The sequence below is a fragment of the Triticum urartu genome, chromosome 4A, assembly GCF_056163025.1.
Source record: "Triticum urartu cultivar PI428250 chromosome 4A, HENAU_Tu73, whole genome shotgun sequence".
NCBI classification, from domain to species: domain Eukaryota; kingdom Viridiplantae; phylum Streptophyta; class Magnoliopsida; order Poales; family Poaceae; genus Triticum; species Triticum urartu.
Genome location: NC_141876.1, coordinates 412,331,937 through 412,404,025, shown reverse-complemented (window position 1 = coordinate 412,404,025; position 72,089 = coordinate 412,331,937). Strand labels below are relative to the sequence as shown.

Genomic DNA, 72,089 nt, shown 5'->3' with positions numbered 1-72,089 from the left:
CCAAATAGGATGCACGGCCTCAAGCACCCTTTCGTGGAACTGGTGCCCGCAAAGAACGCACGTGGGCCGTGGCTCATTCGCATGTCGCACGCAGCTCGCTCAACCTTTGAATTTTGGAAAAAACAATAAAAGAGGGGAAAATGTCAATATTTTAATAAGTTCATGGAATTCTAAATAGGTCTTATAATTTTTGCAAAACATTTATCAATTTTGAAAAAAGTTCACCAAAATTTGATAAAATTGCATGAAATTAAAAAAAGTTCATTAATTTTGAGAATTTTCACGAATTTTAAAAATATCATGGATTTTAAAAAACATCAATTTTGGAAAAAGCTTCGTCTACTTTGATAAAATTCATTGTGTTTGAAAAACGTTCATCGATATTAAAAAAAGTTTTTGCATTCCAAAAAAAATATTAAAGAAAATAAAAAGAAAAAAATTAAATAAAAATAAAACAAAACCGGTCCAAAAAAAACCAGTATCGAAAAAAACCCTGGCTTGGAAGCTTCTCAAAGCATCCCAAAACCAGCGATCGAACTGCCCTGGTATACCTTTTAAATGGGCCAGCTCATGTAGCATCGATGGAGGTAGGGGTGGGGGTGCGCCTCTATGCACCGAATAGGAAATGCGCTGCTTTTATGTTGTTTGGTCTAGGATAAGAGCTTTCCATGTTCTCCTGATACGGAGAAATTGTTTCTTGTAGTCGGGTGTTTTGCTTGTTCCCTTTCACTGTAGTGGGATAAGATGTAGAAAATCCTACTCCCTTTGATGTTTTTAAAATTGAACTCGGTAGTGTATGTTGGTAGTTTCTTTAATGGAAATCAACATGGCGTCCCATTGTATAAAAAAGAAAATGCAGCCATTGATAATGATGGGCTTAAGATCGATGGAGACATAAATGTTGGAGTGGCAAAGGAGCAAACATCCTTAGGATGGTTCCAAAATAGCATCCTTGTCTGGTTTAACGCACATTTATTATGGTGTTTTCGTTGCCTCCAAAACTCTCCAAGTTCATGGGAGTTTGCAAGGTTGTCATCGCGAAATGTATCCTCGGGCTACAAGTGTCGTGAGACGCATTCCTGCCACATAAAACTACAGGTTTTCATTTGACCGGCAAGGTACAACACTTTTTCAAGTGTGCAGCTGAGACCGAAGACGCCAGTAGGCAGTATTGGATCATACGTACTACATGTATGTGTATGTCCTCTCGCTTGTGGAGACTCTCACGCACACTCGCATACATCAGTTGCCTTGCTTTCATGTTTTGTTATTGTTGGAATCGAACAGGAATGGTGCCTCCAACTTTGTTTATGGTAATGGAGCCATGGACAAAAATGCCACTTTAAGAGCATCTACAGCCGGGTGCTTCAAACCTGTCTCATATGTTCGGACGGGCCGCTCGGTCATTGACCGGTCACAATTTCGACACAGACGGACGTCCTAAACAAGCCTCAAATGCCAGAGGTGCCTCCAACTTTATTTATGGTAATCGAGCCATGGGCAAAAATACCACTTTAAGAGCATCTACAGCCGGGTGCTTCAAACCGGCCTCATACGTCTGGACGGGCTGCCCGGTCACTGACCAGTCATGAAATTTCGACGCAGACAGTGTTGGAAAATGTAGCATGCAATTTCAAAAAAAAACATACACTCACGCAAGATCTATCTAGGAGATGCATAGCAACGAGAGGGGGAGAGTGTGTCTACGTACCCTCGTAGACCGAAAGCGGAGGTGTTTGACAACGCGGTTGATATAGTCAAACTTCTTCTAGCTCCGACCGATCAAACACCGAACGTACGGCACCTCTGAATTCTGCACACGTTCAACGCGATGGCGTCCCTCGCCTTCTTGATCCAGTAAGGTGTCGAGGAAGTAGATGAGTTCCGTCAACACGACGGCATGATGACGGTGATGGTGAACTAATCCGAGTAGGGCTTCGCCTAAGCACCACGAGAATATGACCGGGGTGTAAACTGTGAAGGGGGCACCGCACACAGCTAACAGTTGATGTTCTGTGTTCTAGGCGCCCCCTCTCCATATATATATAGGTGGGAGGGGGACGAGAGGCAGCCAGGGGCGCCCCAAGTAGGAGGAAGCCTACTTAGGGGGCCTTGTCCAATTTGCCCCCCTACCATATTCACTGGAGGGGGAAGGAAAGAGGAGGGAGGAGGGAAGGAAGGGGGAGGCCGAATCCCTCCCCTTCCTTCTCTCTTCCCCCTTTTCCTTCCTCCTAAGGTGCGGCCCATATGAGGGGCGTAGCAGCCCCTGTTGGCTGCTGCGTTTCCCCTCTTGGCTCTTTAGGCCCATATCTTTGTCGGGGGTGTCCGGAATCCCTTCCGGTGACCCAATATGTACCCGGTACTCTCCAGAACAGTTCTGCTGTCCGAATACTATCGTTCTATATATCAATCTTTACCTTTCGACTATTTCAAGACTCCTCGTCATGTCTGTGATCTCATTCGGGACTCCGAACAATATTCGGTCACCAAATCACATAACTCATATAATACAAAATCGTCATCGAACGTTAAGCGTGCGGACCCTACGGGTTCGAGAACTATGTAGACATGACTAAGACACCTCCTTGGTCAATAACCAATAGTGGAACCTGGATGCTCATATTGGCTCCTACATATTCTACGAAGATCTTTATCGGTCGAACCGTTATGACAACATACATTATTCCCATTGTCCATCGTATGTTATTTGCCCGAGACTCGATCGTCGGTATCTACATACCTAGTTCAATCTCGTTACCGGCAAGTCTCTTTACTCGTTTCGTAGTACATCATCCCGCAACTAACTCATTAGTCACTTTGCTTGCAAGGCTTCTTATGATGTGTATTACCGAGAGGGCCCAGAGATGCCTCTCCGATACTCGGAGTGACAAATCCTAATCTCGATCTATGCCAACCCAATAAATACCTTCGGAGATATCTGTAAAGCATCTTTATAATCACCCAGTTATGTTGTGACGTTTGATGGCACACAAGGTATTCCTCCGGTATCCGGGAGTTGCATAATTTCATAGTCGAAGGAATATGTATTTGACATGAAGAAAGCAATAACAATAAAACTGAACAATCAATATGCTAAGCTAACGGATGAGTCTTGTCCATCACATCATTCTCCTAATGATGTGATCTCGTTTATCAAACGACAACACATGTATTTGGTTAGGAAACTTAACCATCTTTGATTAACAAGTAAGTCTAGTAGAGGCTTACTAGGAACACGGTGTTTTGTCCATGTATCCACACATGTATCAAGTTTTCGGTTAATACAATTCTAGCATGAATAATAAATATTTATATTGATATAAGGAAATATAAAATAACAACTTTATTATTGCCTCTAGGTCATATTTCCTTCAGTCTCACACTTGCACTAGAGTCAATAATCTAGTTCACATCGCCATGTGATTTAACACAAATAGTTCACATCTTTATGTAATTAACCCCATAGTTCACATCTTTATGTAATTAATACCCATAGTTCACATCGCCATGTAACCAACACCCAAAGGATTACTATAGTCAATAATCTAGTTCACATCGCTATGTGATTAACACACAAAGAGTACTGAGGTGTGATCATGTTTTGCTTGTGAGAGAAGTTTAGTCAACGGGTCTGCCACATTCAGATCCGCATGTATTTTGCAAATTTCTATGTCTACAATGCTCTGCATGAAGCTACTCTAGCTAATTGCTCCCAATTTCAATACGTATCCAGATCAATGTTTGGGATATCACTTATCGTTATCGTCTCGGTCGGCTGGAGATTAGTGATTAATCGAAGAATCTAATGATTAATCGATTTTATCGGTGGACTATTAATTGATCAGTTTTTTTTATAAGTCATAGGTTTCAAGGACTAATAAAATAAAATTAGAAAAAATCTTCACTTAAACATTCTGCCTTTAAATAGCACAATACTATAGAATACTACATCAATATGTAACAGTACACACATGCCCTTTTTTGCATGTTTCAAAACTCAAACAGTGCATATATAATATATATTACATAAGAGATAAGAGATAACACTTAATAGTAGAAAGTAGTACAGTACAACAGTGCATATAATACATAGTAGTGTAGCTGCTTTGCAAGCAAATAAGGTGATAACAAGGTCCAGGAATGTTCAAACAAGGTTAAACAAGGTCATAAGAAGGTCCAGAAAACACAAATAACATAGTTCTTGCTACTTTGCTAGCACACAGCCAAACGCCAATCAACACATAGTCCTTTGCTCTCTGATTCTCTCACAACTCATAACCAAAAGTCCAAAATAAAGTTCTAGGTTGCTAGCAAACATCAGACATTGTCATTGGCATAGGATTCAAGGTTGCATACGGTCTTCCTCACCATTGTCATTGGCCTCTTCTATCCCAACCACATCATCATCAGACTCGAACTCTATCTCATTGAGGGAGTCCTGGATTAGGGGGTCTCCGGACGGCCGGACTATATCCTTTGGCCGGACTGTTGGACTATGAAGATACAAGATTGAAGACTTCGTCCCGTGTCCGGATGGGACTCTCCTTGGCGTGGAAGGCAAGCTAGGCAATACGGATATGTAGATCTCCACCCTTGTAACCGACTCTATGTAACCCTAGCCTCCTCCCGTGTCTACATAAACCGGAGGGTTTAGTCCGTAGGATAACATACAATCATACCATAGGCTAGCTTCTAGGGTTTAGCATCTACGATCTCGTGGTAGATCAACTCTTGTAATACTCATATCATCAAGAACAATCAAGCAGGACGTAGGGTATTACCTCCATCAAGAGGGCCCGAACCTGGGTAAACCTCATGTCCCCTGCCTCCTGTTACCATCCGCCTTAGACGCACAGTTCGGGACCCCCTACCCGAGATCCGCCGGTTTTGACACCGACATTGGTTCTTTCATTGAGAGTTCCGCTGTGCCGTCACCGTAAGGATTGATGGCTCCTTCGATCATCGGTAATGATGCGGTCCAAGATGAGGTTTTCCTCCCCGGACAGACCTTCGTATTCGGCGGCTTCGCACTATGGGCCAATTCGCTTGGCCATCTGGAGCAGATCGAGAGCTACGCCCCTGGCTATCAGGTTAGGTTCGGAAACTTAAACTACAATGCCGACATCCACGGAGACTTGATCTTCGACGGATTTGAGCCTATGTCAGGTGCGCCGCACAATCGCGACGAGCATGACGTAACTCTGCCATCGGACAATATTTGGGAGATCGCATCTGCAACTACTCTGGCGGTCAATCCGGAGCAAATCGCGCCATCCGAGAGCGGAGGGATAGACCCCGCCAGGGAGGCCGCACTCTTAGTGGCGATAGAGCCAGATACTGACTTCACCCCTTACGAGAGACGTGTCGCCGAACCACTGGATTCATTTCCGGCCACGGACTCCGAGCCGCTTGCATCCATGCCCGTCGAATCCGACGGGGCGCCGATCATGGAGTTCACCTCCGCGGATATCTTTCAGCACTTGCCTTTCGGCGATGTGCTAAATTCATTAAGGTCTCTCTCCTTGTCAGGAGAACCTTGGCCGAACTATGTCCGGCTAGAATGGGATGCGGACGACGAAGAAATTCGCTGCCACCCACCACCCACTTAGTAGCCACTGTCGACAATTTAACCGACATGCTCGACTTCGACTCCGAAGACATCGACGGTATGGACGACGATGTAGGAGACGAACAGGAACCACCGCCCACAGGGCGCTGGACCGCCACCTCATCACATGATGTATACGTGGTGGATACCCCCAAAGAAGGCAATGGCGACGAGACAGTGGAGGATGACCCCTCCAAGAAGCAACCAAAGCGCCGATGTCAGCGGCGCCGCTCTAAGTCCCGCCACAGCAAAAGTAGTGATACCGGCACAGGAGACAATAACACTCCGGATAGTGCCGAAGACAACCACAATCCTCTCCAGCATGATGTAGAGCCGGAGGATGAACAAGCTAGCCCTCCAGAGCAGGCAGCGGATGAAGAACCAGAGGAGGACAATTACATGTCTCTCTCCGAAGACGAGGCAAGCCTCAGCGACGAAGAATTTATCGTGCCTGAGGATCCCGTCGAGCAGGAGCGCTTCAAGCGCCGGCTTATGGACACAACAAATATCTTGAAGAAAAAGCAACAACAACTTCAAGCTGATCAAGACTTGCTAGCAAACAGTTGGACTGAAGTCCTTGCAGCCGAGGAATACAAACTCGAGCGCCCCTCCAAGAGTTACCCAAAACGCAGGTTGCTACCTCACCTCGAGGAGGAAGCATTGAAACCTCCATCACCAGTGTATGATGCGGCTGATCGGCCACCGCGTGGCCGAGCCAGAGAGGCGTTTCAGCCTGAAGTTCAGCCTGCACCCTGCCGCCACTCAATCAAAAATACCAAGGCCCGGGGCAACACACGGGACCTGCGAGACGTATTGGACAGCAGGGCAAAACATGCAAGGTCAATATACGGGTCACGGGGGCGTGCGCCAACACGGGACGATGACCGCCGCGCCGGATACACTAAAGGTAAATCCGGCCGGGCCGAATTCGGCATACAAGACTCATACGAACTGCGTCGTGATATAGCCTGGCACAGAGGCGCCGCACACCCCCTATGCTTCACTGATGAAGTTATGGATCACGAATTCCCGGAGGGTTTTTAACCCATAAATATCGAATCATATGATGGTACAACAGATCTCGCTGTATGGATTGAGGATTTCCTCCTTCACATCCACACGGCTCGCGGTGATGATCTACATGTCATCAAGTACCTCCCACTAAAACTCAAAGGACCAGCTCGGCATTGGCTGAATAGCTTGCCAGCAGACTCCGTCGACAGTTGGGAGGATTTGGAAAACGCATTCCTTGAGAACTTCTAGGGCACTTATGTGCGACCACCGGACGCTGATGACTTGAGCCATATAACTCAGCAGCCAGGGGAATCGGCGAGACAATTCTGGACATGGTTCCTGACTAAGAAAAACCAAATTGTCGACTGTCCGGACGCAGAGGCCCTAGCAGCATTCAAGCACAACATCCGTGACGAGTGGCTTGCCCGCCACCTCGGCCAGGAGAAGCCGAAGTCTATGGCAGCCCTCACGACACTCATGACCCGCTTTTGCGTGGGCGAGGATAGCTGGCTGGCTCGCAGCAACAACACATCAAGGAATCCGGGCACTTCGGATACCAAAGATGCCAACGGCAGAACACGTCATAACAGACCAAAGCGCCGCAATAACGGCGATAACACTGAGGATACGACAGTCAATGCCAGATTCAGAGGCTCTAGATCCGGTCAGCGGAAAAAGCCATTTAAAAGAAGTACTCCGGCTCCGTCCAGTTTGGATCACATACTAGATCGCTCGTGTCAAATCCACGGCACTCCCGACAAGCCAGCCAATCACACCAACAGAGAATGCTGGGTGTTCAAACAGGCCGGCAAGTTAAATGCCAAAAACAAGGACAAGGGGCTGCATAATGATGATGATGAGGAGCCCCGGCCGCTGAACACGGGAGGACAGAAGGGGTTCCCCCCACAAGTGAAGACGGTGAACATGATATACGCAACCCACATTCCCAAGAGGGAGCGGAAGCGTGCACTAAGGGACGTCTATGCGATGGCGCCCGTCGCCCCAAAGTTCAACCCATGGTCTGCTTGTCCGATCACCTTTGATCGCAGGGACCACCCCACTAGTATCCGTCATGGCGGATCCGCCGCACTGGTCCTAGACCCCATCATCGACGGATTTCACCTCACTCAAGTCCTTATGGACGGCGGCAGCAGCCTGAACCTGCTCTATCAGGATACAGTGCGAAAAATGGGTATCGATCCCTCGAGGATCAAACCCACCAAAACCACCTTTAAGGGCGTCATCCCAGGTGTAGAGGCCCATTGCACGGGCTCAATCACACTGGAAGTGGTCTTCGAATCACCGGACAACTTCCGAAGCGAGGAGTTAATCTTCGATATCGTCCCATTTCGCAGTGGCTATCACGCACTGCTCGGGCGAACCGCATTTGCAAAATTCAATGCAGTCGCATTACGCATACCTCAAGCTCAAGATGCCAGGACCTAGGGGGTCATAACAGTGAACGGAAACACAGAATGCTCGCTCCTCACAGAGGAGCACACTGCGGCCCTCGCAGCAGAAGCACAAAGCAGCCTTTTAAGGCAAATCACTAATTCGGCGATACAGCCCCCGGACACCTTCAAGCGAGTCTGGAGTAAACTGCAACAGGATCGCCTGGCACGTTCAGAGCTCGCCTAGCAATTCGGCTCCCGTCCCAGTCCCAGTCAAGCGACGAAATCCGTGCCCCGCGTACATAATTACGCACTGAAAATACCATGGACATAGGCGGGGGCACGATCAGGGCACGTCCCGCAATGCGGCTTAACCGCCCTAGGGGCTGTATACCTTTATCATTTTTTCTCTTTCAGGATCTAACTCTCTGGAAGCCCTGTCCGGCAGTACGATGGCCAGACACACTACAGGAAGGAAAAACCAAGGAGGCAAGAAGCTAAGATGTACACGGGAACCCTCAGGTGGTCTCTAATAATAATCATACACCCGCTTTCTACTATCTATACGCAGCTTGCCCTTGGATTGGCCATGTCAAATATTCCTACTGTTTGCTTATTGCACCACTTGTACCAATACGCTTCGATGTATTATTTAAATAACAATGCATAACATTAGTCTATTATTGCATTATTCATCCGTTTTTATATATGTTCATTTACGACAATCTGTACCCGTACATTTGGGTATGGTCAGTACGCCAGGGGCTTTTGTTTACCCCACAATACGGCGCGAGAAGTCCGAACACTTTCGACAGTGCGGCACCCCAAACTTATAGCATTATATGCATCAGCTCCGAATCATGTCTTGGGTCAATAGTTGGGTTTGCCCAGCTCCCATGCTTTGGTACCTTACGTTCCGCTATATCGGCTAAGGTAGCGCTGGGAGAACTACTGCGATTGTGTCCCGGTTCTTCCGGACGAGCACCTCAGTAAAGAAAGCCAGAAACTGACTGTCATGATAAGGCGAGAGACTGGTCGCTGTTCGAGAGGTCTCAAGTCCTTAAAGACTTTTTCCGCTTCGGGAGAGGAGTCGGCATTGTCCGGCTTAGGCGTGTATAGCGCCCCAAATTCGGCCTTCCGAATACTAGGGGCTTCGCCAAAATTTAAAATTGTAGACTTCTATGGCTAAGTGAGAGTGATAAAGCCTTATAGTCCGATTGCCTGATTCGTTGCACTGAACACCTCCCTTGAAGGACCCAAAATTGGGGTAAAGAGTGCTCAGGTTTACCCCGAACACCCCAGTACTAGTTACATGGGGGCAGAAGCCGACGACTGGCCAACTCTCAGATTTTATAAATGGCCGCACAGAAGGTAATATTTTAAATTTAAAAAGCATCGCATGGCGCAAATGAACTCGTTTCATATTACAGGATCACATGAGCATGTTCATTCAAAAATTACATCCCTGGTACATTCATCCGCCACAAGGCGGGAACCCTTCAGGACACTCCCATAATACATCTCGGGGCAGCGATGCTCCTTGCCCTTCGGCGGCCCCTCCTTCACCAGCTTCACGGCGTCCAGCTTCGCCTAGTGCACCTTCGCCCGGGCAAAAGCCCTGCGTGCACCCTCGATGCAGATGGACCGCTTTATGACTTGAAGCCGTGGGCAGGCCTCCACAAGCCGCCTCACCAGACCGAAGTAGCTGCCGAACAGGGGCTCGCCAGGCCACATCCGGACTATAAGGCCCCTCATAGCCTATTCAGCCGCCTTGTGAAGCTCGGCTAATTGCTTCAGCTGGTCGCTCAAGGGCATTGGGTGTTCGGTCCCAGTATACTGAGACCAGAACAACTTTTTCGTCGAGCTCCCCTCCTGAGCTCGGTAAAACTCCGAGGCATCCAGTACACTGCGGGGAAGATCTGCGAATGCTTCTGGAGAGCTTCGAACTTGGGTAAGTAAAAGGAAAGTTTCCTCCACATGCTTGCTTTGCATAATGAATGCCTTACCTGCTGCTATCTTCTTCACCGCATCAATCTCCTGGAGGGCCTTGTGGGCTTCAGCCTTGGCGCTCCGGGCGCTTTCAAGCGCCTGCGCAAGCTCGGACTCTCGCGTCTTAGAGTCAAGATCCAAGGACTCGTGTTTTTTGGCGAGAGCCTCGAGCTCTTGCTGCACCTCACCCACTCAGGCTTCTTGCTTCTCCCTCTCAATGTGCTCCTTGGCCGCTTTGTCTTCGACCTCGGACAGCGCCTTCTTCAGGGTCGCCACTTCGGTCGTGGCCCCTGGCAAATTCATGATGATCCTATTACTTTACACCCGAACTTTTTTTATATATAGACAAGGTATTGCTTACCTTTGCTCTCCTCGAACTGCCTCTTGGTAAGGCCGAGCTCGTTCTCGGACCGCTCCAGGTCCTCCTTTAGTGCAGAGACCTCCGTAGTACGTGCGGCAGTGGCCACCAGTGAAGCCTGCACATACACATAGATATATTCTGATTAAACTCATGAGTCATCATTTGATCCTCTATTCGACCTTTCTACTCGAACGTCGAACAGAGCATTTGGGGGCTACTATCTATGCGGTAATATTTTCTTATATTTTGATTGCTTACCTCAAAGCCTGTTAGGAGGCTGGCGCAAGCTTCGGTCAGTCCATTTTTGGCGGACTGAACTTTCTCGATCACCGCACTCATGATAGTGCGGTGCTCTTCGTCGATGGAAGCGCCGCGAAGCGCTTCCAGCAAGTTGTCCGGTGCCTTTGGATGGACAGAGGACACCGGCACGGGCGGCTTGCCCCCTTAACGGGGGGTCGCCCGCCGGAGTCCGGAACCACCGAAGATTCTGATGCAGTGTTCGGCTGGGGGCCGAACTTGGAGCCCATGGGAGTCCTGCTCCCTTTACGCCCAGGGTCCAGAAGGTCGCCTCAAGGCGCCCCCAGGACTACCTCCCCTTGGCTCGGTGCCTTTTGAGACAACACCTCGGCATTGTCCGTAGGGCGAGGGGTGGAGGCGGTCGGAAGAGAACCGATGTTCATATCCGACGAGTCCAATGAACCGCTCGACGAAGATACGTCGATATGAGCTCGGGACGGACTGCATAATCATGTTCGGCATGAGGAAAAGCAGTGCAATAAAACATACCATGAATTACTATGGTGTACGGATACTTACGACTTCGCCAGGGGCTTGACCCTGGGTAGCCACTTATCGCCGATGTAGGTGGCCGTCGTGGAGCGGTCCGTAGGGAGGGTCATTCCTTTCTTGGACCCTTCGGCCTCCCCGGTGGGGTCGGCCTTCCTTTTCTTGTCTCCCGCAGCTGGGGGGGAGAACTTTCCTCCTCCCCCTCCTCATTTTCATGGGAGGAGTGCGCATCAGAGTCATCGGACGATGAGTCCGATACAACCTTGCGCCGGAGACCCTTTCGGGTCCCCGTGGCCTTCTTTGACGGCACCTCGTAAGGTGCCGGAGCCAACATCTCCGTTAGGAGAGCATCTGCAGGATCTTCAGGCAGGGGGCTGGGCAATTGAGCTCCTCCGCTGTCTTTATCCAGTCCTGTTAATGACATGGAAGCTTAGATCCCGCACATGATTCAACTGGGGCAAATAAATACCCTGTGAGATATCGAAACTTACCGGATTGGCATGGCGCTTTGCGCTGAGTCCGCGGTCCTCGGTGAGGGAAGGAGGTACCTCAGCGCCCTTGAACAGCACCCTGCAGACATCCTTGTGCGTCATGTCGTAGAGCCCTCGCAGCGTCTGGTGCTTGGCCGGGTCGAACTCCCACGAATTGAATGCCCGTCGTTGACACGGGAGAATCCGGCGGAAGAGCATGACCTAGACCACGTTGATGAGCTTGATTTTCTTGCTCATCATGTTCCTGATGCAGGTCTGGAGTCCGGTCAGCTCTACCGAAGAACCCCAGGACAGGCCCTTCTCAGGAAGTGAGCCGCGTGGGGATTCCGGATCTAAATTTGGGGGCCACCGCCCAGTTGGTGCCACGCGGCTCGGTGATGTAGAACCACCCCGAATGCCACCCCTTTATGGTCTCCACATAGGAGCCTTCAAGCCAAGTGACGTTAGGCATCTTGCCCACCATGGCGCCTCCGCACTCTGCTTGCTGGCCGACCACCACCTTCGGTTTGACATTGAAGGTCTTCAGCCACAGGCCGAAATGGGGCTTGATGCGGAGGAAGGCCTCGCACACGACGATAAACGCCGAGATGTTGAGTATGAAATTGGGGGCTAGATCATGAAAATCCAGCACGTAGTAGACATGAGCCCGCGGAAAAACGGGTGGAGGGGAAATCCTGGTCCACGGACGAAGTGGGTAAGAAAAACTACCCTCTCATGGGGTTCGGGCGTAGGGATGATCTGCCCTGCATCTGGCAGCCGGTGCGTGATATCCGCGGCCAGATATCCGGCTTCCCATAACTTTGTGATGTTCTCCTCCGTCACCATCCACTTGCCTCCTGCTCCGGACATGCTTGGAGTGGTTTGAGAAGAAAGACGCGAACTTGGGCGTTGGAGCTCGAGTGTGCGAGAGTGGGTAAGCAAGGAGGAAGAAGGCATGGGTGAAAAGAGTGAATCCTAATCCCTTTATAAGGGCGGAAGAGGCGATGCGCCTCCCCACTTGCCTGGTAAAATCGCTTATTCCCCAAGCACCGTAATTGATGGCGCGGTTGGGTTACCCACGTCCGTATTGATGAGAATCCCGTAGTAAGGGGGACACGATCTCTGCTTTGACAAGACGTGTCAAGAAAACCGCCTCGCGATATGTGCGGTGCTGGTTGAGAAAAACGGTTCGAATAATGACCGGGCCATGGCGTGATGTCGTGCTGTCAAAACGTGTCAGCAGATTAGATTTGTGGAAATATTATTCTCTCTACGGTGGTATGTGGAACTTGTTTTGCAGAGCCGGACAATATCCTTGTGTTCAAAATCTTCCATGGAGTATTCGGAGAAGGAACCCGCCTTGCAATTCCGAAGACAATACTGCGCGCCGGACTCACCGTCATTGAAGCCTGGTTCAGGGGCTACTGAGGGAGTCCTGGATTAGGGGGTCTCCGGACAACCGGACTATATCCTTTGGCCGGACTGTTGGACTATGAAGATACAAGATTGAAGACTTCGTCCCGTGTCCGGATGGGACTCTCCTTGGCGTGGAAGGCAAGCTAGGCAATAGGGATATGTAGATCTCCTCCCTTGTAACCGACCCTGTGTAACCCTAGCCCCCTCTGGTGTCTATATAAACCGGAGGGTTTAGTCCGTAGGATAACATACAATCATACCATAGGCTAGCTTCTAGGGTTTAGCCTCTACGATCTCGTGGTAGATCAACTCTTGTAATACTCATATCATCAAGAACAATCAAGCAGGGCGTAGGGTATTACCTCCATCAAGAGGGCCCGAACCTGGGTAAACTTCGTGTCCCCTGCCTTCTGTTACCATCCGCCTTAGACGCACAGTTTGGACCCCCTACCCAAGATCCGCCAGTTTTGACACCGACACTCATCCTCATTGATAGGCATAGTATCAGATTCATCATCAGAAACGAACTCTTCCACTTCATGTAGTTCTCTCACCCTTAGACTTCTACGAGGCTCCATTGCACTATCATCTTCGGTTGCCCCCATCTCATCATCAATGTAAGCTTCTTCACATATCCAATCTTGGCCTGCGGAAGCATCTTGACCAAGGAGGACATCATAAGATGATGATTACTGCTTTCTCGTGTCTAGCATTCTTCCATTGAATTGAATATAAACTAGATCATCCCTACAACGCACATCTATTTTATTTATCCTCTTTGCATCTACCTACAAATTGCAAAGTGAAGCTTAGAGATTCACATCTTGTCAAAAACAAAGTAAGGATCGAGTTTGAGTTTTTGCAAGTTGAGAATTACTTATTCAAAAACGCTCCAATTTCTTTCACATCCTGATGAACATGTGGTCAAGTTGAGTATCCTCAAAGCCATGTGCATCAATGTAGGAGTTTGTAGTCCATAAGTTGCCCACCACTCCCCTACATTTATAGAAAATTGAAACTATAATGCACCAGTCCAAAACTTTCAGAAATGCAATATGGCAAAATTATCATTGAGAACAAGCTTATCGACATTGTATTTTTCATTGGTAATGGATTTTGTGGTAGCCACCTTTCCAAACATGCCTTCCTTCTTCTTAAACTTGGGCAAGTCTGTATTAAGTGCTTTATTCTACTTGTCGTCATCATCATGATAAAATTTTTCAATAACTTCCATCAACCTGGACATGACTTCAACATCAGTAAAGATGCTTGTAGTAGCATAGCTATAATAAGGATTCAAGACATATGCTGCCATGTGCAATGTGGTATTTAGCCTCCCATTCATCTTGCTCTCCATGGCTGTTGTGATCAACTTGTAATCCTTCTCTGAACTTTCAACCGCAAGCATTATTGCCTTCTTTGTTTCTATTATTTGTCCATACATAGAGGCCATGGACTGTCCATCACTATCATCCAACCGAAGTAAGTTCACCAAAGGCTAGAAAACCTTGCATTCCAACATAAAACATAGGCAAGCACAACATTAGTATTTAACTATTGTGGCATCATGAAACAAGACAGAATTTGTAGTTCATCTACCCATACATTGATGAAAAGAGAGACATTTTTCCAAAATGCCCAACTCATTATTGTGGCATGAGCCACCTTCCCTTTCTTTGTTCTTGTGTGCTTGCAATTTTCCCAAGTCTCACTACAACACATATCCGTTAGTTGCTTCCTCTTAGCAGCAAGACTTTGCAAGGTAAGAAATGCCGAAGCAAATCTAGTTACTCCCGGCCTAACAATGTCTCTCTTTTTTGTATGATGTCCCATCAATGCCAATGTCGTATGATGTGCATAAAGGAAACATGTCATCTCCTTGGCTTTGGTTATTGCAAGAGCAAACTGCTTCAACTTTGCAATTGCTTCTACGACCAAGTTGATCGTGTGAGTTGCACATGAGGTCCAAAATATCTTGGGCCTTTTACTTTTCAACATTGTCTTTGATCCCATGTTGTTTGATGCGTTATCGGTGACTATTTGCACCACATTATCAGCCCCTACAAAACATCATTGCAAAACACAATAATTAGCATACAACTATTGAACCACATGATGAAAACTTGAAAAGCAATGAATGAGAGAAATTAAAAGGTTGAGATTAGTACCAATTTTCTCAATGCACTCATCCACATAATTGAAGATGTATAGACTTGTCTATGCATCTGCCGATGCCTCCTTTGATCCCAAAAAGACTGTCCCCAACTTGCAATGCACACACAAGTTCATGATGCTCCTCTTTTTCTTGTCTGTCCAAGCATCGGTCATGATAGAGCACCCGATATCCACCCTCTCAACTTCATGTGGCTTCAACAAACCCTTATTCCTTTCCACCTCTTGCAACAACATCTTCTCTCTAATCATATATTGTGAAGGTTGCTTCCAGTTAGGACCATAATGACCAAGAGCCTCACAAAACTGTTTGAACTCATCATCATTTATAGCATTAAAGATACTATCATTAATATTCCGCTAAAATTTATCGTGTTCAACAGGATTGAAGGGTCAATTGGAGCAATATATTGATCCATAGGCCACTTCTTCGGATCACCGTTGCCAACTTGATTGAGCTCTTGTTGATCATCTCATTGTCATTGGCCTCTATCATCACCAAAGCTCTTACTTCTTCTTGTTTTTGCTTTTCCCTCTTCCTCTTCTTTGGTGCCTCATGTGCAGCCCTACATCGAGCTTTTTGTTCTGGTGTGGCTTGCATACAACTTTTTATTGCCCCTTTGATACCAGCTATGTGTTGCTTCATCCTAGTCACCCCACCTGACATCTCCTTTCCACAAAGAATGCACTTGACTCTTTGCAGATCATCTGGATCAATCAGCACAACAAATTCCCAAGCCATGTCATCTGATTTTCTCTTAAGTTTGGAACTTGCAACCTCTGAAGTACCAGAATCAGACATCTACAAAAATCACAAGGGCAATAGCATGTATTATAGTAAGTGAATGTAGACAGTACAACCTAGAGTTCTAGACAATGGCAACAACATTTATTTTAGCAAATTATCAAAGAATTACAGCATGTATTACGGTATTAGATTTAAATCAAAGGGCAGCAGCATGTATATCTTGCAGGATGTAGCATCTATTCATCTACAATCTAAATTAGCATCCACTCATCTACAAAACTAAAAAACAGTAAGAAGAAAAAAATGCCCTGCTGGTTGAGAGGGAGTCTAGTCTTGCATTGCACTAGAAGTGGAAGTGGCGGCAGGGAGTGGTGGCGGGATGGCAGCAGGTCCAATCTCTAGCTTGCTTGCTGTCGGAGGAGGAAGTGGCGAGGATTGTGTGCTGCTACAGGAAGTGGTGGCGGTGGCGAGATGCTCCAGTCGTTGTCCGTCTGTAGGAAGTGGTGGCATCGATGTAGCACTCCTGGAGGGACGGTGGTGCCGATCTCTGCCGCTGCTTGTGAGTTGAGGAAGGGGTCGCGGTCTGCTGCTGGAGGACAGGCGGGAGTGGTGGCGGCTGCGAGATGCTCCGGCCGTCGGGCGTCTGGCGTCTTGCTCCTGGAGAAGCTCTCGTGGTGAATATGGGAAGATGGCAAAGGTGTAGGTAACTGGGTTGTTGAGGAAGAGGAGGAGAAGATCCAGAGGACGGGCAGCTCCGGTGGTGCGAGCTCCGGCCGTCGGAGGCAAGCAGGGTGGCAGCGGCAGTGTGGATCGGAAATATGGAGGTGGTAGTGTGGATGGGGAACATTGCGGCAGCAGTGTGGACTGGTCAACTGGATCCCAAACCCTACCGAGCGGTAATATTTGGTGCTTTGCGGGGGAAGGGAGGCCCATTTTGAGGTTTCTGTACATGGGGGCCCATACCGATTAATCGGAATATTCATGACAAATCGGTTGTCAGACCGATAAATCGGCCTAGAAGATTAATGCTGAAGATATGGCCTTATCTTAGCAGCTACACACCGAGTAGCGATTAATTGGTCGATAAATCGCTGAATCGGCCGATTTCTTGAATAGTAATCTAGATTGAGACTGAGAGTCATCTGGATCGATGTAAAAGCTTGCATCGACGTAACTCTTTACGATGAACTCTTTATCACCTCCATAACCGAGAAATATTTCCTTAGTCTTCTAAGGATAATTTTGACCGTTGTCTAATGATCCACTCTTGGATCACTATTGTACCCCCTTGCCAAACTCATGGCAAGATACACAATATGTCTGGTACACATCATGGCATACTTTATAGAACCTATGGCTGAGGCATAGGGAATGACTTTCATTCTCTCTTTATCTTCTGTCGTGGTCGGGTTTGAGTCTTTACTCAACTTCACACCTTGTAACATAGGCAAGAACGCTTTCTTTGACTGGTCCATTTTGAACTTCTTCAAAACTTTATCAAGGTATGTGCTTTGTGAAAGTCCAATTAAGCGTCTTGATCTATCTCTATAGATCTTGATGCCCAATATATAAGCAGCTTCACCAAGGTCTTTCATTGAAAAACTCTTATTCAAGTATCCTTTTATGCTATCCAGAAATTCTATATCATTTCCAATCAACAATATGTCATCTACATATACTATTAGAAATGCTACAGAGCTCCCACTCACTTTCTTGTAAATACAGGCTCTCTGAAAGTCTGTATAAAACCATATGCTTTGATCACCTCATCAAAGCGTATATTCCAACTCCTAGATGTTTGCACCAGTCCATAAATGGATCGCTGGAGCTTGCACACTTTGTTAGCACCTTTAGGATCGACAAAACCTTCTAGTTGCATCATATACAACTCTTCTTTAAGAAATCCATTAAGGAATGCAGTCTTGACGTCCATTTGCCAGATTTCATAATCATAGAATGTGACAATTGCTAACATGATTCGAACAGACTTAAGCATCGCTACGGGTGAGAAGGTCTCATCGTAGTCAACTCCTTGAACTTGTCAAAAACCTTTTGCGACAAGTCGAGCTTTGTAGACAGTAACATTACCATCAGCGTGAGTCTTCTTCTTGAAAATCCATTTATTCTTTATGGCTTTCCGATCATCGGGCAAGTCAACCAAAGTCCATACTTTGTTCTCATACATGGATCATATCTCAGATTTCATGGCCTCAAGCCATTTATTGGAATATGGGCTCATCATCGCTTCTTCATAGTTTGTAGGTTCGTCATGGTCTAACAACATGACTTCCAGAACTGGATTACCATACCACTCTGGTGCGGAACGTGCTCTGGTTGACCCACGAGGTTTGGTAGTAACTTGATCTGAAGTTTCATGATCATTATCATTAGCTTCTTCTCTAGTTGGTGTAGGCATCACGGGAAGGGTTTCCTGTGATGAGCTACTTTCCCATTCGAGAGAAGGTACAATTACCTCATCAAGTTCTACTTTTCTCCCACTCACTTCTTTTGAGAGAAACTCCTTCTCTAGAAAGGATCCATTCTTAGCAACAAATATGTTGCATTCAGATCTTGTGGAAGAAGGTGTACCCAACAGTGTCTTTTGGGTATCATATGAAGACACATTTCTTCGATTTGCGTTCGAGCTTATAAGCATCGCAACCCCAAACTTTAAGAAACGACAACTTAGTTTTCTTGCCAAACCACAGTTCATACGGTGTTGTCTCAACGGATTTAGATGGTGCCCTATTTAATGTGAATGCAGTTGTCTCTAATGCATAACCCCAAAACGATAGTGGTAAATCGATATGAGACATCATAGATCGCACCATATCTAATAAAGTACGGTTACGACGTTTAGACATATTATTATGTAGTGGTGTTCCGGGTGGCATGAGTTATGAAACTATTCCACATTGTTTTAAACGAAGGCCAAACTCGTAACTCAAATATTCGCCTTTGCGATCAGATCGAGAAACTTTATTTTCTTGTTACGATGATTCTCCACTTCATTATGAAATTCTCTAAACTTTTCAAACGTTTCAGACTTGTGTTTCATCAAGTAGATATACCCATATCTACTCAAATCATCCGTGAAGGTCAGAAAATAATGATACCCGTCGCGTGCTTCAACACTCATAGGACCGCATACATCGATATGTATTATATCCAATAAGTCATCAGCTCGCTCCATTGTTCTGGAGAACGGAGTTTTAGTCATCTTTCCCATGAGGCATGGTTCGCAAGTATCAAATGATTCATAATCAAGTGATTCCAAAAGCCCATATGCATGGAGTTTCTTCATGCGCTTTACACCAATATGACCTAAATGGCAGTGCCACAAATATGTTACACTATCATCATCAACTTTGCATCTTTTGGCATCAATATTATGAATATGTGTATCACTATGATCGAGATTCAATAAACCATTGACATTGGGTATATGACCATAGAAGGTTTTATTCATGTAAACATAACAACAATTATTCCCTAACTTAAATGAATATATGTATTGCAATAAACATGATCTAATCATATTCATGCTTAGCGCAAACACCAAATAACATTTATTTAGGTTCAATACTAATCACGAATGTAGAGTGAGTGTGCGATGTTGATCATATCAACCTTGGAATCAATTCCAACATTCATCGTCACCTCTCCCTTAACTAGTCTCTGTTTATTCTGCAACTCCTATTTCGAGTTACTAATCTTAGCAACTGAACCGGTATCAAATACCCAGGGGTTACTACGAACACTAGTAAAGTGCACATCAATAACATGTATATCAAATATACTTTTGTTCACTTTGCCATCCTTCTTATCTGCCAAGTATTTGGGGTAGTTCCGGTTCTAGTGACCATTTCCTTTGCAGTTGAAGTACTCAGTTTCAGGCTTGGGTCTAGCTTTGGGCTTCTTCATGGGAGTGGCAACTTGCTTGCCATTCTTCTTAAAGTTCCCTTTTCTTTCCCTTTGCCCTTTTCTTGAAACTAGTGGTCTTTTTAACCATCAACACTTGATGTTCTTTCTTGATTTCTACGTTCGCCGATTTCAGCATTGTGAAGAGCTCGGAGATTATTTTCGTCATCCCTTGCATAATATAGTTCATCACGAAGTTCTAGTAGCTTGGTGATAGTTACTAGAGAACTCTGTCAATCACTATCTTATCTGGAAGATTAACTCCCACTTGATTCAAGCGATTGTAGTACCGAGACATTCTGAGTACATGCTCACTGGTGAGCTATTCTCCTCCATCTTGCAGGCAAAGTACTTGTCAGAGGTCTCATACCTCTCGACATGGGCATGAGTCTGAAATACCAATTTCAGCTCTTGGAACATCTCATATGTTCCATGGCGTTCGAAACTTTTTTGAAGTCCCGGTTCTAAGCCGTAAAGCATGGCGCACTAAACTATCAAGTAGTGGTCATACCGAGCTTGTCAAACATTCATAACGTCTGCATCAGCTCCTGCAACAGGTCTGTCACCTGGCAGTGCATCAAGGACATATTATTATGTGTAGCAATGAGGATAATCCTCAGACCACGGACCCAGTCCACATCATTGCTACTATCATCTTTCAACTTAGTTTTCTGTAGGAACATATGAAAAAATAGGGGAGCTACAACGCGAGCTATTGATCTACACCATAGATATGCAAAAACTATCAGGACTAAGTTCATCATAAATTAAGTTCAATTAATCAAATTACTTAAGAACTACCACTTAGGTAGACATCCCTCAAGTCATCTAAATGATACGTGATCCAAATCAACTAAACCATGCCCGATCATCACGTGAGTGAAGGAAATATGCCCTAGAGGCAATAATAAAGTTATTATTTATTTCCTTATATCATGATAAATGTTTATTATTCATGCTAGAATTGTATTAACCGGAAACATGATACATGTGTGAATACATAGACAAACAGAGTGTCACTAGTATGCCTCTACTTGACTAGCTCATTGATCAAAGATGGTTATGTTTCCTAGCCATAGACATGAGTTGTCATTTGATTAACGGGATCACATCATTAGGAGAATGATGTGATTGACTTGACCCATTTTGTTAGCTTAGCACTTGATCGTTTAGTATGTTGCTATTGCTTTCTTCATGACTTATACATGTTCCTATGACTATGAGATTATGCAACTCCCGTTTACCGGAGGAACACTTTGTGTGCTACCAAACGTCACAACGTAACTGGGTGATTATAAAGGTGCTCTACAGGTGTCTCCGAAGGTACTTGTTGAGTTGGCGTATTTCTAGATTAGGATTTGTCACTCCGATTGTCGGAGAGGTATCTCTGGGCCCACTCGGTAATGCACATCACTATAAGCCTTGCAAGCATTGTACTAATGAATTAGTTGCGGGATGATGTATTACAGAACGAGTAAAGAGACATGCCGATAATGAGATTGAACTAGGTATTGAGATACCGACGATCGAATCTCGGGCAAGTAACATATCGATGACAAAGGGAACAACGTATGTTGTTATGCGGTTTGACCGATAAAGATCTTCTTAGAATATGTGGGAACCAATATGAGCATCCAGGTTCCACTATTGGTTATTGACCGGAGACGTGTCTCGGTCATGTATACATAGTTCTCGAACCCGTAGGGTCCACACGCTTAAAGTTCGGTGATGATCGGTATTAGGATTTTTTGTGTTTTGATGGACCGAAGGTAGTTCGGAGTCCCAGATATGATCACAGACATGACGAGGAGTCTCAAAATGGTCGAGACGTAAAGATCGATATATTGGACGACTATGTTCGGACAGCGGAAAGGTCCCAGAAGGTTTCGGACATATACTGGAGTACCGGGGGGTTACCGGAACCCCCTGGGGGGGGGGGCTTAATGGGCCTACATGGGCCTTAGTGGAAATAGAGGGCAGCAAGGGGAGTGTGGGGCGCCCCCCAAGGCCCAAACCAAATTGGTTTAGGGCACGGGGGCCGGCCCCCTCTTTCCTTCTCCTCCTCTCCCTTTCCTTCCCCCTCTCCTACTCCTACTAGGAAAAGGAGGAATCCTACTCCTAGTGGGAGTAGGACTCCCCCTGTTGGAGCGCCTCTCCCTGGCAGGCCGCCTCCTCCCCTTGCTCCTTTATATACGGGGGCAGGGGGCACCCCATAGACACAACAATTGATCATTGATCTCTTAGCCGTGTGCGGTGCCCCCCTCCACCATAATCCACCTCGATCATATCGCAGCGGTGCTTAGGCGAAGCCCTGCGTCGGTAGCATCATCATCACCGTCACCACGCCGTCGTGCTGACGAAACTCTCATGTGAAGCTTTGCTGCATCGGAGCTCGCAGGACGTCATCGAGTTGAACGTGTGCAGCACTCAGAGGTGCCGTGTGTTCGGTACTTGGATCGGTCGGATCGTGAAGACGCGCGACTACATCAACCGCGTTGTGCTAACACTTCCGCATTCGGTCTACGAGGGTACGTAGACACACTCTCCCCTCTCGTTGCTATGCATCACCATGATCCTGTGTGTGCGTAGGATTTTTTTTTGAAATTACTACGTTCCCCAACAGTGGCATCCGAGCCAGGTTATTGCGTAGATGTTATATGCACGAGTGGAACAAAAGTGAGTTGTGGGCGATACAAGTCATACTGCTTACCATCATGTCATACTTTGGTTCGGCGGTATTGTTGGATGAAGCGGCCCGGACCGACATTACTTACGCGAGACTAGTTCTACCGATGTGCTTTGCACACAGGTGGCTGGCGGGTGTAAGTTTCTCCAACTTTAGTTGAACCAAGTGTGGCTACGCCCGGTCCTTGCGGAGGTTAAAACAGCACTAACTTGACGAACTATCATTGTGGTTTTTATGTGTAGGTAAGAACGGTTCTTGCTCAGCCTGTAGCAGCCACGTAAAACTTGCAACAACAAAGTAGAGGACGTCTAACTTGTTTTTGCAGGGCATGTTGTGCTGTGATATGGTCAAGACATGATGCTATATTTATTGTATGAGATGATCATGTTTTGTAACAGAGTTATTGGCAACTGGAAGGAGCCATATGGTTGTCGCTTTATTGTATGCAATGCAACCACCCTGTAATTGCTTTACTTTATCACTAAGCGGTAGCGATAGTCGTAGAAGCAATAGTTGGCGAGACGACAACGATGCTACGATAGAGATCAAGGTGTCGCGCCGGTGACGATGGTGATCATGACAGTGCTTTGGAGATGGAGATCAAAGGCACAAGATGATGATGGTCATATCATATCACTTATATTGATTGCATGTGATGTCTATCCTTTATGCATCTTATTCTGCTTTGTTTGACGGTAGCATTATAAGATGATCTCTCACTAAATTTCAAGGTAAAAGTGTTCTCCCCGAGTATGCACCGTTGCCAAAGTTCGTCGTGCCGAGACACCACGTGATGATCGGGTGTGATAAGCTCAACGTGCATCTACAATGGGTGTAAGACAGTTTTACACACGCAGAATACTCGGGTTAAACTTGATGATCCTAGCATATGCAGATATGGCCTCGAAACACTGAGACCGAAAGGTCGAGCGTGAATCATATAGTAGATATGATCAACATAGTGATGTTCACCATTGAAAACTACTCCATTTCACGTGATGATCGGTTATGGTTTAGTTGATATGGATCACGTGATTACTTAGATGATTAGAGGGATGTCTATCTAAGTGGGAGTTCTTAAGTAATATGATTAATTGAACTTAAATTTATCATGAATTTAGTACCTGATAGTATTTTGCTTGTCTATGTTATTGTAGATAGATGGCCCGTGCAGTTGTTCCGTTGAATTTTAATGCATTCCTTGAGAAAGCAAAGTTGAAAGATGATGGTAGCAATTACACGGACTGGGTCCGTAACTTGAGGATTATCCTCATTGCTGCACAGAAGAATTACGTCCTGGAAGCACCGCTGGGTGCCAGCCCTGCTGCAGATGCTGCTGATGACGTTAAGAACGTCTGGCAGAGTAAAGCTGATGACTACTCGATAGTTCAGTGGGCCATGCTTTACGGCTTAGAACCGGGACTTCAACGATGTTTTGAACGTCATGGAGCATATGAGATGTTCCAGGAGTTGAAGTTAATATTTGAAGCAAATGCCCGGATTGAGAGATATGAAGTCTCCAATAAGTTCTAGAGCTGCAAGATGGAGGAGAATAGTTCTGTCAGTGAATATATACTCAAAATGTCTGGGCATCATAATCACTTGACTGGGAGTTAATCTTCCTGTTGATAGTGTCATTGACAGAGTTCTTCAATCACTGCCACCAAGCTACAAAAGCTTCGTGATGAACTATAATATGCAAGGGATGGATAAGACAATTCCCGAGCTCTTCGCAATGCTAAAGGCAGTGGAGGTAGAAATCAAGAAGGAGCATCAAGTGTTGATGGTCAACAAGACCACTAGTTTCAAGAAAAAGGGTAAAGGGAAGAAGAAAGGGGACTTCAAGAAGAACGGCAAACAAGTTGCTGATCAAGAGAAGAAACCCAAGTCTGGACCTAAGCCTGAGAGTGAGTGCTTCTACTGCAAACAGACTGGTCACTGGAAGCATAACTGCCCCAAGTATTTGGTGGATAAGAAGGATGGCAAGGTGAACAAAGGTATATGTGATATACATGTTATTGATGTGTACCTTACCAGAGATCGCAGTAGCACCTGGGTATTTGATACTGGTTCTGTTGCTAATATTTGCAACTCGAAACAGGGACTACGGATTAAGGAAGACTGGCTAAGGATGAGGTGACGATGCGCGTAGGAAATGGTTCCAAAGTCGATGTGATCGCCGTCGGCACGCTACCTCTACATCTACCTTCGGGATTAATTTTAGACCTGAATAATTGTTATTTGGTGCTAGCGTTGAGCATGAACATTATATCTGGATCTTGTTTGATGCGAGACGGTTATTCATTTAAATCTGAGAATAATGGTTGTTCTATTTATATGAGTAATATCTTTTATGGTCATGCACCCTTGAAGAGTGGTCTATTTGTGTTAAATCTCGATAGTAGTGACATACATATTCATAATGTTGAAGCCAAAAGATGCAGAGTTGATAATGATAGTGCAACTTATTTGTGGCACTGCCGTTTGGGTCATATTGCTGTAAAGCACATGAAGAAACTACATACTGATGGACTTTTGGAATCACTTGATTATGAATCACTTGGTACTTGCGAACCATGCCTCATGGGCAAGATGACTAAAACGCCGTTCTCCGAAACAATGGAGCGAGCAAAAGATTTGTTGGAAATCATACATACTGATGTATGTGGTCCAATGAATATTGAGGCTCACGGTAGGTATCGTTATTTTCTCACCTTCACAGATGATTTGAGCAGATATGGGTATATCTACTTAATGAAACATAAGTCTGAAACATTTGAAAAGTTCAAAGAATTTCAGAGTGAAGTGGAAAATCATCGTAACAAGAAAATAAAGTTTCTACAATCTGATCGTGGAGGAGAATATTTGAGTTACGAGTTTGGTCTACATTTGAAACAATCCAGAATAGTTTCGCAACTCACGCCACCCGGAACACTACAGCGTAATGGTGTGTCCGAACGTCGTAATCATACCTTACTAGATATGGTGCGATCCAAGATGTCTCTTACTGATTTACCGCTATCATTTGGGGGTTATGCTTTAGAGACGGCCGCATTCATGTTAAATAGGGCACCATCAAAATCCGTTGAGACGACACCTTATGAACTATGGTTTGGCAAGAAACCAAAGTTGTCGTTTCTTAAAGTTTGGGCTGCGATGCTTATGTGAAAAAGCTTCAACCTGATAAGCTCGAACCCAAATCGGAGAAATGTGTCTTCATAGGATACCCAAAGGAAACTGTTGGGTACACCTTCTATCACAGATCCGAGGGCAGGACATTCGTTGCTAAGAATGGATCCTTTCTAGAGAAGGAGTTTCTCTCGAAAGAAGTGAGTGGGAGGAAAGTAGAACTTGATGAGGTAACAGTACCTACTCCCTTATTGGAAAGTAGTTCATCACAGAAACCGGTTCCTGTGACGTCTACACCAAGTAGTGAGGAAGTTAATGAAGTTGATCATGAAACTTCAGATCAAGTTGTTACCGAACCTCGCAGGTCAACCAGAGTAAGATCCGCACCAGAGTGGTACGGTAATCCTGTTCTGGAGGTTATGTTGCTAGACCATGACAAACCTACGAACTATGAAGAAGCGATGGTGAGCCCAAATTTCGCAAAATGGCTTGAAGTCATGAAATCTGAGATGGGATCCATGTATGAGAACAAAGTGTGGACTTTGGTTGACTTGCCCGTTGATCGACAAGCCATCGAGAATAAATGGATCTTCAAGAAGAAGACTGTCACTGATGGTAATATTACTGTTTATAAAGCTCGACTTGTTGCAAAAGGTTTTCGACAAGTTCAAGGGATTGACTACGATGAGACCTTCCCACCCGTAGCGATGCTTAAGTCTGTCCGAATCATGTTAGCAATTGCCACATTTTATGGTTATGAAATTTGCCAAATGGATTTCAAAACTGCATTCCTGAATGGATTTCTGGAAGAAGAGTTGTATATGATGCAACCGGAAGGTTTTGTCGATCCAAAGGGAGCTAACAAAGTATGCAAGCTCCAGCGATCCATTTATGGACTGGTGCAAGCCTCTCTGAGTTGGAATAAACGTTTTGATAGTGTGATCAAAGCATATGGTATTATACAGACTTTTGGAGAAGCCTGTATTTACAAGAAAGTGAGTGGGAGCTCTGTAGCATTTCTGATATTATATGTGGATGACATATTGTTGATTGGAAATGATATAGAATTTCTGGATAGCATAAAAGGATATTTGAATAAGAGTTTTTCAATGAAAGACCTCGGTGAAGCTGCTTATATATTGGGCATCAAGATCTATAGAGATAGATTGAGATGCTTAATTGGACTTTCACAAAGCACATACCTTGACAAAGTTTTGAAGAAGTTCAAAATGGATGAAGCAAAGAAAGGGTTCTTGTCTGTGTTACAAGGTGTGAAGTTGAGTAAGACTCAATGCCCGACCACTGCAGAAGATAGAGAGAAAATGAAAGATGTTCCCTATGCTTCAGCCATAGGCTCTATCATGTATGCAATGCTGTGTACCAGACCTGATGTGTGACTTGCTATTAGTTTAGCAGGGAGGTACCAAAGTAATCCAGGAGTGGATCACTGGACAACGGCCAAGAACATCCTGAAATACCTGAAAAGGACGAAGGATATGTTTCTCGTTTATGGAGGTGACAAAGAGCTCGTCGTAAATGGTTACGTCGATGCAAGCTTTGACACTGATCCGGACGATTCTAAATCGCAAACCGGATACGTGTTTTTATTAAACGGTGGAGCTGTCAGTTGGTGCATTTCTAAACAAAGCGTCGTAGCGGGATCTACATGTGAAGCGGCGTACATAGCTGCTTTGGAAGCAACAAATGAAGGAGTCTGGATGAAGGAGTTCATATCCGATCTAGATGTCATACCTAGTGCATCGGGTCCAATGAAAATCTTTTGTGACAATACTGGTGCATTTGCTTTGGCAAAGGAATCCAGATTTCACAAGAGAACCAAGCACATCAAGAGACGCTTCGATCAAGTCCAGGTGGGAGACATAGAGATTTGCAAGATACATACGGATCTGAATGTTGCAGACCCATTGACTAAGCCTCTTCCACGAGCAAAACATGATCAACACCAATGCTCCATGGGTGTTAGAATCATTACTGTGTAATCTAGATTATTGACTCTAGTGCAAGTGGGAGACTGAAGGAAATATGCCCTAGAGGCAATAATAAAGTTATTATTTATTTCCTTATATCATGATAAATGTTTATTATTCATGCTATAATTGTATCAACCAGAAACATGATACATGTGTGAATACATAGACAAACAGAGTGTCACTAGTATGCCTCTACTTGACTAGCTCGTTGATCAAAGATGGTTATGTTTCCTAGCCATAGACAAAGAGTTGTCATTTGATTAACGGGATCACATCATTAGGAGAATAATGTGATTGACTTGACCCATTTCGTTAGCTTAGCACTTGATCTTTAGTTTGTTGCTATTGCTTTCTTCATGACTTATACATGTTCCTATGACTATGAGATTATGCAACTCCCATTTACCGGAGGAACACTTTGTGTGCTACCAAATGTCACAACGTAACTGGGTGATTATAAAGGTGCTCTACAGGTGTCTCCGAAGGTACTTGTTGAGTTGGCGTATTTCTAGATTAGGATTTGTCACTCCGATTGTCGGAGAGGTATCTCTGGGCCCACTCGGTAATGCACATCACTATAAGCCTTGCAAGCATTGTACTAATGAATTAGTTGCGGGATGATGTATTACAGAACGAGTAAAGAGACATGCCGATAATGAGATTGAACTAGGTATTGAGATACCGACGATCGAATCTCGGGCAAGTAACATATCGATGACAAAGGGAACAACGTATGTTGTTATGCGGTTTGACCGATAAAGATCTTCTTAGAATATGTGGGAACCAATATGAGCATCCAGGTTCCACTATTGGTTATTGACCGGAGACGTGTCTCGGTCATGTCTACATAGTTCTCGAATCCGTAGGGTCCGCACGCTTGAAGTTCGATGACGGTTATATTATGAGTTTATGGTTTTTGATGTACCAAAGGTAGTTCGGAGTCCCGGATGTGATCATGGACATGATGAGGAGTCTCGAAATGTTCGAGACGTAAAGATCGATATATTGGACGACTATATTTGGATACCGGAATGGTTCCGGGTGAGATCAGGATAATACCGGAGCACCGGGAGGTTATGGGAACCCCCCGGGAGGTATATGGGCCTTAATGGGCTTTAGTGGAAAGGAGGGGAAAGGCGCAAGGGAGGGGGCGCCCCCCCCCAAGCCCAATCCGAATTGGGAGGGGGGCCGCCCCCTTTCCTTCCTCCCTCCTTCCTCTTCCTTCCCTCTCCCTCTCCAAATAGGAAAAGGAGGAGTCCTACTCCCGGTGGGAGTAGGACTCCCCCCCTTGGGCGCACCTCCTCCCCTTGGTCGGCCCTCTCCTCCCCTCTTTTATATACGAAGGAGAGGGGCACCCCATAGACACAACAATTGATCCCTTGGATCTTTTAGCCGTGTGCGGTGCCCCTCTCCACCATAGTCCACCTCGATAATATCATAGTGGTGCTTCGGCGAAGCCCTGCGACGGTAGAACATCAACATCGTCACCACACCATCGTGCTGACGGAACTCTCCCTCAATGCTCGGCTGGATCGGAGTTCGAGGGACATCATCGAGTTGAACGTGTGCAGAACTCGGAGGTGCCGTGCGTTCGGTACTTGATCGGTCGGATCGTGAAGACGTACGACTACATCAACCGCGTTGTGCTAACGCTTCCGCTTTCGGTCTACGAGGGTACGTGGACACACTCTCCCCTCTTGTTTCTATGCATCACCATGATCTTGCGTGTGCGTAGGATTTTTTTTGAAAGTACTATGTTACCCAACATATAGTTATTAGCACAAAACAACTAATGCTAGACAACCAAAAGTAATTAGCAAGCAAGTAAACAATAGTACTGAGTAGCAGAAATAACAACTTGCACCTAAGTAGGAGGTTGTGTTAAGAGAATGCAAATGTGATGCGAGGATTATTTTTTCCATGGTTCGGATAGTCGGGACACAGTCACAGGCCAATGGTTCTAGGATCACAAGGATTTGGATTGTATCGCCCACTCACCACACCCAACCTATTATGTCATGACTTGCAGGGTAGATCTTCACCAGGTAGGTGATCTCCGATCCCGTAAAAACTCTCTAGTCCTTCGCACGTAGAACTTGACATGATCTCAAGTGTATCCTAACCGTCTAGGATGCCCACGTCATCCAAGAGTAACAAGAAAAGCAAAATCACTTGATAAAAACTCCTTGAATGATCTTCAATCAAAGATTCTCTCAAAAACCCAAAGGATCACTCTGCCACAAGAATATGATATTGTGGTGGAAGAGATGAACTTGTGGTGTAGGGATTCAAGAAAGGGGAGTTCTTGGCCTACAAAGAATCAAATAAGTGAACATGGAATCACCCAACACTTATTTCCTTCTTATATTGCCTTGGATCTATTTTCCTTTATGGTGGAGATGGATGGAGTGGTGTGGAGTGGGATTGAGTGGAGTGGAGTGGCTTGCAAGGGGTGGAATGCATGAGCGAAATGACTAAGGTTGGAATGGTTTCGAAGGAGCTATGAAAGGGTATCAGAGGATATTTGAAGAGAGGATTGAAACTGCTAGTTATTGACTAGAGGGGGGGTGAATAGGCAATTTTTACGAAAGTCTTCAAAACAAGGGGGCTTTGAAGACAAACAGTAGAAATGAACCTATTGATATACAACGGAAGGTAGACTACACTAGACAAGCCATAGTCAAGTAATCAATGAAGTGAAAGCACGAAGACTATCAGTAGCTAGGTAGTATGGATCAGGATGGAAGATAGTATGAAGCCAAACAACAACAGTCTTCACACAGTGAAGTCAATCAGATCATGCAAGCAGGCAATGACTTCACGAAGACAAACTGTAAGTAAAGAGAGGTAGTGGATAGAACCAGTTGCTTGGTGAGGACAGGGATTTGTTGGACCAGTTCCAGTTGCTGTGACAAATGTACGTCTCGTTAGGGAGGCTGAGATTCAACTCAGAAGACCGCGTCTTCACCTTATTCCCCTTGAGCTAAGGACACACAGTCCTCGCCCAATCACTCTGGTAAGTCTTCAAGGGAGACTTCCAAACCTTCACAGACTTCGTTCAACGGCGATCCATAATGACTCTTGGATTCTCAGAACGTGACGCCTAACCGGCTGGAGGATTCACAGTCCTCAAGTGTAACAAGTCTTTAGATCACACAGACAGAAAGACTTCTGTGATGCCTAACACTCTTTGGCTCTGGGTGTTTAGGGCTTTGTCCTCGCAAGGATTTCTCTCTCAAAGGCTTCGGAGGTGGGTTGCTCTCAAACGACAAAAGCCATGCACGAACTCTGAGCAGCCACCAATTTATGGTGTAGTGGGTGGGCTATTTATAGCCAGGAGGCAACCCGACCTGATTTGTCCGAAATGACCCTGGTCACTAAGGAACTGACACGTGTCCAATGGTCAGATTTCAAACACACGCGACAGCTTTACTTGGGCTACAAGTAAAGCTGACTTATCCAGCTCTAGATAAGATTTGCTCTCATTGTCTTCACTCAAAGACATAGGATTTGGTTGAGCATCACTTTAGTCACTCTGACTTTGTTCACTTGGAGCCCACTTAACAGTACGGTGGTTCCTATGACTCAACAAAGAAGAAAAGGAAACTACAAAACAACTATGTCTTCGCAATCCATAGTCTTCATGCGATGTCTTCTCATGTCATAGTCTTCAATGTGAATCTCTTCATAGACCACCATTGTCTTCAATGTCTTCACACATTTTTAGGGGTCATCTCTAGTAGGTAAACCGAATCAATGAGGGACTACTACCTGTGTTATCCTGCAATTCTCACAAACACATTAGTCCCTCAACCAAGTTTGTTGTCAATACTCCAAAACCAACCAGGGGTGACACTAGATGCACTTACAAGGATCCAAAATATGAGGTTACTCAAAAGTAAAAAAGGTTGTAAAGTGTCAGAAGAAAACTAGAAGAACTACCAAGACAGTTCAAATAAATTTGAGCAACTATAGCAACATTGAAAAACTAAACTTGGAAGTGATGATGGAAAAAAATTATGCTCGGAAGTGATGGAGCAACCAAAGAATGTTCCAAAGTGGATTAGATCAGTAGTTCCGAAACAAAATGAACGAATGTTTCAAACTATTGAAGCATAGTTTTTTCCTCTAAACTTGAATAACTCTAAGTGGCTCAGTAGTACCAAAGATAAAATGTTGGAAGTATTGGGCTTAGAGATTCATACAAAGGAATGACTAGAGAGTGGATTTGAGGACTTTTGTTTAGGATATGATCTTGGAGTTCAAACTAAAGTACTTTGTTTGTGACCCTTTTTCATAGTAAATTTCACCTACACTCAATCTGAAGCTTGAGGTAGACAACAACTTGAAAAGTTATATGTGGGGTCGCCTATGATTTTCCACTTATAGGGAAGAGACCTGTATAAGAAAATTAGTCCTAGTCCCTAAACAAAACTCAATGAAATCATTAATCCTCTCGAATAGTTTTGCCCAACCAAGTAGGTATTATAGATATTCAATCTCCCCCTCGCTCCCCACCCCTCCAAAGTCTATTGCTCAGGCCCAACCCAATACCTTCGTATCCCTCACCTAAGATCTAAATGTCTCCTTCCTCTCCTCCCCCCTTCAACAAAGTCTTGATTTAAAGCCCCCCTCAAGTTTGACCTACTACTCCCAGAAATGCTTTTGATTCTCCTTATCAAAGGCATGTTAGGCTGTTAGCTCTCACTGATTGGTAATTCATTTTGAAAAGTTTGGGTGGAGAAGGTGATACAAAGCGGCCTACAAACATGGAAAGATGATACAAGGCAAGGTGACTATATGTTGGGAAACGTAGTAGAAAACAAAAAATCACCCTACAATCACCCAGGAACAATATGAATATGCATATAGGGTTTGGATCAAGGATCGTTACCAACTCAGGAGTGTAGCGGAAGTAGACGATTCGGTGTAGATTGTACTTGGAGTCCCTTGAACCATTGATGACGATCCAGCCACTACTACAGGATGCTGCTAACGTGACAATACGATCATAGACCCTTTGACGAAACTGTGTGCGATGCATTAATCATAAACGATGATGCAAAAAACCGTCAAAAAAGATGCAAAACTTTTGCGATGAAGGATACATCAAACACGGTTCAGATTTTAGTTGCGTGTGCGATGCGGGGCATATGGTTCAGTTCAATTAATTGTTTGGATGAGGTAGAACAAAAGAAATGGGAAGCCAGATAAAGGCGTGTGGGATATACGGCATACAGTTCACTCGGATAAACTGTTTGTGATGAGGCGAAATAACAGAAACGGGTAGCCAGATGAAGGTGTGTGTGATATACAACATACAGTTCACTCAGATGAACTGTTTGTGATTAGGCAACACAAAAGAAACGGTCAGCCATATCAAGGTGTGTGTGATATATGACATACGGTTCACTCGGATGAACTGTTATCGATTAGGCAACGCAACAGAAACGGTTCAGCAAGATCAAGGTGTGTGCAATGGAGGGCATATAGTTCATTCCGATAAACTGTTTGTGTTGAGCCAAGAGAACAGAAACGTTTCACATAAACAAGATGTGTGTAATATGCGGCAAACATCCAATTGCATAGGTGACTAGTACACACATGACATTTCCACACACCAAAAAAAATATTACATGCATAATTAACTAGGGTAAACGATTATCTGATCATCATCTACTTCTTGTGCTAGCTCGATGTTCCTCCTATACTAAGTTTCCATTAATTGATTGCGTTTTATGAACACGCCACCGTTTCCCACCATTTCCTCACCGGTTTCTAGCTACCCAGGGATATTGCGCATAAACCTAGACGATGTGCGACGCACGGAGGCAACAAGCGCAACCTGTAGCACATCGATCTTTTCTAAGCATGCCAACCCACCAAAGCGCCGCCTGTGCCATCAACCTCGTCGATGAGTAAAACGAGAAGGCGCCATGGCCCGTCGAGGCCGAGGCGCTCCCCGGCAATGCGATGGATGACGCCGTGATGCGCGTCATCGCCAAGGTTCAGCAGACCCTTGGCGCATGGCGCTTCAGCGCCGCGGATCAAGATAGGCATGTCAGAGCCGAGAGGTTGTAGCTGGCCACACAACATGATCAATGGCGCCCCGCAGAGCAAGCTAGGCGCGTCTGCGTTGATAGGCTGTGGCTCGCCGCACGGCGAGACTGTTGGAGCGCCGCAGAGCGAGAGGCGCGACACGCCGCACAGCAAGAGCGGATCCATTGGCGCTTGCCTGCCGTCGACAGGGCATCGCAGCTGGGTACATGTCATGTCAGTACCCATATTCCTTGCCAGGAGTGGGCAGAGGCCCTCTACCCCGTACTTGCACCAGAGGCCGGCTGCGCCATACTTGCACTGGACACCCGCTGCGCCGTTCGCATGGGTCGCGCCATTCGCCTACGAACTATGAGGAAGCGATGATGAGCCCAGATTCCGCAAAATGGCTTGAGGCCATGAAATCCGAGATGGGATCCATGTATGAGAACAAAGTGTGGACTTTGGTTGACTTTTCAGATGATCGGCAAGACATTGAGAATAAATGGATCTTCAAGAAGAAGACAGACGATGATGGTAATGTTACTGTCTACAAAGCTTGACTTGTTGCGAAAGGTTTTCGACAAGTTCAAGGAGTTGACTATGATGAGACCTTCTCAGCCGTAGCGATGCTTAAGTCTGTCCGAATCATGTTAGCTATTGCCGCATTTTATGATTATGAAATTTGGCAAATGGATGTAAAGACTGCATTCCTGAATGGATTTCAGGAAGAAGAGTTGTATATGATGCAACCTGAAGGTTTTATCGATCCAAAAGGTACTAACAAAGTGTGCAAGCTCCAGCGATCCATTAATGGACTGGTGCAAGCTTCTCGGAGTTGGAATAAACGCTTTGATAGTATGATCAAAGCATATGGTTTTATACAGACTTTTGGAGAAGCATGTATTTACAAGAAAGTGAGTGGGAGCTCTGTAGCATTTCTAATATTATATGTGGATGACACATTGTTGATTGGAAATGATATAGAATTTCTGGATAGCATAAAAGGATACTTGAATAAGAGTTTTTCAATGAAGGACCTTGGTGAAGCTGCTTACATATTGGGCATCAAGATCTATAGAGATAGATCAAGACGCTTAATTGGACTTTCACAAAGCACAAACCTTGACAAAGTTTTGAAGAAGTTCAAAATGGATCAGGCAAAGAAAGGGTTCTTGCCTGTATTACAAGGTGTGAAGTTGAGTAAGACTCAATGCCCGACCACTGCAGAAGATAGAGAGAAAATGAAAGATGTTCCCTATGCTTCAGTCATAGGCTCTATCATGTATGCAATGTTGTGTACCAGACCTGATGTGTGCCTTGCTATTAGTTTAGTAGGGAGGTACCAAAGTAATCCAGGAGTGGATAACTGGACAGCGGTCAAGAACATCCTGAAGTACCTGAAAAGGACTAAGGATATGTTTCTCGTTTATGGAGGTGACAAAGAGCTCATCGTAAATGGTTACGTTGATGCAAGCTTTGACACTGATCCGGACGATTCTAAATCGCAAACCGGATACGTGTTTATATTGAACGGTGGAGCTGTCAGTTGGAGTAGTTCTAAACAAAGCGTCGTGGCGGGATCTACATGTGAAGCGGAGTACATTGCTGCTTCGGAAGTAGCAAATGAAGGAGTCTGGATGAAGGAGTTCATATCCGATCTAGGTGTCATACCTAGTGCATCGGGTACAATGAAAATCTTTTGTGATAATACTGGTGAAATTGCCTTAGCAAAGGAATCCAGATTTCACAAGAGAACCAAGCACATCAAGAGACGCTTGAACTCCATCCGGGATCAAGTCCAGGTGGGAGACATAGAGATTTTCAAGATACATATGGATCTGAATGTTGCAGACCCGTTGACTAAGCCTCTTCCACGAGCAAAACATGATCAACACCAAGGCTCCATGGGTGTTAGAATCATTACTGTGTAATCGAGATTACTGACTCTAGTGCAAGTGGGAGACTGAAGGAAATATGCCCTAGAGGCAATAATAAAGTTATTATTTATTTCCTTATAGCATGATAAATTTTTATTATTCATGCTAGAATTGTATTAATCAGAAACATGATACATGTATGAATTCATAGACAAACAGAGTGTCACTAGTATGCCTCTACTTGACTAGCTCGTTGATCAAAGATGGTTATGTTTCCTAGCCATAGACATGAGTTGTCATTTGTTAACGGGATCACATCATTAGGAGAATGATGCGATTGACTTGACCCATTCCGTTAGCTTAACACTTGATCGTTTAGTATGTTGCTATTGCTTTCTTCATGACTTATACATGTTCCTATGACTATGAGATTATGCAACTCCCGTTTACCAGAGGAACATTTTGTGTGCTACCAAACATCACAACATAACTAAGTGATTATAAAGGTTCTCTACAGGTGTCTCCGAAGGTACTTGTTGAGTTGGCGTATTTCGAGATTAGGATTTGTCACTCCGATTCTCAGAGAGGTATCTCTGGGCCCACTCGGTAATGCACATCACTATAAGCCTTGCAAGCATTGTAACTAATGAGTTAGTTGCGGGATGATGTATTACGGAACGAGTAAAGAGACTTGCCGGTAACGAGATTGAACTAGGTATTGAGATACCGACGATCGAATCTCGGGAAAGTAACATACCGATGACAAAGGGAACAACGTATGTTGTTATGCGATTTGACCGATAAAGATCTTCGTAGAATATGTGGGAGCCAATATGAGCATCCAGGTTCCACTATTGGTTATTGACCGGAGATGTGTCTCGGTCATGTCTACATAGTTCTCGAACCCATAGGGTCCGCACGCTTAAAGTTCGGTGACGATTGGTATTATGAGTTTTTGTGTTTTGATGTACCAAAGGTAGTTAGGATCCCCGGATATGATCACGAACATGACGAGGAGTCTCGAAATGGTTGAGACATAAAGATCAATATATTGGACGACTATGTTCGAACACCGGAAAGGTTCCGGAAGGTTTCAGACATATACTGGAGTACCGGGGGGTTACCGGAACCCCCCGGGGGGCTTAATGGGCCTACATGGGCCTTAGTGGAAATAGAGGGCAGCAAGGGGAGTGTGGGGCGCGCCCCCAAGGCCCAAACCAAATTGGTTTAGGGCAAGGGGGCCGGCCCCCTCTTTCCTTCTCCTCCTCTCCATTTCCTCCCCCCTCTCCTACTCCTACTAGGAAAAGGAGGAATCCTAGACACAACAATTGATCATTGATCTCTTAGCCGTGTGCGGTGCCCCCCTCCATCATAATCCACCTCGATCATATCGTAGCGGTGCTTAGGCGAAGCCCTCCGTCGGTAGCATCATCATCACCGTCACCACGCCGTCGTGCTGACGAAACTCTCCTGTGAAGCTTTGCTGGATCGGAGCTCGCGGGACATCATCGAGTTGAACGTGTGCAGAACTCGGAGGTGCCATGCGTTCAGTACTTGGATCGGTCGGATCGTGAAGACATACGACTACATCAACCGCGTTGTGCTAATGCTTCCGCATTAGGTCTACAAGGGTACGTAGACACACTCTCCCCTCTCGTTTCTATGCATCACCATGATCCTGTGTGTGCGTAGGAATTTTTTTTGAAATTACTATGTTCCCCAACAGTGAGATGGAGTAGTCATCAATGGTGAACATCTCTATGTTGATCATATCTACTATATGATTCACGTTCGAGCTTTTGGTCTCCAGTGTTCTGAGGCCATGTCTGTACATGCCAGGCTCGTGAAGTTTAACCTGAATATTCCGCATGTGCAAAACTGTCTTGCACCCGTTGTATGTGAACGTAAAGTCTATCACACCCGATCATCACATGGTGTCTCAACACGACGAACTGTCACAACGGTGCATACTCAAGGAGAATACTTATACCTTGAAATTTTAGTTAAGGGATCATCTTATAATGTTATCGCCGTACTAAGAAAAATAAGATGCATAAAAGATAAACATCACATGCAATCAAAATATGTGACATGATATGACCATCATCATCTTGTGCTTTTGATCTCCACCTCCAAAGCATCGTCATGATCTCCATTTTCACCGGCTCAACACGTTGATCTTCATCATAGCGTCGTGGTCGTCCCGCCAACTATTGCTTCTACAACTATCGCTAACGCATAGTGATAAAGTAAAGCAATTACATGGCGTTTGTATTTCATACAATAAAGAGACAACCATAAGGCTCATGTCGGTTACCGATAGCTTTTACAAAACATGATCATCTCATACAATAACGTATATCACATCATGTCTTGACCATATCACATCACAGCATGCCCTGCAAAAACAAGTTAGACATCCTCTACTTCGTTGTTGCAAGTTTTACGTGGCTGCTACGGGCTTCTAGTAAGAACCGTTCTTACCTACGCATCAAAAACACAACGGTGATTTATCAAGTTTGTTGTTTTAACCTTCAACAAGGACCGGCCGCAGTCAAATTCAATTCATCTAAAGTAGGAGAAACAGACACCCGCCAGCCACCTTTTATGCAAAACAAGTTGCATGTCTGTCAGTGGAACCAGTCTCATGAACGTGGTCATGTAATGTTGGTCCGGGCCATTTCATCCAACAATACCGCCGAATTAAAATAAGACATTGGTGGTAAGTAGTATGACAATCACCGCCCACAACTCTTTGTGTTCTACTCGTGCACATCATCTACGCATAGACTTGGCTCGGATGCCACTCTTGGGAGACGTAGCATGCAATTTCAAAAGAAATTCCTACGCTCACGCAAGATCTATCTAGGAGATGCATAGCAACGAGAGGGGGAGAATGTGTCTACGTACCCTCGTAGACCGAAAGCGAAAGCATTTGACAAAGCGGTTGATGTAGTCGAACTTCTTCTAGCTCCGACCGATCAAGCACCGAACGTACGGCACCTCCGAGTTCTGCACACGTTCAGCGCGATGACGTCCCTTGCCTTCTTGATCCAGCAAGGTGTCGAGGAAGTAGATGAGTTCCGTCAACACGACGACGTGGTGACGGTGATGGCGAAGTGATCCGCGCAGGGCTTCGCCTAAGCATCGCGAGAATATGACCGGGGGTGTAAACTATGGAGGGGGGCGCCGCACACAGCTAACAGTTGATGTTCTGTGTTCTAGGCGCCCCCTCTCCACATATATATAGGTGGGAGGGGGAGGAGAGACCAAGGGGCGCCCCAAGTAGGAGGAATCCTACTTGGGGCCGTGTCCAATTCGCCCCCCTACCATATTCACCGGAGGAGGAAGGAAATAGGAGAATAGGAGGAGGAGGGAAGGAAAGGGGAGGTTGAATCCCTCCCCTTCCTTCTCTCTTCCCCCTTTTCCTTCCTCCTAACGTGCGGCCCATATGGGGGGCGCGGCAGCCCCTGCTGGCTGTTGTGTTTCCCCTATTGGCCCATTAGGCCCATATCTTTGCCGGGGGTGCCTGGAACCCCTTCCGGTGACTCGATATGTACCTGGTACTCTCCAGAACACTTCTGGTGTCCGAATACTATCGTCCTATATATCAATCTTTACCTCTCCACCATTTCGAGACTCCTCCTCATGTCCGTGATCTCATCCGGGACTCCGAACAACATTCGGTCACCAAATCACATAATTCATATAATACAAAATCGTCATCAAACGTTAAGCGTGCGGACCCTACGAGTTCGAGAACTATGTAGACATGACCGAGACACCTCTTCGGTCAATAATCAATAGCAGAACCTGGATGCTCATATTGGCCCCTACATATTCTACGAAGATCTTTATTGGTCGAACCATTATGACAACAAACATTATTCCCTTTGTCCATCGGTATGTTACTTGCCTGAGATTCGATCATCGGTATCTACATACCTAGTTCAATCTCGTTACCGGCAAGCCTCTTTACTCGTTCCGTAATACATCATCCTGCAACTAACTCATTAGTCACTTTGCTTGCAAGGCTTCTTATGATGTGTATTACCGAGAGGGCCCAGAGATACCTCTCCGATACTCGAAGTGACAAATCCTAATCTCGATCTATGCCAACCCAACAAATATCTTTGGAGATACCTGTAGAGCATGTTTATAATCACCGAGTTATGTTGTGACGTTTGATAGCACACAAGGTATTCCTCCGGTATCCAGGAGTTGCATAATCTTATAGTCGGAGGAATATGTATTTGACATGAAGAAACCAATAGCAATAAAACTGAACCATCAATATGCTAAGCTAATGGATGACTCTTGTCCATCACATCATTCTCCTAATGATGTGATCTCGTTCATCAAATGACAACATATGTCTATGGTTAGGAAACTTAACCATCTTTGATTAACAAGTAAGTCTAGTAGAGGCTTACTAGGAACACGGTGTTTTGTCCATGTATCCACACATGTATCAAGTTTTCGGTTAATACAATTCTAGCATGAATAATAAACATTTATAATGATATAAGGAAATATAAAATAACAACTTTATTATTGCCTCTAGGTCATATTTCCTTCAGTCTCACACTTGCACTAGAGTCAATAATCTAGTTCACATTGCCATGTGATTTAACACCAATAGTTCACATCTTTATGTAATTAACACCCATAGTTCACATTGCCATGTGACCAACACCAAAAGGATTACTATAGTCAATAATCTAGTTCACATCGCTATGTGATTAACACCCAAAGAGTACTAAGGTGTATCATGTTTTGCCTGTGAGAGAAGTTTAGTCAACGGGCCTGCCACATTCAGATCCGCGTGTATTTTACAAATTTCTGTGTCTACAATACTCTGCATGGAGCTACTCTAGCTAATTGCTCTCACTTTCAATACGTATCCAGATCAATGTTTGGGATATCGCTTATCGTTATCGTCTCGGTCGGCTGGAGATTAGTGATTAATCAAAGAATCGAATGATTAATCGATTTTATCAGTGGACTATTAATCGATCAGTTTTTTTATAACTCATAGGTTTCAAGGACTAATAAAATAAAATTAGAAAAAATCTTCACTTAAACATTATGCCTTTAAATAGCACAATACTACAGAATACTACATCAATATGTAACAGTACACACATGCCCTTTTTTGCATGTTTCAAAACTCAAACAGTGCATATATAATATATATTACATAAGAGATAAGAGATAACACTTAATAGTAGAAAGTAGTACAGTACAACAGTGCATATAATATATAGTAGTCTAGCTGCTTTGCAAGCAAATAAGGTGGTAACAAGGTCCAGGAATGTTCAAACAAGGTTAAACAAGGTCATAAGAAGGTCCAGAAAACACAAATAACATAGTTCTTGCTACTTTACTAGCAAACAACCAAACACCAATCAACACATAGTCCTTTGCTCTCTGATTCTCTCACAAATCACAACCAAAAGTCCAAAATAAAGTTCTAGGCTGCTAGCAAACATCAGACATTGTCATTAGCATAGGATTCAAGGTTACATGCGGTCTTCCTCACCATTGGCACCGGCCTCTTCTATCCCAACCACATCATCATCAGATTTTTTATTTTCTTCATCGATTTTTTTCCGGCAAATTGTAATTCATAAAAAGCAGTACGGACATGAATATTTCCCTTGTGAAGGAGATAACCCTGACTATGAATCTTCTATGTGATAAACATAGAATATTCATATTAACATGCTATCTTCTTTACAAAGGATCCAATGATGTGAGAAACATATCGCTTCTGCATGACCTGGCTATTTAAGTAGGCCGACTAGCTCATCATGCAGCGAGGTGTGACTAATACGGGTGTGAAAATATTAAGTATGAGCAATTTTCAATGTGTTTTGACAGCCCAGCTAACCCAAGACGGACGGGATGATCGTCGTGCATGGCGCTACATGTAATAGGTGTTGTGGAAATAGGGTATGTGGTTGCAAATGATAAATTTTAAGGCCCGTCTAGTCACTGTCCGCGGACGCATTTATAGACGTTTGAGTCTAAATTTGCAACCTGCGGTTGTAGATGCTCTAACTTTTCATTCGCTTGTGTGTAAGGCGTTGGACATAGGTATAGAGCGTACTCCCTCCGTCTGGAAATACTTATCATCAAAATGGATAAAAAGGGATGTATCTAGAACTAAAATATGTCTAGATACATCTCCTTTCATTCATTTTGATGACAAGTATTTTCGGACGGAGGGAGTACCTAGCAACCACACCAAAACAGATGAGATCCAGAGAGAAAGTGTAGGTTCACGCATACACCAATAAGGCGGTGACTCGTCAAGGTCAGAAAGGCGTCCTGCTTAATTAGGCGAGGCAAATATGCCATGTGAAACATACCTCGTGCATGCTAGAAAAGAAGCGTGCCACGGCAGCGAAGCTAGCTGCGGAGGTATGGACTGTCTGGTCATTCAAAGTCAGCTCTAAGATTTGTACATCTCTTCTACTTCAATTAATACGGTATGGATCTTTTGCCCATCAAGGTTAGGCAAAGTTTGACAGATGTGCAGATCTTCGTGCGATGTCTCTTCTCGTTAAAATTAAGTCAAAGGCATGTAGTTCAATTAAAGCATTAATCATGATCCGCTCAATCACGGGGAGAGAAAGTAAGAAATGCTTTGAGTAGCAGAAACTGTGTGATTCCCTTTTTTAACTTGGAGACATTGTGTGATTTGTGGTAAAAAAAAAATTCTTTTTGAAGCTCAACAGGAGAGCGGTACAGTTAATTTTTCTACATTATATGTATTTTGAAATAAACGCACGACAGCTGCGAATTTCGTTAAGAGGAACCGGCTGATACCCGAAACATTTCTACAGTATCAGCAAAGAAAACTTTCATCTAGAGTAGAAAACAAAAGGAGATAGAGAGAGAGAGAGAGAAAGATGAGTGAGAGTTTCTTGGATAGAAAGACTAAAAACGCGCGTGGGCGAGAGGGCGACGTGGATGAAACGAACCCGTCCTGACGTGGACGGATGCACCCTCCAGAAACCACCCAAAACCCAAAACGTCGTTTGACATCAAATATGAGTGTAGAGAAACTGTGCCTGAAAGTAACAATGTTTAGAGCATTTTTCTACAGAGAAGGATGCTATGAAAGCCTATCTAGAGCTAGAAATGCAAGCGACTCCTCTGCAAAACTGTTACCTCCCACTAGACATACATACTGGATGCTGTGCAGAATGTGTTTTCCAGCTATAAACTCGCATTATGTTCCCCACCAAGAAAAACTGCGCTGCATTATAGCGATTTCTTATGTCTAAAAGTAGAGTTTCTTTCTGGGGACAAAAGTAGCACAGCACATATCTATCTCTGATCTCTCACAGGCCAAACAAGTCAAGCGTAGAATTATAGAGACCGTGTGGGCAACACAACATTGCTGTCAAGGAGGATTGCAAACTTTATGAAAAAGGTACCTCATCTCAGTCGAAAAGTATGTGGGGAGTCCATATCAGCCATTACTCCCGGATCCCATTTTGCTATGCCAAATCTTTCTCTTGCCAAAAGCGCAAGCTGTAGATGTTAAGCTGTGGCCCTGTCCAGTAATCTAGAGGCAGATGCGATGTAGCGGTCTCAGATTAGTGTGTGTCCTGTCCACTTCTTGAAGTGCTGCTGTGTCGCGCGCGCCCTGGTTCTGGTTCACTCGACAGTGAAAAAAAGAGGAGAACCGGCCACCAGTTTCTACTCTATGATAGTACCATCTGTGCAGCATATTATCTCACCGGCCGATACCGTCTGTGCCAGCGCTCTGCGGTTGCTGGATCACCAAATGAAGCTTTGGTCTGCCGGATGCAAGACCTTGGACCGGGGAATAGTGTTGGTGGCCTGTTTGTCTTGGTAGTTAGTGGTCACGTCCGGAACGATCTCTGATATCTAACCTGATGCAGAAACAAATGCTTATTATGGATGCTTCTGTGAAAAGAAAATATGGAACGAAGAGGCCCCACGTCAACCGCCACTGGCTGTGTCTTGTCAAATCACCGGATAAAATGGGTGCAAAATCCGCGCCCTAATCAACAGACTGAAAGCAACCTGCATCTGGACATCCACATCGGATTAATTAACCAAATCCTTGGGGAAATAAATAAACAAATTGAGGATCCTTAGGGGCAACATGGGTGATGCACCCTCCTACCCTTCCTGACCATCTTTGTTTGTTTAGACCACCCTCTTCCTCCCTGCGATGCGATCATTGACGAGGAGTTAAACTATAGCTAGGGGAGGGGAGGGACCTCGAAGGAGAAAAGGTACCGCTGCTGGTGGAGCCTAAAGTTGTGACGTCACTGCGGCTGTGCGACTTGGACAGCTAATGATCCAATCCGAGTTCCGGGAGCCCAGGGACCCACCCACGATATTAGTTTTCATGAGTCTAGCTTAGCCTTTCCTTGTTTTTTAAGGGGCAGCCCAGAATATTCGCCAAGCGGACGTCCGTAATAAACTACTACTACTACTCTAAATTTGAATAAATATTTCCATGTGTCGCAGCAGGACTACTCTGAATGAATGAATAGATGGATGAATGATTGTTTCACAAAAAAGAGAAAAGGAATGGATGGAAGATTCCTGCTGATCCTCGCATCCTTTTCCTTGCTGCACCGCCTTGGTCTTGGCCGGGTTTTGATGCACCAAGGAAGCGAGCGCGTGCCAACAGCGAACAGATCGCCGCGAAACTCGCCACGGCTTGCGTCCAGCGGAAAGCAAGCGATTCCCGTCCCGGCGCGCCTCACCTCTGTATGTGTCTGTCTGTGTGCTGTGCTGTGCGCGCACGCAAAATCGAGGGCGAGAGAGCGGCTGGCCCGTCCCGCTCGTCGCCGTCGGCCGCCGTGTGTGTGAGCGACAAGTTTTCACCCCCCCAAACCCCGCGTCGAGCTGGGGTTGGTTGTTTGGTTGGTTAGGATCAACGGATGTGCTCGTTTCCTTCCTCTCTTCCGTTGCTGGATCGCTTGGAGACACGAGAGAGAGAGAGGCGGGGCGGGCCGAGGGTTTTCCGAAACGAGATAAGGCTGCAGCTCGTACGTAGCCTACTCACCTCGGCGCCTAGTAGGAGGAGTTCGCCAACTGGACGCCATGACCACGACGTGCTCCGGGAATAATTGGGCGATCCAAACAAGCCCGCGGAGGCCCCATCCGTCGGCCCAAAACCATGATCCATCCATCCATCCATCTCATATCTCCCCTTGCTAGATTTCGGAAGGTTGTCTCAAAAAAAAAAGATTTCGGAAGGTCCCCATGAGCAGCACCACAACTGGTACCAGTGCCTCTCGTCTCGTCGAGTCTCGTCTTGATTGATTACCAAGTGTAAAGCGGCACAGAGAGAACACAAGCATCGATTCACATAGTGACATGTCAAACTCAAGCAATTAATGATCAATGGTGGTACATGTACATACAAAGCGGATTCCATACAAAGCTAGTAGTAGCGCTAGCTGCCTGGCTCATCAACAGCGCCCAAATTAATCGATTCACAAATGGATCTCAAGTCGTCCCCCCTAATCTACACACATTAATTGTATGACCATCATGCTGCTACTGCTAATCACAATCAGAATAGCTGTTGTGGTAGTGGTATGTACACACAGATCAAGATATGAACCTAGGACTAATTTAATTAATTAACATAAGGAGGCCTAGCTAATCCCTGGAGGTCTGTCTGGATGGATGGATAGTAACCTGATCCGATCCGACCCGAGAATCCTCCGGAAAGAAGATGATGCTGCATCAGCAAACCACTAACACCAGCATCACATACCAAGTTAAGTAATCCAATTCAGTAATTAATCAACGAGCCAGAACCAATCGACGAGCGAATCATGCGGTAGGTGCAGCTCCGGCTGGCTTCAGTACTTCCAAATGTCGGCGAGGTTCAGGGCGGGGTACTCGTCGAATTGGTCAAGGAACTCTTGATTCTGAGACGACGGTGTCGCCGCCGACGAGATCTCCGCGCAACCGGCGGCGTTGGGGTCGGTGCTCAGCCCGGTCTCGCGGGACGGGCTGAGCGCAGACGTCTGCCCCGAGACCTGCTCCGCCTTGCAGTACCTCCGGATCGCCGGCGACATGTCGCCGGAGTTAGCGGCCGGCAGGGAGAAGTAGGGGCTCGAGTACATCATGTGCGGCGGCTGCTGCGGCATGTGCTGTTCCATCTTAACCTGGTGTCCGGAATGGGCACCGGTGGCGTAGGCAGAGGTGGACTTGAAATCGGTGACTTGGTCGACGTCGCCGCCCAAGGGAGGGTCCATGAGGGGCGGCAGCTCCCCAGAGTCAAGGAAGTCAGTGATGAAGCCGAAGGAGCTGACCCGCTCGATCCCGGCGTCCGCCGCTGCCATTGCCCCGTTGGTGGCCGTGAGCTCTTTGTTGAACACCTTGGACACGGCCCACTCGTCCTGCACGCGAATCATATATCATATTTAGCAGCAAATCATGAATGAAGCCAGAAAGAAATTAAGGAGAAAAATACTTGATAATGAATCAGGAAGGAGCGAAAGCAAACCTTGGCGGAGCGCGGGAGCGGGTGGGGGAGCTTGCCCTCGAGGCGGAACTCGTGCATGACCCAGCCGGTCTTCTCGCCGCGGGGGGCGCGGCCTAGGTAGAAGACGAGCGTCTTCTTCATTCCGACGAGGAGGCCCCTCCCGCGGAAGATCTCCTTGTCCTTGCCGGTGGCCTTCCAGTAGCCGCTCTCGGTGGCGCGGTTCGTCCTCGTCCCCGTCGGGTACTTGCGGTCCTTGTGGCAAAAGAAGTACCACTCCTTCTCGCCCATCTTGGCCTTGCCTGTCCGGTAGAAACACGGGAGTAAGTAAGGCAAGATTCCCGCGGCCGGTCGGGCTCGGATCAAGCAAGATGAGAGAAAGTGCGCGCAAAGGAGCAGCTTAATTTGGGTGCGTTGTGTACCTGGGAGATGCCATGGCTCGCACTTGTTGAGGTCGACCTCGCCGATGACGCCGGAGCAGAAGCGGTGGTCGAGCGCCTTGGGGGTGAGGTAGTGCGAGATGATCTCCTCGTCCGTGGGGTGAAACCGGAAGCCCGGCGGCAGGTCCAGACCGGCCGCCGCCGCCGCGTCCTCCACCTCCGCCTGGTTTATCACCGACGCCTCAGACATCTCCGCAAGCCGGGCACCGAAGCAAGCTAGCTAGAAGGAGGAAATGGACGCCGAGAGAGAGGAGAGAGAGGCGTGTGTGAAAGAGGGAGAGAGAGGCGGGTTTAGGAACAAGGGAAGGGGGAGAGACTGGGCCGGGGGGAGGAACCGAGGGCCGGCTTATATAAGGCTCCACGCGGTCACTCGCGCAGAGAGAGAGAGAGAGAGAGAGAGAGAGGCGTGCCGCGTGCGGAGGCGGCTTGCGGGCCAAGACCCCTCCCATCTTTCACTTCTTACCGCGCGCAGTTGTGGCCCGTAAGCAACTCTAATTACTTGTCCTAATCTTAATGGCTCCTCATTCATCCTCTTCCTTAGGCCCCAACTCTCTCACATTCAGAAAAAAAAAACGCTCTCACATTCAGAGTATCTTCTCCTCCACCACCGGCCGGTGTCCTGTCCTCTGGAATGAATATTCACGTCCGATCACGGCTAATGCGGCAATCATGCGTTGGACAGAACCTGACTTCTTATTATTTATAACAAAAAAAATCTCCCTTAAATAAACCCACACCAGTACTGGTAGTTCATACATATACACATTTGTTTTAATGTTGGTTTGATTACTCTGACTTTGTTCATACTCCGGCAGCCACATGCAGCCAGAAGAATTCAACCCATCCGCGCTGGGCCACAACGCAAGAACCATAGAGTAGTAACACTAACCACATCCAGTTTTTTTTAATCAAATCAAGGGATGATTAGAGGTTGATATGGCAGCTATATTTGTAACTCTCGCGGAATCCACACATCCAGTTCACGTCAGATATTGATCCGTGGTTGTCCCGTTCCCTTCTGCTTTCTCCTCCGCATCTTTTTAGTTCGAGACTTTCTTGGGTCGTTTGTTTACAGGAGCGACGTGCCATCGAGAGAGCCCGCGATCACGACAATTTTCTGCAAAGATACGCGCGCGCTTTGCCTCGCGGCCGAACCAAAAGCGATGAGCATCCGACTCGCCGAGCAGGGGTTTCCCTTTCCCAAGTGGACAGGACACGCGCGGTGCCATCATCGGGGAGCGCTCCCAAAGTTTTCAACCTTTCACTCATTAAGCGGTATACATCTCCCGCTTTAAAAGGAAGGCGAAATGGTGACGCGCTCCTGTTGTGGCCTTGTTTCTTCCACATCGTGATAGAGACATGGCTGATTTTTATTTCCCTGCACAGCAATGATGCCCCTTGAAGCCCCGGGGTTCGAAGTTGTGGCCAAGTTTTTGCTTAATCTCCCATTGTCTTTTGCACATTTAGTATTGGGTATATCAACGGAGCTATGTTTGTGTTTCAGGTGAGGTTTTTTTTTCCAGAAATGGAGGAGGACCCCCGGTCTCTGTATCTGGATGATGCATGCAGCCACTTTATTAATTAATCACATAAGACCTTACAAAGTCGTACAACAATAAGACTAAAGCTACCATCTAGGCAACATCTGTCGCTACTTCTATCCAGTTGATGTAGTGATGCTGATAGTCTGGGCCTAATACCAAACAGACCTCGCAGCGAAACCTAACATCTAAGACCTAAGGTCCCAACCAGGACGCCTGCCAGGTATGGGGCACCCACTAGTCCGGCACACTTCTCAACCAGGACGTTTGCCGGGTATGAGGCCACCGCAGCCACCTGCCATCAATCCATCTTCAGTGATGTACTGCTGCATCTACCTTGCTCGGTCTAGCTGTCATCGACGCCACCACGACGCCAGACAACGTCATCATCCTGCGCTCGTCCATCATCACACGCCTACCGGCGAGACCCCGCTGCTCCATGCCGCCGAGACCCGCCGTCGTGACGCAAGAGAAGGCACGTCACACCACCTCACGCCTCTTCCATCCAGCGCCGCTCCACAAACGATGCCCCCAATAGGGAACACGACACCGCAACGCCGCCATCATACGATCCGGAGATCTAAGGATTTCTCCCCGAGTGGCACGAGCAGGTTGATGATAGTTGCTTGATGATGCCTTCATCACGGTAACGATGTAGACGCCGCCATCGCCCGCCATGACCGGAGTCGGCTCGGTTTTCACCGGCGACTATGTCTCCCCAACTTGCCGCCAGTGCTAATAGTGGGGTCCAAGATCCGTCACTACCAGCCTGGCCAACCGCCTTCGGTGGAGAAGGCAGCCACCACCACCATGCCCGGGCCAAGAGACCCGGACGTCCTCGTGCCACGAAGATTACCCAGGGGGATCTTCTCTTGACGTTGTCGAGACAAGGCGCAGCCACAGTGGATCTCGATCTAAACCCCTCGAGCTCAGATCAGATCTCATCGCAATCCGTCAAACGATCGCAGGAGATCTCCAGGCCACCGGCAACCCATTGCGCACTGCCGTTGGAGGAGGAGGGAGATGGACGCCGCTACCCCGACGCGTTACCACCGGCCGAGGACTGCGCCGCCGTCGCCTCACCACAGGGCTTCGCCTCGTGGCGTCATCAGCGACATCGGCGGTAGAGGGAGGCTATGGAGGGGGAGGGCTGAGGGCGGTGTGGACGGGGACTCTCTGGGGGCGGCGCGGTGCCGCCGCCTCAGGGGAGAGATGTCGGGGCGGCTCTAAGGTCTTTTTTCTTTTAACACATAACAATGAAAAATTGCGATGATTCTTAAAGGACCTCAACAGCCAGCGAACCTTCGCCGGGGTATGGCATTTGCAAACAATTTGGGTGACAGTTTCACTTGTCGAAGGGTGGCAACTTTAGTTATAGTGGTTGTTAGGTTTCCCTTTTGAAGACATTTTCTTACAAAAAATTTGCCATCGTTCGATCACGATCAAGCGGCTATATAGGCGTTCGTTATCTCCTCCTTTAGAGTGAACGTTCGTCAGTTATCATTACCGTTATAAAATACTAATATGTACTTCTTGTGGGCCACTACATGGAAAAGAAAATCGGTGCTTAAAGAAAGGATATGCTTAATGTATAGATGTTGCATCATTAAACATCACCTAGTCCATGTGTAGATAATCATCTGGGTATACCGACAAGCTCTTTCATTGATAATTTGTCTTATTTAGTAATCTAAATGGATGTGAGAGAACCAGAGAGGAGAGAGTTGGCGTAACGTTTGCACCACGCAGTCTAGACGTGTTTTGACATTCAACGCGGTCATGTATCGATCCGCTTGGTGGCTCGGACGTGTTTTTACCCCAAACCCGAGACAAAGTAGGTGGGGGCGGCTTACGGGCGTTCGGACAGCTGTGTGCTACCTCTTGAGCATGCGTTGGTTTTCCCTTGAAGAGGAAAGGGTGATGCAGCAAAGTAGCGTAAGTATTTTCCTCAGTTTTTGAGAACCAAGGTATCAATCCAGTAAGAGACAACACATAAGTCATCTAGTACCTGCACAAACAATCAAGAACCTTGCAACCAACGCGATAAAGGGGTTGTCAATCCCTTCACGGTCACTCGCAAAAGTGAGATCAAATAAAGATAGTAAAGTAAATATTTTTGGTATTTTTGTTGTATAGATTGGAAAGTAAAGATTGCAAAATAGTAAATGAGATGCGATGTAAATAAAAGAGATGCAATATAATAAGAAAGAGATCCGAGGGCCATAGGTTTCACTAGTGGCTTCTCTCAAGATAGCATGTATTACGGTGGGTGAACAAATTACTGCCGAGCAATTGATAGAAAAGCGCATAGTTATGATGATATCTAAGGCAATGATCATGAATATATGCATCACGTCCGTGTCAAGTAGACCGAAATGATTCTGCATCTACTACTATTACTCCACACATCGACCGCTATCCAGCATGCATCTAGAGTATTAAGTTCATAAGAATAGAGTAACGCTTTAAGCAAGATGGCATGATGTAGAGGGATAAACTCATTCAATATGATATAAACCCCATATTTTTACCCTCGATGGCAACAATACAATACGTGCCTTGCTGCACCTACTATCACTTGGAAAGGACACTGCAAGATTGAACCCAAAGCTAAGCACTTCTCCCAATACAATACGTGTCTTCATAGGATACCCAAAAGAAACTGTTGGGTACACCTTCTATCACAGATCCGAAGGCAAGATCTTTGTTGCTAAGAGTGGATCCTTTCTAGAGAAGGAGTTTCCCTCGAAAGAAGTGAGTGGGAGGAAAGTAGAACTTGATGAGGTAATGGTACCTTCTCCCAAATTGGAAAGTAGCTCATCACAGAAATTAGTTCCAGTGATGACTACACCAATTAGTGAGGAAGTTAATGATGATGATCATGAAACTTCAAATCAAGTTACTATCGAACCTCGTAGGTCAACCAGAGTACGTTCCGCACCAGAGTGGTACGGTAATCCTATTCTGGAAGTCATGTTATTAGACCATGACAAACCTATGAACTATGAGGAAGCGATGATGAGCCCAGATTTCGCGAAATGGCTTAAGGCCATGAAATCTGAGATGAGATCTATGTATAAGAACAAAGTATGAATTTTGATTGACTTACCCGATGATCGGTGAGCCATTCAGAGTAAATGGATCTTCAAGAGGAAGACGGACGCTGATAGTAGTGTTACTATCTACAAAGCTCGAATTGTCGCAAAAAGGTTTTCGACAAGTTCAAGGTGTTGACTACGATGAGATTTTCTCACTCGTATCGATGCTTAAAAGTCTGTCCAAATCATGTTAGCAGTTGCCGCATTTTATGAAATCTGGCAAATGGATATCAAAACTACATTCTTTAATGGATTTATTAAAGAAGAGTTGTATATGATGCAACCAGAAGGATTTGTCAATCCTAAAGGTGCTAACAAAGTGTGCAAGCTCCAGCGATCCATCTATGGATTGGTGCAAGCATCTCGGAGTTGGAATATACGCTTTGATGAGTTGATCAAAGCATATATTTTATACAGAATTTTGGAGAAGCCTGTATTTACAAGAAAGTGAGTGGGAGCTCTGAAGCATTTCTGATATTATATGTGGATGACATATTGTTGATCAGAAATGATACTGAATTTTTGGATAGCATAAAAGGATACTTGAATAAGAATTTTTCAATGAAAGACCTCGGAGAAGCTGCTTACATATTGGGCATCAAGATCTATAGAGATAGATCATGGCGCTTGATAAATTTTTCAATATGTACATACCTTGACAAGTTTTTGAAGTAGTTCAAAATGGAACACTCAAAGGAGTTCTTGCCTGTGTTGCAAGGTGTGAAGTTGAGTAAAGACTCAAAACCCGACCACGGCAGAAAATAGAAAGAGAATGAAAAGTCATTCCCTATGCATCAGTCATAGGTTCTATAAAGTATGATATGATGTGTACCAGACCTATTGTATAAGTTAGCATGATTTTGGCAAGGGAGTACAATAGTGATCTAGCAGTAGATCACTTGACGACGGTCAAAATTATCCTTATAGGACTTAGCAAATATTTCTCGGTTATGGAGGTGATAAAAGAGTTCATCATAAAGAGTTACGTCAATGCAAGCTTTTGACACCGATCTAGATGACTCTAAGTCTCGATCTAGATACATATTGAAAGTGGGAACAATTAGCTAGAGTAGTGATACGTCTCCAATGTATCTATAATTTTTGATTGTTCCATGCTATTATATTATCTGTTTTGGATGTTAATGGGCTTTATTTTACACTTTTATATTATTTTTGGGACTAACCTATTAACCCAACGCCCAGTGCAAATTGTTGTTTTTTGCCTATTTGAGTGTTTCGTAGAAAAGGAATATCAAACGGAGTCCAAACGGAAAGAAACCTTCGGGAGCGTGAGTTTTGGAATAAACGTGATCCAGAGGACTTGGAGCGGACGTCAAGCAACCAACAAGGTGGCCACGAGGCAGGGGGCGTGCCTACCCCACTGGGCGCGCCCTCCCTCTCGTGGGCCCCTCGTGGCTCAACCGACCTACTTCTTCCTCCTATTATTATAATCTCTATCAGATCTCACTCTCGTAAGTCTCCGTGAAGGGCTTGACAACCCCTTTATCGCGTTGGTTGCGAGGTTCTTATTTGTTTGTGTAGGTACGAGGGACTTGCGTGTGGCCTCCTACTGGATTGATACCTTGGTTCTCAAAAACTGAGGGAAATACTTACGCTACTTTGCTGCGTCACCCTTTCCTCTTCAAGGGAAAACCAACGCAGTGCTCATGAGGTAGCAAGAAGGATTTTTGGCGCCGTTGCCGGGGAGATCTACGCACAAGACATACCAAGTACCTATCACAAACTCTTATCCCTCGCATTACATTATTTGCCATTTTCCTCTCGTTTTCCTCTCCCCCACTTCACCCTTTCCATTTTATTCGCCCTCTTTTCCGTTTGCTTTCTTTCCGTATGTATCTTTGTTTGTGTTTCCATGTGCCTTCTATTTGCTTGCATCTTTGCTTGCTAAAAATCTATTGATATGGATCCACTTAAAGTGTTCTATTTGGATCATCTTCGGTCCTAATGCGCTCGTGCTGAAACCCCAACTAGCCTGGTTAATGGAAAATCTTTAGATGAGCATGCTCATTTTGTGCGTCACCATTTGTCTGAAAAAGGGAAACTCTATGGGATCAAATAAACAGATTGCTGTGTTATGCTTGGAATCTTTGTGAAATTTGTGATTTTACTTGTTGCTCTAAGAACCCTGAGGGAGTCCTGGATTAGGGGGTCTCCGGACAGCCGGACTATATCCTTTGGCCGGACTGTTGGACTATGAAGATACGAGATTGAAGACTTCGTCCCGTGTCCGGATGGGACTCTACTTGGCGTGGCAGGCAAGCTAGGCAATACGGATATGTATATCTCCTCCTTTGTAACTGACCTGGTGTAACCCTAGCCCCCTCTGGTGTCTATATAAACCGGAGGGTTTAGTCCATAGGACAACATACAATCATACCATAGGCTAGCTTCTAGGGTTTAGCCTTTCTGATCTCGTGGTAGATCTACTCTTGTAATACTCATATCATCAAGAACAATCAAGCAGGACGTAGGGTTTTACCTCTATCAAGAGGGCCTGAACCTGGGTAAAACATCATGTCCCCTGCCTCCTGTTACCATCCGCCTTAGACGCACAGTTCAGGACCCCCTACCCGAGATCCGCCGGTTTTGACACCGACATTGGTGCTTTCATTGAGAGTTCCTCTGTGTCGTCATCATATGGCTTGATGGCTCCTTCGATCATCGCTAGCGATGCGGTCCAGGGTGAGGCTTTCCTCCCCGGACAGATCTTCATATTCGGCGGCTTTGCACTGTGGGCCAATTCGCTTGGCCATCTGGAGCAGATTGAGAGCTACGCCCCTGGCCATCAGGTCAGATTTGGAAACTTGAACTACATAGCCGATATCCGCGGAGACTTGATCTTCGACGGATTCATGCCCATGCTGGACACGCCACGCAGTCGCGACGAGCATGACGTAACTCTGCCGTCAGACAGTGTTCGGGAGATCGCATCCGCAGCTACTCCGGCCTTTAATCTGGAGCAAGTCGCGCCATCCGAGAGCGGAGCGATGGACCCCGCTATGGAGGCCGCACTCGCAGTGGCGATAGAGCCGGATACTGACTTCACCCCTTACGAGAGCCGTGTCGCCGAACCACTGGATTCGTCTCCGACCACGGACTCCGAGCCGCTCACATCCCTGCCCGTCGAATCCGACTGGGCGCCGATCATGGAGTTCACCTCCGCGGATATCTTCCAGCACTCACCCTTCGGAGATGTGCTAAACTCATTAAGGTCTCTCTCCCTGTCAGGAGAACCTTGGCCGAACCATGTCCGGCTAGAATGGGATGCGGACGATGAAGAAATTCGCTACCCACCCACCACCCACTTAGTAGCCACTGTCGACGACTTAACCGACATGCTCGACTTAGGCTCTGAAGACTTCGACGGTATGGACGACGAAGCCGAAGACGAACAGGATCCACCACCCTGTGAACGCGATAGAGCGGCTAATAAAGTCACGCATAAGTCAACACACGATCTATGTGAGGACTTGCGTCAAATATTCGACGCGAGCAGATCTATCTACGGATCTAGGAATCGTGCTACGGTACACAACCAACACCGAATACTACAACCATCCGAACACCACGGCGCATCCCAATACAGGGGTGCCGCACACCCCTTATGTTTCACTGATGAGGTGCTGGATCATGAATTCCCAGAGGGATTCAAACCGGTGAACATAGAGGCGTACGACGAAACCACAGACCCTGGGGCCTGGATAGAGGACTTCATCCTCCACATTCATATGGCTCGTGGAGACGATCTCCATGCCATTAAATACTTGCCCCTCAAGCTTAAAGGGCCAGCTAGGCACTGGCTGAAAAGCCTCCCCGAAAACTCATTTGTAAGTTGGGAGGAGCTCGAGGACGCTTTCCGGGCCAATTTTCAAGGGACATATGTCCGACCTCCGGATGCAGACGATTTAAGTCATATAATCCAACAGTCCGGAGAGTCCGCCCGAAAGCTTTGGAACATGTTCCTCACTAAGAAGAACCAAATTGTTAACTGTCCGGACGCCGAAGCCTTAGCAGCTTTCAAACACAGTGTCCGAGACGAATGGCTCGCCAGACACCTCGGTCAAGAAAAACCAAGAACAATGGCAGCCCTAACAAGCCTCATGACCCGCTTTTGTGCGGGTGATGACAGCTGGTTGGCCCGTAGCAGCACCAGCGACCCAAGCACATCTGAAGTCAGGGATGGCAACGGTGAACCATGATGCAACAAAAACAAGCATCGAAATAAAGAAGGTAGCCCAGATAATACGGCGGTAAACGCCGGATTTAGGGGCTCTCGACCAGGTTAGCGGAAAAAGCCCTTCAAGGGCAGCAGAGAAGGACAATCTGGCCTAAACAAAATTCTTGACAAACTCTGTCAGATTCACGGCACCCCAGACAAACCTACAAATCATACCCACAGAGAATGTTAGGTCTTCAAGAAGGCCGGTAAGCTAAACGCCGAACACAAAGGGGATGAAACACCAAGCGAAGACGAGGATGAACCTCGCCAACAAAGCACCGGAGGACAGAAAAAGTTCCCACCAGAGGTTAAAACAGTAAACATGATCCAGGTGACAAAGGGGAGAAACAATCACGCACCCCGACGCACGTGCGTCATAAAGCCCGTCACCCTTAGGCTCAACCCCTAGTTGTCCTGACCGATCACTTTTGATCGTAGGGATCACAGTACAAATATCTAGCGCGAAGGACTGACGGCTTTGGTGTTAGACCCAATAATAAACGGGTACCATTTCACAAGGGTCCTAATGGACGGTGGAAGTGATCTAAATCTGATATATCAGGATACAGTCCACAAAATGGGGATAGACCCAACACAAATAAGCCGCAGTAATACTACCTTCAAGGGAGTAATACCAGGCCAAGAGGCCCACTGCACGGGCTCTCTACTACTAGAGGTGGTATTCGGTTCTCCCGATAACTTCCAAAGTGAAACGGTAACTTTTCACATCGCTCCATTCCGAAGTGATTTTCAAGCACTACTTGGAAGGGCGGCTTTCGCTCGTTTTAACGCAATACCGCATTATGCTTTTCTCAAGCTCAAGATGCCCAGTCCACGAGGCGTCATTACAGTCAGCGGAAATACCAACCGTTCTTCATGTACGAAAGAGGATGCGGCGGCTTTAACAGCTGCACACTAGACGCCCTCAGCAAACAGAAAAAATGGCAGGTCGTCAAGACCACGGACACGGTTAGACGAGTCCGGCGTTCCATCATACATGCATGAGATTGGTTTTCGAACCCCCATAACATGATACCAGGGGCTTCCCACGTGCAATCAGGGCCAACCCAGCTCAACTAGGCTTCTCTGGAATTCTGATAACTCATTCTTCTTTTCGGCACGGCAACTTTCAGCGAAGTTCTTTCCTTTTGCAGGTTACAATCGCGCTACACCCGCCAGGACATGGCACAACGGAGACACAGGCGCAGACGTGCAGTAGGGACCCGCCCAAAGGTTTCTTCTTAGATTAAGGCCCTGCATAAACCTTTTTTACTGTCTCTTGTTGCTTACATCCTCCGGATACTCCACACAACTGAGAAGGATGCCGGCGTTATTGGCATGTGGCCACGCCAGGATTTTGCACGTACCCGGACACATGGGGTTTCTTATAAAGGGCATTGTTTAGCCCGGCATATGTTATAAAGACCAAACACCTTAGGGAGTGTTCGGCGTCGCGAGTTTGGCCCTATATGCATCAGCTCCGAATCATGTCTTTGGTCAAATGTTGGGTTTGCCCTGCTCTCACGTTTTGGTACCTTACGTTCCGTTATATCGGCTAAGATAGCACTGGGAGAACTACTGCGATTGTGCCCTGGTTCATCCAGATGAGCACCTCAATAGAGAAAGCCGAAAACTGACTGTCATGATATAGCGAGAGACTGGTCAACCACTCAATGACTAATCGGAATCTTCGGGATTCCTCCGCATTAACGAAGGGCCGTTTCCCGGTCATGTACGTACGCGCCCCATATTCGGACGAGCGCAGAAGTACCAGGGGCTATATAGTAGCCCCAGTGTCAAACTCCTATGGCTAAGTGAAAGTGTTAAAGCAATATAGTCCGATTGCCTCGTTCGCTACGCTATCACCTCCTTAACGGACCAAGACGTTGGATCAAGTGTGGATACACATCTTTTGCGAACACCCCCGCATTATATGCGTGGGTGCGGAAGCCGACGATTGCAAACTTTCAGGTTATATACATATATACATAAACGGCCGCACAAGAGGCATCATAGTACTTTCGGGCAAAAGTATAAATACAGCCTTGATTAATTCAGAAAAACATTGTTTGTACAATGGGACTACATGTCACTGGAAAATAATATTCTTCGAGGATTGAGCCTCTATCAAACAAGCACCTTCAAGGACTTCTTCAAAGTAGTGCTCAGCAGCAACTCGGCCTATAGCCGAACCCTGTGCCGCAATAGTGGTGGCCTCCATCTCCGCCCAGTATGTTTTGACACGGGCAAGGGCCATCCGCGCACCTTCTATGCACGCTGATCTCTTTACAGCATTGATGCATGGCACAACTTCAAGGAATTGTTGCACTAAGCTAAAATAGCTACTCGACCTTGGCCCTCCCGGGCACAGGTGATCCACAATGGACCTCATGGCAAGTCCGGACAACCTATGGAGCTCGGCCCAACCGGTCAATCGCTCATTCAGCAGCAGCAGACGGACTGGAGCGTGAAACTGTGACCAAAACAGCTTTTCCACTTCGGGACCTTTCTGATCCTTGAAGTACTCGGCTGCATCAGTAGCACTTGCAACCAAATCCATGTACGCATCCACAGAACTCCATAGTCGGTCCATAGGAGCATATTTCGGATCTCCAAACTTAGTCCGCAACAAGAAGGGCTTCCCAGAAACGATATCTGCAGCTTGATTCAGCTCCTCCTTCATCGCTCGAATTTTGGAGCGGGCTTCCTTGGCAGCCACCCGGGCCTTCTCCAGGTCCGTCGCCTTCGCCCGATTTTCTTCTTCAAGAACCCGGTAACGGTCAGCAGCATCTTTTAACTCCACGGCCATCTTGGCTATTTTTTCTTTGCTCTCGCAATGTGCGGCCTGTTTGGCCCTTAACTCCTCGGCCGCCTTTAAAGCAGCCACATTGCTACTCCTTGCTTGCTCCTTGGCTCGGGCAAGCTTCGCCCGAAGGGTCTCCACGGTGGCAGCCCCATCTACATAAAGGCGGCCATATTGCTACCTTGCTTGCTCCTTGGCTCGGGCAAGCTCCGCCCGAAGGGTCTCCACGGTGGCAGCCCCATCTGCAGTCACAACATATTAAAGATACTAGCATCATGCTGCTCTTATTATGTGACGATCACCAGAAAAATCACTCACCCTGAGCCTCGTCAAGCCGCTTGTTGACAAGCACGATGTCGGCATCTGCCGCATCCAGCTGCCGCCTTAGTTCAGCAAACCCATCAGTCCGGCTAGCCACCGGAGCTTCAACCACCTGCACATAAAGGTGGTCTGATTATTACCTGGGACTATGATCCTCTGTTTGCCATAGTTCTCGATGACAACCAGAGCCTCAAGGGCTACTATCTACACGGGCATACCTAACGTATGCGGTACTGTTAAAAGCATACATTATTTCACGTACCTCGAAGCCTTTCAGCGGACTCATAAAAGCTTCATGCAACCCGCTTTCAGCGGATGAGATCCTCTCAATTACCGTACCCATTAGTGTACGATGCGCTTCCGAGACGGCAGCTTGCCTCAAAAGATCCTTCAACGCGTCCGACCACACACTGTATGGACCCTCGCTGTCGCTCTCCTTAGGAGCTGGATACAGGGGATTCCGGGCAGCCAAAGGGTTATCCTCTGGACCCAATGGATCCGGAGATACCCTTCGCGATGACACTTCAAGGTCGCCCGCTTCTTGAGTTGGGGAGTCCGGGGGAGGCGTTTCGCTCTCCATCATCTCCGGAAGAAGATCCCCCGAAGATGAACTCTGTTGAGAAGGGCTGCGACCCGGACTATAATTTATAAGCATCGATTATTGTCTTCGGAAGTAAGATAGGATATCTTCACTATTAAGAACTTTTTGATTACTTACAGCTCGGTAGAGGGCTGATCCCCGCACGGACATTGTGCGGCCAAAATACCCTCCGAGGCAGGACCATATGGCGGAGATTTCTTCTCCCGTTTGGAAACCTTAGTTTCCGGATCTTCAGAGGTGGTCCTCTTCCTTCCCTGGGGAGAAAGAATGTCAGATTCTTCCCCTTGGTTATCCTCCCTCACGGAGGCGCTCATTCCCTCGATTGGAATAGATAGTGATGGAGGCCCGCTTTCGTCCTCTTTATTCCCCCCTTCGTCTTCCTTTGAGGGCACTAGACAAGGTGCTGGCTCGAGCATCTTTTCCAGCACCGGATTGTCCAATCCCTCGGGAAGGGGAGCCGAACACCGAATCAACTTCTCCTTTGTTATCCAGTCCTGGTCAAAGAGTGATTCTTCAGAATGATGTCATGATAAATAAAAGGACAGTGTGTTCGGCCATGGGATTACTTACTTGGGCAGTGGGGCGGTTGCAGCTTAGGCCCACGTCCTCGGTGGTGTCCGGACACTCTATTTGGGGTCCGAAGAACGATTTGTACATCTCCTCGTGTGTCATGCCGAGGAAATGCTGAATAGCGCGCGGTCCTTCCGGGTTGAATTCCCACATACGGAGGGGTCGGCATTTGCAAGGCTGGACTCAACGAACCAGCATAACTTGCATTACGATAACCAGACTAAAATCTCCCTCGAAGAGATCTCGGATATGGCTCTGCAGTATTGGCACGTCCTTGGCTGGACCCCAGCTCAGCCCCCTGCTGATCCATGACATCAGTTGTGGTGGGGGGCCCGAGCGAAAGGCGGGGGCAGCTACCCATTTGGCACTTCGGGGAGCTGTGATGTAGACCACTCCCGCTGCCACAATCCGGACACCTCTGGAAAGGAACCCTTTGGCCATGGAGCATCAGCAATTTTGCTTATTAAAGCACCTCCGCACGCTGCGTATTGCCCCTCAACCATCTTTGGCTTCACATCGAAGGTCTTGAGCCACAGACCGAAGTGAGGGGCAATGCGGAGGAAGGCCTCACATACGACAATGAATGATGAGATGTAAAGGAGGGAATCCGGGGCCAGATCATGAAAATCTAGCCCGTAATAGCACATAAGACCCCTAACAAAGGGATCCAGAGCGAGGCCTAGCCCTCGGCGGAAGTGGGAGACGAACACGACGCTCTCGTTGGGTTCGGGAGTAGGGATGACCTGCCCTCGGGCGGGTAGCCTATGCGAAACTTCGGCGGTCAGATATCTGGCCTCCCTCAACTTCTTGATGTCCTCCTCTGTGACGGAGGAAGGCATCCACCGGCCTTGAAGGCTGGATCCGGACATGATTGAAGGTCTGAAGCGCCTGACCTGAGCTTTTGGTGTTAGAACTTGAGGCGGGGGAAGGATTCGATTGAGCGCGGGAGGGGAAAAAGAAAAAGCCCTGCCCCTTTATAAAGGGGGTGAATATCAGGCGTCCCCCTCGTGGCCGTTTGAGACTTACCTAAGATCTCGGAGTCATACCAATAGGCACAGTTGGGTTACCCACGTTTGTATTGATGAGAATCCCGTGATAAGGGGAACACGATCTCTGCTTTGACAAGACGTGTCAAGAAACCACCTCGCGTTATGTGCGGGGCTAGTTAAAGAACGGTTCGAATAATGCCCGGGCCGTGGCATGATGTCATACTGTCAAAACATGTGAGCAGATTAGATTTGTGGAAATATTATTCTCTCTACGGTGGTATGTGGAACTTATTTTGCAGGGTCGGACACTATCCTTGTATTCAAACTCTTTTGTGGTGTATTCGGAGGAGGAACCCGCCTTGCAATGCCGAAGACAATACTGCGCGCCGGACTCATCGTCATTGAAGCCTGGTTCAGGGGCTACTGAGGGAGTCCTGGATTAGGGGGTCTCCGGACAGCCGGACTATATCCTTTGGCCGGACTGTTGGACTATGAAGATACGAGATTGAAGACTTCGTCCCGTGTCCGGATGGGACTCTACTTGGCGTGGAAGGCAAGCTAGGCAATATGGATATGTATATCTCCTCCTTTGTAACCGACTCGGTGTAACCCTAGCCCCCTCCGATGTCTATATAAACCGGAGGGTTGTAGTCCATAGGACAACATACAATCATACCATAGGCTAGCTTCTAGGGTTTAGCCTCTCTGATCTCGTGGTAGATCTACTCTTGTAATACTCATATCATCAAGAACAATCAAGCAGGACGTAGGGTTTTACCTCTATCAAGAGGGCCCGAACCTGGGTAAAATATCGTGTCCCCTGCCTCCTGTTACCATCCGCCTTAGACGCACAGTTCGGGATTCCCTACCCGAGATCCGCCGGTTTTGACACCGACAAACCCTAAAAACACCTTCCCTACCTATGTGAGTTTAATGAAAATGAAATCTTATCTTCTTATGCAAAGGGTGTTTATAGTTACTATGATATTGAACAAATTGAAGAATTTGTTGCTTTTAAGGGTGCTTATGAAGTTGCTTCTTTGATTGAAAAGTTTGATATTGCTCTCTGCGAATCTGAAAATCTTGACATACTTAAATATTGCTATGAAAACTGTGCTCATAATGTCTATTGCAAAGAATTTATTGAAAGAATGACCGCTGCTTTGGAAGAAAATAATGATATGCATGAATCTATAGATAATTATGATTCTAATGATTTGATTGAAATATCCCTTGATGAACATGATGCTTGCTATTCTTGTGGCCATGATGCCAATATTTATGAAGATGAATTTGCTATAGTTCCTTATGTTAAACATGAGATCGTTGCTATTGCACCCATACTTGATGGTTCCTTCAATGAAAAGCATGATTGCAATGATGTTATTATAAATTCTATTAACGTCAATTGTGCTAATAATATGCAAAACCCTAAGCTTGGGGATGCTAGTTTTGCTATAACTACTATTTGTTGCAATGATCATGATTCGGGTGATTCTTCTTTTGATCTTGAAAATTTATTTAAGCCCCATGATGAATATGAGATTGATAATAGTGTTTGCAATATTATTGAAGGTGGGTTTGGAAGAGTGTCAACTTTAGATCCCACATATTTGGAGAATGTTCAATCTGATGAAGTTTTTGATAAAAGTGGGTTTGGAGAGGTCATGACTTTAGTTAATGTTAATCCTACTATTTTGGAAGAGTGTCAACTTTGCATGCATGTGGATCGTGTTGAAAATATCTTATGTGATAGCTATTTTGTTGAATTTGCTTATGATCCCACGTGTAATTATTATGAGAGAGGAAAATATGATTGTACAAATTTTTATGTTACAAAATTACCTCTCGCTATGTTGAGATTGCTATTGTTTCTTTCCGCTTCCTTGCATATGCTAGTTTTTGCTTGCTATGATAATTTGTTTGCCTATAAGATGCCTATGCATAGGAATTAGGTTAGACTTAGATATGTTTTTCACGTGTTTCATGATGCTCTCTTTCTGCTTAAACTCTTGTCTTTCATGTGAGCATCATTGAAATTATCAATGCCTAGCTAGGGGCGTTAAACGATAGCGCTTATTTTGATGAATCTATGGCTAGTACTAGAGTTTATGAACCATAGAAAAGTTGGAATACAGTAGGTTTAACACCAATATAAATAAATAATGAGTTCATTACAGTACTTTTAAGTGGTGGTTTGTTTTCTTTTACTAACGGAGCTCACGAGATTTTCTTTTAATTTTTGTGTTGTGAAGTTTTCAAGTTTTGGGTAAAGATTTGATGGATTACGGAACAAGGAGTGGCAAGAGCCTAAGCTTGGGGATGCCCAAGGCACCCCAAGATAAAATCCAAGGACAACCAAAAGCCTAAGCTTGGGGATGCCCCGGAAGGCATCCCCTCTGTGACACCCCCGATTTGACCGTACACTAATCATACACGCAAATGTGTACGATCAAGATCAAGGACTCATGGGAAGATATCACAACACAACTCTAGACACAAATTAAAATAATACAAGCTTTATATTACAAGCCAGGGGCCTCGAGGGCTCGAATACATAAGCTCGAAAAACACAAGAGTCAGCGGAAGCAACAATATCTGAGCACAAACGTGAGTTAGACAAGTTTGCCTTAAGAAGGCTAGCACAAAAGCAACAACGATCGAAAAGGCAAGGCTCCCTGCCTGGGAGCCTCCTAACTACTCCTAGTCGTCTGCGGTCTTCACGTAGTAGTAGGCATCCTCCGGGTAGTATTAGTCATCGGTGGTGTCGTCTGGCTCCTGTGATCCGTCATCTGGTCGCAACAAACGGGTATGGGGAAAAAATAAGTAGCAAAGCAACCGTGAGTACTCATCCAAAGTACTCGCAAGACTTACATCAGATCTAAACTAAGTATGCATCTGCATCAAAGGAATGGGTTATATCTGTGGACTAAACTGCAGAATGCCAGAAGGGAAGGGGAAAGCCTAGCCTATCGAAGACTAGCATCTTATGGAAACCACCATCTTGTAGCAACAGGAGGGAGTAGAGTAGCATAAAGTAAAGTAATAGAAGTGTTATCAACCTCGGCCAGAGATCCTTTCTCGACTCCCTGCGAGAAAGCAATCCCAGAGCCATACTATCTAAGTGTCAACACATTCCAAATCTCATCACCATCCAGTTCTCATCACAAGTATCCAGTTCTAGTTGTATCGATCGGGATACAACTCCAAGTGTCCGTTACCGTAGGACAGGCTATTGATAGATGTTTTCTTCCCTGCAGGGGTGCACCAACTTACCCACCACGCTCGATTAACTCCGGCAGGACACACTTTCCTGGGTCATGCCCAGCCTCGGCCAAACAATACGCCGCACCCCGACCTAGGCTTAATAGAGAGGCCAGCATGCCGGACTAAACCTATGCCCCCAGGGGTCATGGGCCATCTCCCCAGGAACTCCTGCATGTTGCGTACGCGGCCGGTGAGCAGACCTAGCTACCTCCTTCAACAAGGTAGGTGCTTACCAGTCCAACCCGACGCGCGCCGCTCAGTCCCTAACGTCTATTAAGCTTCGGCTGTTGTATACGACGCAGAACGCCCATACTATGCCCACGTGATGGTTAGTGCTATCAGGCCAGAGGCCCCTCGGATCAAATATCCAAATCGTAGTGGATTAGGAACGCGCGGTAACGAGCAGAGACTCACGATCGATGTGACCCCGTCGCCCCATCTCGAGTACTTGCGGCAAGGGCTAAGAATGCCCGACCATGCCTCGTAAGTATCTCACGGGCACCTTCCAGGTCAACCCGACTCCACATCACTCGCTATTAAGCTCGCGCGGGTACCCCTCAGGGTCGACCCGTCTTTAGTAACATGGCTCAGTGTAAAGTCATAGTAACCATAGTAACTGTGTGTCTAACACCAAGGGGAAAGCCCGAGGAATCACCCCGGTGAATTGCACTCGATGTTATCATCAAGGTGAACGTAAGAGGATCCACCCTCGAGGTTCATGTTTGATGGTTTGCACGACAGAGCCGTAACGGAAGTGGTTAAGGAGGAAATCACCCTCGATGACCTCGACCGTATAGCTACACTACGGAGATCTCACCAGGAGTGATGTAAGAGGTTCCACCCTCGACACTCGATGGTAACTCTGCAGAGTCATACAACTAGGGGGGGTGATGTGTGGTGTCGGGGCCTGGACATCGATCATGTGATCGAGTCATCGAACATAAAGCGAGGCAACTAGGACAAGGTGGGGTCACTGATGGATCTGTAACCAGCCTATACTAAGTAGTTTAGGATAAGCAGGTAACAACAACAGGCTATGCATCAGAGTAGGATCATACAGAAAGCAGTAGCAGTTCTAATGCAAGCATGAGAGGGAAGAAATGGGCGATATCGGAATGCTCAAGGGGGGGGGGTTGCTTGCCTGGTTGCTCTGGCAAGGAGGGGGGTCGACGTAGTCGATCACAAGGGCAGCATCAGTCTCGGGGTCTACCGGAGAGAAGAGGGGGAAGAAACAGTAAATATAAAGCAAACATAGCACCACAAAGCATAACATGGCAATAAGATGTGTCGGGTGTGACCTAACACGGTAGGAGGTGATACCGGCGAAGGGGGAAACATCCGGGAAAGTATCCCCGGTGTTTCGCGTTTTTGGACAGTTGAACCGGAGGGGCAAGTTGCGTGTTCGCTATGCTAGGGATGCGTGGCGGACGAACGGGCTGCGTATCCGGGTTCGTCTCGTCGTTCTGAGCAACTTTCATGTACAAAGTTTTTCCATTTGAGCTACGGTTTATTTTATATTAAAATTTACAAGATTTAAAACATTTTTAGAATTTATTTAATTCAACATTATCCAGAATAGTGTTTGCTGACGTCATCATGACATCAGCAGTCAACAGAGGTTGACTGGTCAACCTGACGTGTGGGTCCCACCAGTCAAAGACATTTTTATTATTATCCAGTTTTAGTTAAACTAAACAGGGTTAATTAGGGGAGGGCCCCACTGTCATTGACTGATTAATTAGTTAATTAACTAACAGTTTAATTAGTTTAATTAGTAGATTAGTCAGGTTAATTAAATAATTAGTTAATCTAAGCAGAATTAATTTAGTTAATTTATTCTTTAATGAGTTGATTAATTAATTATTTTATTTATTTAATTATTTAATTAATTATTGAATTAATTTTTTTTTAAAACAAACGTTCTGGGCTGGGGCCCACTTGTCATTGGCCCCAAGGGGCCTGGCGGATCGGGCGTGCGGGCGAATCGGGCGGGCGGAACCGCCCGAACGAGGGGGGCGCTCCAAAGCGCCGGCACGGCACCAGCGCCGGACGTCGGAGGTGGCTGCGGGGACGGGCGCCGCCGTAGGCGGCAGCGGCGCAGGCGGGCGGCGTCGCTAGGCGTGGGAGCGAGGAGAAGGGTCGCAGGCGCGCAGTTAGGTGAGTGAGGGAGATGGGCGAGGCCAAGACGCGAGCAGGGCGCGGCGAGTGCGAGCGAGCAGTGGCTCGCGGCGAGTGCGGGCGTGCGTGCACGCCGGACATGGCCGGGGCGCGGGGCAGCAACAGATGGGGAGGGGGAACAGCGGATGCGGCAGAAGCCGAGCGCACGTGCGCGCGGGCGGAACGCGGCGGACGGAGGCGGGCACGTGCGGGGGAGGCGGGAGTGAGCGCAGGGGCAGTCCGACGAGGTGAGCGCGCGTGCGTGTGCACGAGGGAGAGGAGAGGAACGGGGGGGGGCTCACGAGGGGGAGGTAGGGCACGTGGCAGCGGGGCACGGGAAGGGGATGGAGACGACGACGTCGAGGGGCAGTCCGACGAGGTGGCCGTCGACGAGGCATGCCGGTGAGGGAGAACCGGCGAGGCGGCGATGGTGTTCGGCGACGGCGCACAACAGCGGGGGCGAACAGGCCGGGGCGACGAACGGCTTTTGGTCAGGCGTCGCCGGGCGCGAGGAGAGGGGGCGCGGGGTCGGGGTGGTGGTGAGGGGCCACGGTGATGGGGTCGGGGCGGTTCGGTGGGGGCGGCGTCGACAAAGTCCACGGGCGGCGAGGCGACGGGACCGGTGGCGGGGTCAATCGCCCCGATCAAGATCGGTTGGGGGAGTGGGAGGAGCGAGTGGGAGGGAGTGGGTCAGGGGAGGTTAGGGTTTCATGGAGTGGGGATAAGGAGGCCCGGCTAGGCCTGGTGGGCCGGCCAGTGCGGCGGCCAGCCGGGCCGTTAGGCCTGGCGTGTGGGGGGGGGGCTTGTGTTCTCTTTTTTTAAAAGCTTTTTTGTTTTCCTCTTTTTTTACAGAAGAATTTTGTAGATAAATGAGCTGCCAAATGTGTTTTGTAAAAAGTGAAACTTGGTCACACAGATATAATGCCTTATCCAGCGCTGCCACAAAAAGTTTTGGGCCATCAGGAGTTTTCCAAGAATTTTTAGAAAATGAAAGGACATCTTAAATAATGATGGGCCAGATAATAAATTCCCAAAGGCAATTTAGGATTTTCCAAAAATGTTGGTTTCAACATGACAAATATCTAGGGATTATTTTCCATAGGATGAACTATTTTCTTTGCATGACAGAAGAAGCAAATATTTGACATGCAATTTAAATTGGAATTTGAAGCAGATTTTGGACAAGTGGCATTTTGGCATGATGATCATGATAACATGACCTTCATTGGGGGGAGATTACTGTGGTGCGATGTTGGGGATGTTACAAATCTCCTCCACTACAAGAAATCTCGTCCCGAGATTTAAGTGGGGAGGTAAAGAGTAACTTCGGGAGAACTGACCCTTATAGGGTTAATTGACTGGTGAGCAATTCAAGGAATGAGGCAGAAGTATCTCTCGAGTTGAAACTTAATAAACACCGAGAGCAAAGTATGAAGGTACAATAGGAAGTTTCAAGCGAATGGACAAACTATTGATACCTGAACAGAGTGTGAGAAAGGTGTTCAGATCATTGGGAATAGATCATCTCTCGGAAGGTGGCTCGTGACATGATACGAAGCCAAACACAAGAATATTTCAGGATCAAAGATATATAGGAGAGTCAGGTTTCGATCATGTGGAACTGTGGGTTATGGGCCCACCATGTGGGTTAAAATTAGAAAGAGCGGTAACATGTTACACGGTTATGATTGTAAGGCATGTTAGAGTGTAACCTGTCAGTTATGTCGGCAACAACGTCGGTACCAAGGGCGAGGGACGAAGAGAACCATTTTCCTGCTCGTTGAACGAGGCGGGCCATTAGGCAAAGTTCTTGTCCATCGGTGGCTATCGGAATGTCATCAACCATAGTAACAGGGTCTTTACTCACAGAGTTGTACATTGAGGTGCTTACGTAAGCAGGAAATTATCTCTACTGAGATAAGTTAGTTTACCGGAAAGGTTAAACAAAATAATGGAAAGGAAAATATGATTAGTAATTAATCAGAACAATGGAAAGGAAAATGTGTTTAAACACATTTATCAGGAGTATACCCTTCCCAAGGACAAGTAGAGGATGATATCCATGACAGGATAGTAAGTAGATAACCAATTAGGTAAAGGGAAAGAAATTTCATGACATTACCCATACAACGGTGTTTGTATAATTGATAAAGGAAATTTAGTATCGCGCTTCAAATATTCTTATTGGAGATCGGATTACCACAGACATGCTTCGAGATAGCATTGACAAGGTTTCAAGCAAAGGTCAGACTTTGGATACACCAAGGATCCATCGGAAACAACTTAGAAAATAAGTCATACAATTTTAGCAGGGAAAAGATGAGGGTGTGGCCGATGGGCTCAGTAGCAATCCATCGACATGTTAAAAAGGATGTATTCCCAAAATTAATATGATCAAGTTTGTGTTGGGGGGAAGACAAGAATGTTGTTGATGCTGACACAAATCATCGAGAGGCAAGGATGGTATTTCTATCCATGAATTCAATTGACATCTCTGAAGAAGCCAAAGTGTGATGGTGATCAAGACAAAGTTTGTCGAGAGACTCTATGAAGATGCCCTCGAGCAGAAAAGGGAGGATGAAGTGAAAGGCTATGAGAACCACAGATTCGTCACAAGCTCAAAGTCAAGCTTGTTGTTCGAGGTGAAATGATAATATGAGGAAGATCGACATAAGCTTAGCTCATCGTAAGAAGTTGCTCCGGGCATAAGGACCAGGTAGCACAGTTAAAAAGTTGTCATGATAAAATATAGCCATTCAGGCTAGGAATGATGCGATGGGTTATAAAGCTTCCGAGTATCAAGTACTAGGTGTAATGCCAGAAGGTAAATCGGAGTAGAGGTTGGACGGGGGAATGATTTGCAGAGGATAAGTAATTGTAACTTACCCGGTAAATGGGATCAAGGAGGAAATATGGTCGGGACCATAACTACAAGGGATCCAATTCACGACACCGAAAGAATTATTTAAATGATTAAATATCCTTGCAAGAAGCTTTCATGATAAGTCCCACACCGTGTCCGTGGGCGTGAACACAAGGTTCAGGGTCGACTCCCACTTCTACAAAACACATAACCTTTCATTTTACTTCTCGCTCTTGATGAAGCTGTAGTATTGAAATTTTATCTAACGAAAGCCAGTAGAGTATAATCCGCATAACTTTCGAGTTCACACAGATTAGGGAAGGCATAGGTTCAACCCCTCGGGGTATCTTAGGAACATACATCATAAATTTCAAGAATAATAACACAAGCTCAGTAGTAGAGCATGCTTGTGAAAGCGGAGGATACAATTTACCAAAAGCATTACGTATCCAAGGAAAGGCTCACAAGCTTATTGAATATGAAGAACGTTGTCGAATAAAATCCGAAAAAGGGGGGTCTGGTGGTCCACAAGGGATTTGATGTGAGCATCAGTATTCAACCAGAGGAAGGAAGAATGCAAGAAGATCAGATTATAGAAACAACTGACTAACTCAAGGCTCAATTGCAAAGGAATTATGAATTCCAAGACAAGGGATCAGAAGCAATGCTCTGATTAGGGATGGATAGGTAGAATAGCCATAGGGGTACAATCGATGGCGATTTGATTGGTCGAGATCCAGCACATGTTAAAATGATGTCTGAGCCGGAAGGATGAATTCTAGGATCTAATTGAGGATTGTGAGCATTCGCAACATATTGTATCAACAGACTCAAAATGATAATGACAAAGGATGACAATAAGATTACTGACTTATGGTATTAACCATAATGCAAGCAAGCAAGAAATTCAAGAACAATAGGCTGTTGAGGATTTTCACAAGAACGAATAGGATTTTGAAGATTTTTGTGAAACACTCAAACAACTGGGGATGAAGAATCTTCGGTAAATAGAGAGGAATTATTCATAGGGGTATTCAGATGACAAGGAGCTGCAAAGCAGTAAGCTCAAAGGATCCTCGGAACAAAGGAGAGCAGTTCAGGGAATCTGGTAATAACAAGATCAGTGGGAGAGAATGTAAGATTGGCAAGTGTGTGTAGTTATCCATAAGGATATTTCGGTGGTAGGGAATTTCAAGGCAACAGACACAAAGTCTCGACAGAATATCATAGAGTAACTTCGGAATCTTCTGATGCAGTAATCGATCATCTGAAATAAGGGGCTCTCCGGGCGGATGTGATCACGAGATCCTAATGTTCGAGTTAGTAAAACCATTTAACCCGAATAGAAGAGAGATCAGAGTCCCAGAGTATAGACGAGGAATAAAAGATCCTAATACCACCCAAATGGCGACGTGGGCCCGTAAGACACACAACCATGTTAGTAAAAGTTTTTGTAGTGACTAGACTCAACTTCGGCCAAGGAGTTGGAAAGGGGGCTACCTACAGGCAGTCGGCTCTGATACCAACTTATGATGCCCCCGATTTGACCATACACTAATCATACATGCAAATGTGTACGATCAAGATTAAGGACTCACGGGAAGCTATCACAACACAACTCTAGACACAAATTAAAATAATACAAGTTTTATATTACAAGCCAGGGGCCTCGAGGGCTCGAATACATAAGCTCAAAAACACAAGAGTCAGCGAAAGCAACAATATCTGAGCACAAACGTGAGTTAGACAAGTTTGCCTTAAGAAGGCTAGCACAAAAGCAACAACGATCGAAAAGGAAAGGCCTCCTGCCTGGGAGCCTCCTAACTACTCCTAGTCGTCTGCGGTCTTCACATAGTAGTAGGCATCCTGCGGGTAGTAGTAGTCATCGGTGGTGTCGTGTGGCTCCTGTGATCCGTCATCTGGTTGCAACAAACGGGTATGGGGAAAAAAGAACTAGCAAAGCAACCGTGAGTACTCATCCAAAGTACTCGCAAGACTTACATCAGATCTAAACTAAGTATGCATCTGTATCAAAGGAATGGGTTATATCTATGGACTAAACTGCAGAATGCCAGAAGGGAAGGGGAAAACCTAGCCTATCAAAGACTAGCATCTTATGGAAACCACCATCTTGTAGCAACAGGAGGGAGTAGAGTAGCATAAAGTAAAGTAATAGAAGTGTTATCAACCTCGGCCAGAGATCCTTTCTCAACTCCCTGCGAGAAAGCAATCCCAGAGCCATACTATCCAAGTGTCAACACATTCCAAATCTGTAACATCCCAAATTTTCAATTTGGAATGTTATACACTAGATCATATGCATATCATATTTTCTTGCATTTTGGTTGATCCTAGAAATTTCACGCAACTCAAGGACCCTCGGAGAGAGTTGGAGATTTCATTATTTTCATATTTGAGAGTTCTCTCGAATTTTGAAAATAGGATCATTTGATTTATTTATTTTATCTTCAATAATTTTTCGGTGTCAAAATATATGAGAGAGGGAATAATATGACTTTCCCAAATTTAGGAAAAATGAAGATTTAATAAATAGATCAATTTTGTTGCCGGAGTTATTTGCATTTTATTTGGATAGGGAAAAATGCGCGTTTTCAAAAATTGCATTTTAGGTCCGGAGAAAAGTTCATTTTGTTCGGCTCATTTTTAGGAGTCGGGGAAAATTTACTTTAGATTTTTCGGAGTTCGTTTAGATCCTTTTTTGTTTTTTTTTCTGCGCAAGGAACTATTTAAAAAAAATAAAAATTGAGCAGCGCCTTGGGCCAAAGGCCCAAGCCAAGCCACCTACCGCCGCGCTCCCAGGCGCCAGGCGCCGAGCCAGGAGCCGGTCGGCCGCCGCCACCTCTTGCTAGGACCGAATCCTTTTAGGATTCTAGGGCGCCCCTTGTCCCTTTCCTTATTCCGTTTATTTTCTAGATCTTACCTACTCCTATTCTAATTCCTTGTCCTCTACCCCAAGTAAACCCCTCCCCTCCCCAATATAAATACCCAAGCACCCCCCCTAAACACATCAAATCAAAGCTCTCCTCCACACCACGCCTTACCGCCGCCAAGCCGCATCACACCGCGCCCTGCGTCACCGCCGCCG

At 46.1% G+C, this 72,089-nt stretch overlaps 1 protein-coding gene across 1 annotated transcript; it reads right to left on the bottom strand.

Annotated features, from left to right (window-relative positions):
* Positions 1 to 44,969: 44,969 nt before the first annotated feature.
* LOC125551537 (NAC domain-containing protein 92) lies at positions 44,970 to 46,866 on the bottom strand. The gene is made up of 3 exons (XM_048714794.2): positions 46,516 to 46,866; positions 46,118 to 46,395; positions 44,970 to 46,010 (listed from the first exon to the last, which is right to left on the bottom strand). Exons 1-3 carry the CDS (start codon positions 46,721 to 46,723, stop codon positions 45,468 to 45,470), a joined length of 1,029 nt encoding a protein of 342 aa, XP_048570751.1. The 5' UTR covers positions 46,724 to 46,866; the 3' UTR covers positions 44,970 to 45,467.
* Positions 46,867 to 72,089: the final 25,223 nt, after the last annotated feature.

What these genes read in the sequence shown, in the direction of transcription:
- LOC125551537 (XM_048714794.2), bottom strand. Translation starts at nt 46,723, where the DNA reads ATGTCTGAGGCGTCGGTGATAAACCAGGCGGAGGTGGAGGACGCGGCG. An exon ending in CGAGCCATGGCATCTCCCAG is followed by an intron (nt 46,396 to 46,515) that starts GTACACAACGCA and finishes TCTACCGGACAG; the next exon opens with GCAAGGCCAAGATGGGCGAG. An exon ending in CGCTCCCGCGCTCCGCCAAG is followed by an intron (nt 46,011 to 46,117) that starts GTTTGCTTTCGC and finishes ATTCGCGTGCAG; the next exon opens with GACGAGTGGGCCGTGTCCAA.